The 71515-nt window shown below is 39.1% G+C and overlaps 5 protein-coding genes, 1 long non-coding RNA gene and 1 pseudogene across 8 annotated transcripts; 5 read left to right on the forward strand and 2 right to left on the reverse strand.

Moving 5' to 3' along the window:
• Positions 1 to 16643: 16643 nt before the first annotated feature.
• LOC131218596 (caffeic acid 3-O-methyltransferase-like) lies at positions 16644 to 17898 on the reverse strand. Its single transcript, XM_058213231.1, has one exon. It carries the CDS (start codon positions 17798 to 17800, stop codon positions 16712 to 16714), a length of 1089 nt encoding a protein of 362 aa, XP_058069214.1. The 5' UTR covers positions 17801 to 17898; the 3' UTR covers positions 16644 to 16711.
• A 2319-nt stretch (positions 17899 to 20217) lies between these two features.
• On the forward strand, positions 20218 to 22309 carry LOC131219091 (uncharacterized). The gene is made up of 3 exons (XM_058214092.1): positions 20218 to 21567; positions 21660 to 21722; positions 21842 to 22309. Exons 1-3 carry the CDS (start codon positions 20218 to 20220, stop codon positions 22307 to 22309), a joined length of 1881 nt encoding a protein of 626 aa, XP_058070075.1.
• An 8552-nt stretch (positions 22310 to 30861) lies between these two features.
• On the forward strand, positions 30862 to 33075 carry LOC131219094 (serine/threonine-protein kinase Aurora-1-like; annotated as a pseudogene).
• A 2282-nt stretch (positions 33076 to 35357) lies between these two features.
• Positions 35358 to 35990, forward strand: LOC131219096 (uncharacterized). The gene has a single exon (XM_058214097.1). It carries the CDS (start codon positions 35358 to 35360, stop codon positions 35988 to 35990), a length of 633 nt encoding a protein of 210 aa, XP_058070080.1.
• Positions 35991 to 36157: 167 nt separating this feature from the next.
• LOC131218597 (malate dehydrogenase, glyoxysomal-like) lies at positions 36158 to 37368 on the reverse strand. Its single transcript, XM_058213233.1, has one exon. The coding sequence runs from the start codon at positions 37304 to 37306 to the stop codon at positions 36254 to 36256; it is 1053 nt and encodes a 350-aa protein (XP_058069216.1). The 5' UTR covers positions 37307 to 37368; the 3' UTR covers positions 36158 to 36253.
• A 25515-nt stretch (positions 37369 to 62883) lies between these two features.
• LOC131218598 (uncharacterized) lies at positions 62884 to 68574 on the forward strand. 3 transcript variants are annotated; one of them, XR_009157781.1, is made up of 3 exons: positions 62884 to 63219; positions 63826 to 63899; positions 65869 to 67722. It is a non-coding gene; the product is annotated as an uncharacterized LOC131218598 (long non-coding RNA). The 3 variants fall into 3 exon arrangements; XR_009157783.1 differs by lacking the exons at positions 62884 to 63219; positions 63826 to 63899 and adding exons at positions 65323 to 65706; positions 68060 to 68574 and having other exon boundaries at positions 65869 to 67885; XR_009157782.1 differs by lacking the exons at positions 62884 to 63219; positions 63826 to 63899 and adding an exon at positions 65323 to 65706 and having other exon boundaries at positions 65869 to 66582; positions 66969 to 67722.
• Positions 68575 to 70397: 1823 nt separating this feature from the next.
• On the forward strand, positions 70398 to 70867 carry LOC131218242 (small ribosomal subunit protein eS28-like). Its single transcript, XM_058212922.1, has one exon. The coding sequence runs from the start codon at positions 70460 to 70462 to the stop codon at positions 70655 to 70657; it is 198 nt and encodes a 65-aa protein (XP_058068905.1). The 5' UTR covers positions 70398 to 70459; the 3' UTR covers positions 70658 to 70867.
• Positions 70868 to 71515: the final 648 nt, after the last annotated feature.

Raw genomic sequence — 71515 nt, forward strand, 5'->3', positions numbered from 1 at the left:
TAAGAAATAATAAAAAATAAATTTCTATCGTTAATATGTTGTGTGGTCCACTTACAGCTTCGATCTAAATCCTTTTTTGGATCAACCGTTAAAATGAGCCGTTAAAATGAATGGACAGACTGGATAAATAACATACATTACGGTGGGCCCCATGAGTCCTATAAATAAGCAATGAAAGTGTCGTCCGTCAACCCCGATACCCAATCCCCATCTATGCTAATCTCCCGCGCGCACCCTTCTCCCAAAACCAAAACCAAAACCAGAACCCTCTTTCTCTCTCGCGCGCGCGCCCATCTCCCAAAACCAAAACCCTCTCTCTCTTGCACTCAGCCTCTCCCTTTCCCTCTCTCTCTCTCTCTCTCTCTATCTCCCTCACCCTCTCTCTCTCTCTCTCGATCTCTTGCACTCCCTCACCCTCTCTCTCTCTCTCTCTCTCTCTCTCTCTCGCACTCAGCCTCTCCCTTTTCCTCACCCTCTCTCTGTCTCTTGGCCCCATTCCTCTCTCTCTTTCTATCTCTATCTCTCGCTCGCTCGTTAGAGTTTTCAAAACCCCCTTTCGTTGCAAACCTGCAATTGATTTGTAAGCACACCCTGTGCTAGGGTTTTCAAAACCCCTTTCATCCAACCCTCGTCACCGTCTCGGCTCATCCATTAGCAGCAGCCTTCGTCCGATTGCAATTTCTTCTTTGCTTAGGTGCATGATGATAGATATATTTGTTATTTGTTTGAATGTACCTATCTATCTCCCCAGGAGAGGATTTGCATGTACCTATCCATCTCCAACTAAGCCAGCCTCAGCAACAAAACTATGAGACGCCAGCAAGAGCTATGAAGTTGGGGTAACTTTTTCTCCTCATCAGTACTCTTGACAGTTTAGTATGGTAATAAAAAGCTCTTAGATCAAAAAAAGAAGAAGTTTAGTATGGTAATCTCATTGATTGTAATATTATTTGGATTTATTTGTTTTGATCATAGCTGAAAATATAGTATTTTGGGTATTTATCACTGTTTCTATTGCATGCATTTATGCCTATGGGAGTTTTGCACTATCATGAGGGTTGTGTCAAGTTGGTAGGCTGCCTGAAACTTCCAGCACAACTTCTATCAAGCTGAGGATATGGTTCTTAACAGAATAGAATGGTGGAATATGATTCATGTAATAAAGCCCAGTGATGATGGTGCTGGTGGCGGTGGTGAGGCAACTGATCAGGTGGGCCACACATCCACACTGAATGAGTGCATTTGGCCATCCCTTTTTAGCCATCCATTTTTTTTTCCACATACAATGACTGTGTCGTTAGTCCTTTGGGTGGGTTTAAAAAAAAAGGAATGAAAACAAAACCATACTCCCCATTTCAGTATTTATCATTTATCCTTAAGCATCTCTTTTTACCACTTACAGCATCAGCCATTGATTGGTTACTAACCAAGAATTACCTTAATAGGACAATCCCGACCATCTATTAAATATCCTTAAGCATCTCTTTCTACCACTATTGCAGTTGCAGGCTCATTCTCACCAAAAACTCACAAAAAATGCAGACACCCAAATGGGATTTTCCTGAAACCTGTTATAACTGATGAAGATGAAGAGAAAGAAAAAGAATTTTTCTCAAAAATCTTAATAGTTTGCTCCATGTTCTGTTAAGCTCTGTTATTTCATCATTTTGAGGTTTTCTAAGTGGAGTCTCATCTGTCCAGTAATTCCTATTTGGTGTTCTTGACATATCTTTGTTCTGATCGTTCAAACTTCTTCAATAATGAAAAAATTACTATTATATTGGCAAACCAAATTAATTTGTAAATGGAGACTGGATTATTGCCATTTGTTCTTGGAATTCTTTGTCAATGAGCTTTCTCTTAGCATTTTCTTTCTTTTTTTATTCATGTAGGAGATACGCAAAGTTCTATGGCGCTTCCAAAAGATCAGTAGTTGACTTGATATATGATGCTTTTATGAATATGAATCTTTCTAGGTTGTATTTGAACCTTTCTTGTGAATTCTGATCATCCTGGAAATTGTTAGTTGTTACTTTATCAAAAGCAAGCCACCAATTTCTAGTTTATCTCCTAGACGATAAAATTCAATAGCCTTAAGTATTTTTACAACTTGATTTTGAATATTGAGAAAGAATCAAAGATTCCATTAACATTGTTACTCATTAGCTACTTTGTATTATAACAGGATTAATAATGAACACAACTGGATGTTAAACAGGTAATAACAAAAGTTGTGTAGATAGTTTTTATGACATGATTTTACATTGATTTTCTCCCCATATGTTATTATGTCTTGGCTTCAAGTAGGCTTGAGTAGGTGTAGATGTTGTTAGTCCCTGCAGTGACATTTTGGATGCCCATGTTATAGCAATTCAAGTAGTTTTGGATGCAATAGGTTTCCCTGACGTGTCTATCATGTCATGTACTACTAAGTAATGAACTTGTGTTGGATAGTCTCTTTTTTGTTTCTTCTAAAGAAACATTGTGGACATGCCCGCTGATTGGGATATTCTTCCTCCTTGGAAAATCAAAGATGTCAACGCCAAAAAGGTTCGGGCTCAAGATCTTAGCCATGAGGTGTGATTTCCTTAAGTTCAGTGCTTGTTCTACAGTTTTCTTATGATACGTCATCTTTCTGTTTGCAGCCCAAGGACCGGGATGATAGGGAGTATATCGATCACCCTAATAATGTCAAACAAGAGGTGCTCAGATGCACTTTCTATTTATAATATTGATGCATTTTTATTTGTGGGAATCTATTTGGATAGAAGTAATTTTAAGAGATGAACTTTTCTCTATTTCTATCTTACCTTTTCTTTTTATTTATTTATTTATTTTTTGGGTTCTTTCTTTCCTTCCAACAAAATTGTGTAACCATATGTGAGACACATGATGACCCTTGTAAGAGCTAAGACATAATACTCTCTTGTTGTGCCCTTGTAAGGGCTTTGATTCAAGCAATAGCTGGTTATAAGATGGCGACATTGCTATTTAACAAAATGCATATGTGCATCTTTAGGGCTCCAATGTCATTCTTTGATGCATATTGTGCTTTCATGTACATTTTGGTTGTATTTGGATTCTCAATTCAATCAAATTTGTAATAAGTCAATTCAATAAAGTCGAAATCACAGAACGCTAGGCTTTAGTTATAATTGTGAGTTGTCATTCCCATTTGATCATTTCTTTAATATTAGATCATAGACTGTTTAGTAGTAAGGTTACAGTTCTGAATCTACAAATACCAGCAATTTAGGCTGAGTATTATATAATAACCATGTTAACATGCACATTTCTCTAAGTAATTTAATTTAACCATTTCAAGTAACGCACCACTTCCACACACCTGAATTTGGAGGAGTTAATTGGTTTGCTAAACCTTTTCTTTTAAAATGATCTGGAAGGTCCAATTTTGCTCAATGATCTGGAACGTCCGTGGAATCATGAATGAGGGCCCTGCTATCAATGGGCTGTTGATCTGGAGAGGAGAGCAACAAATAGCTGCATTCCCCTGGTGATACTCAAACTGGATGGTCAGAGTTTTCTAACATGATCTCAACCTTTAGCTTGACTCCACCGTATCAACAGTTCCTGTTACTAGTTGGCCGCTTGTACCATGAAAGGTCACCAAATCACTGGTTGGCTGCAAGGCACATGCAAAGGTTACTCCCGAAATTTGATTTTTGCAGTGTGATTACAATTTGTGGTGCATGCTTCTTTAGGATTTGTTGACCCACTTGGCCAATTGAGGATTCCATTATAGCTTTGTGAAGGTTTTATTTTTTGTTGAATGCAACATTCTAGAATTGCTGTTAGATTGCATGAGGATTTGCAGGTAAGAATCATGAACATGGGCTACAGATGGCCCTTTCATGTGGCTATTCTTAAAAATGATCTGGCTGGGGGAAAACCATGAAAACATTTGGCATGCAAGTCTGCAGCCCCATCTGATTAAAAAATAAATAACGATAGGATATGGGGCCATGAAAGAAACTAGAACGCCAACTGCAAAATAGTATGGTCGAGAGTCCCAACGTCACATACAATCCAGGTTGCTGGCATATAGCTCAAAGAGGACTGCTTAAAGTCTAACTTCGTAAACAAAACATGCAAATTATAACCTATGATTTTAGCATTGCAGGTTGCTGGTAATGAGAATGACATCACTGCATTTTAGATGGACATAAAGGTCAAGACAAATCAAATTAACAAAACTCAGTTTCTTCAGGAAATGCTTTGTTTCTTGTGCATTGGAAAGACAGGTTTTTAAATGTTAAGTTTTTTTCATGTTGATTCAAGTTTTTATTTTTATTTTTATTTTGTTGTTGAAGCATGTATGTTTCTGGATCTACTCATCTATTTGTACATTTAGTTTTCCTAACTTGATTCTGAAACAAGATTTCATTACTTCCTTTCTTTTTTTTCTTTCTTTCTTTCTTTGTTTTCTTACATAATCCTTTCATGATGGAAGTTGAAGTCTGCTAAGGAGTGTACAACAACTTACTACCTACTTTCCTAACAATTGACCCCTAATCACCTACTTTTCTTTCTTGTGCATTTGGCCATGCATGTAATAGTTGGGCTAGGAGGAAATAGTAGGTCCTGCAGGAACGAGGGAAGAGCACATCCCGCCATGGGTGTGCAACATTTTCTGCTTTACTTTTTCAGGTCTCTCATGTTGGGATGAATCTTAGCCTTATAGTTTTGTTAGTAGTGATGTTATCATGAAAAGAAAGCTGCAATCAAGTTAATAAGGGTACATATTGTGTCAACATTAGAACATTAAACAAAATGAAGAGAATGAAACTAATCAAGATAATGAATAGAGGATGGATAGATGAAGATTTTGTAAATTCATTCCTTTCAGAATTTTTGATGAAAAATTTACAAGTTTGAGTGAGAATTTGAGAGTTTGCTGCTCCTATTACTTGTTTACTTGTTGCAAATGTCTTTTATTGATAGCAGATCTTGACTAGCTTTTTTGTGAACATAATCCTAGGTGTGTGGATCCACTCAATATAATTGCAATGGCATGTCCCGCACTACCGTTATGCCCTCTGGCAATAGCAGAAGCTAAGCGTGGAATTCCTAACAACTAGTTGTACATCCAACCATTTGGTCTGCCGGCCCACTGCGGTGTTTGTGTAACAGCCAAACCATCTAGTGAGGTCATCCCACCATGAAAAAGATGCCCGAAAAATCAGGTCAATCAAACTATCAGGTGGACCTCACCATAGAAAACAATGACAACCACTGAAAAGCCTCCACATTCACAGGGGGCCCATCTAATGTTTTCATCTACCCGATTTTTGAGGTGTCTTATTTTTATTGTGGAGGCACCTTGCTGTATGGGTGAGGTCAGGTGTCCTACAAACATGACAGTGGGCCCTACACACCAACCAGTTGTGTCAACCAATGCTCAGAGTCTCTCAGCTAGCACCTAGGTGGATCATGCACGTTTGTGAATCTACAAGAAACATCAATACTCTCCCTCAAGTGATAGCACCTTGATTAGTTTTACTTCTGCTTTCCTAGCGACCTGATTTTCTTGAAGAACTTCCATTCTCCTCTATTTTTTTGGCTTCAGCTGGTATCAGAGTCTTGTTTTACCATTTGAGTCTCTTGCTCATCCATAAGCTCCATGTGGAGAGCAATCAATGGTGTAGTTCATCCACAAGCTCCATGTGGAGAGCAATCAATGGTGCAGTTCATCCATAAGCTCCATGTGGAGAGCACCTCCTTCATTGTAATTTTCTGTTGTTTTTTATTTTTTTGAAGTTAATGAATTGTTTTTTTATCCACATGAGTGATCTCTGTGTTCCAATCCATACACTTGAGGAAAATTGTGGAGCCTTACTAAGTCCCAGCAGAATAGATTCTCTGGAGTTTCAACATGAGGTCATGGGTTCGAGCATACCTTGTGGTGTGAGTGCACGAGAGTGTGGGGTGTGGTGTGTGAGTCATGGTCTATGCCTCTTGTATGCATGCATGGTGGTGGGCCCTACATGCCATTAAAGCCAATACTCTACCAGCATCACTCATATTTTCTAGTTCACAAAACCAAGCTGCCAGTTTCAACATGCATTCTTCTAAAGATCATCTGCATTTCTATTCTATTACATGAATATAGAGTTGATGTTCTGTTATGGTTTTGACATCTGTAGGTTATGGAGTATTCCTCCCTCCATCATTGTGACAAATCAGAATGCAGGTTTTTCTTTGTTTTGCTGTCTTGATGAACATAACTGAGTAGCCTTCATTTGGGATTTTTCCCCTTTTCATTTTCTGCGTTACAGAAACATTCATCAATTATGGAGTGAGTATCCAACATAAGATCACATCATTCATTTCTAATGTTGGATTACAGGTAACGTAACGATGGTTTCTCTCTTATTCATCTGATTTCAACAACATTGTTGCATTTGAACCCAATGCAGGAATAGGTGGTAACTACCTTATATAGTCAGTGTTATTTATGGTCTACCATACACAACACCTTTTTTTTTTTTGAAGAACAACCCTCTCTTTCTTCTTACAGTGAAGATCTGTGTCATCATTAATGTAGCTGCATTTGATTACTCTTTTGATGAATTTGATATTAACGTACATGCCTTGTTTTGTTAAAACAACCAGCTATATGCTCGTAGGCACTTTTTGTTTCCTCTTTGAGTATTGAGAAATATACAATGAACACGTGATGGCAATGGTGAGTTGTTCCAGACTATGGTTTTAAGATTCATCTGAACTAGGTGTGACTTGGACGAGGCAACTCGTATTGGGTGGGACCCAATCCAGTTCAACACCCCACGACTCAACCCTCTAGGTGAACCCTGACCTGGGCAAGTTGAGCAATTCAACCCCAACTAGGGTGAGTCATGACTCGACTCAGGGCGAACGAGTTGATCCCAGCTGGATCTTCTAACCATGTTCCGGGCATTCCCCATCAGAGCTTTTCTAAGCTGACATGCATGCGCAAGTCAGCTAATGCATGCACCTCCATATATGCCAGCTTGGCACACAGGTAAAATATCCAAGCCCCACTCATCATGTGGATGCATAGATGCTATTGGTGAAAGATAAAGGTGGTTTGCTCAGTAGTTATGCCATGATATTAGAAATAAGTGGATGTGTTAAAAAACTTCAGACAAGTCTTTCATAGCTATAGATTCGTTCAGTTGATTGTGGCCTGACTAGAGGAGTGACCTGATTCTTGGGATACGGAATCTACAGTTTACTCTTCTGATGGATGGCTTGGATATTACACCTGTCTGCCATGCCGACATGTGGTGGTGTGTGCATTAGCTCACTTATACGTGCAGGTGAGCTTAGCAAACCTCTTTCCCTTCCTCAAGTGGGCTCTACCAAGAAAGTGCACATTTCTAATAGGCGATGAACCTGCTTTTAAACATCATTAGATTATTTTCTGATGGTGATCTTTTCTCTATACAACGTGATGCACTGTATACCTTATAAACTATCTAAAACTCGAGGGATTACCACAAATCACTAGCATGTCCTACTTGTAATTGACAAGCAAATGGAGATTTTCTTTTCATGATGGTCAGCTCTGCTTACACATTTTTTAGGTCATAAATAATCATGGTCAGTATCTGTTCCACTTGGGAAGTAGGTACTTATGGCTACCAATGGTCCTCCTGTAAGAAATCATCCAGACATTTATTTTGGCCCTATAAACCATATGGTGAGACCATTCCTTTTTTGTCAATTTCATTCTTCTTTGAGTTTTTATTAATTCATTAAAAAAAATGGTTATACATGATGCACTTCTTTCACTTTATCTTTCTTTCCCACAATGGTCATTCCGATTTATGAATGCCATGACTATTTGTAGGATGATGGAATATATGAAGCTGTTGCAGGAAGTGACTTTGTTATTACTAGAGTTGCATTTTGAGAAAACTCTTTAAGGTACTACATAAATGACCGTGGAAGTAATTTTATAGAGGTCACTAAGAAATTGAAAGGAAAAGGAGTGGACTTGGACAACAATTGATTTTTGATTCTTCAAGTGGGTGATGGGCTGATGGCTGAAAAAGGCCTATTTACTTGTGAAAAAATATCATACCGTCAAAATATATCTTCTCTTCAATTCTTTATCATTGAAATTTCAAGGTGAAGTCCAACAAATTTCTCTAATGAAGCCAAAGATTTGTATTTTCAGCATTATTGTAATTGTAATTGTAATTGTAATTGATTGAATGAAGGATTGTAATTGATTGTAATTGAATGAATGAATGATTGTAATTGAATAAATGAATGATTGTAATTGAATGAATGAATGATTATTCAGGTGCTAATTAAGTGAACAAATGATTATATATATTTTTTTAATTTACGAAATAGCTACGGATATTGACCGTTGCCGGTAATCTATAGCTATAGCCATTATTAAATTTGGCATATTGCTACAGACTTTTAGCTACAAATAATATCCGTTGTTGTTTATGCTTTTCGCTAGAAATATAATTGCTACAGATTATATCTGTAGCTATTGTAAACTATGGCTACGGATTCAATCCGTAGCCATAGGTTTAAGACCTATTGTTACGGCACCTACAACTACGGTCGTGCTATGGTCTATGGCTATGTTCACTCCCTAAGTATAGGGTTGTGATGTAGTAATAAACTCGGTAAGACCGAGGTGGAATCCACAGGGACTGATACCTGTACGTTATCTGAAACCAAGTAGAACTAGAACTAGACTAAGATATGATCTAACCAAATAGAATTTTAAGGAATAATTGTGGAATAATTATTTAAAACTTTAAGAAGTTCAGAGGAAGGAAACTAGGGATTCAGAGGATCCACTTGTAGAGATCAGGGAGATCTTATGCCTGCGTCAAGGATTATAGAATTAAGTTGAACTTACTTGATCTGGTTTTCAAGAGATGAAAGGTATATGAATTAGAATGGATTCCATCATCTAACCATGCCCAGGCGACAAAGCAAACAACCGGATTAAACTAATTACCAACCAATCAACAGTGCATGAAAGTTAGGAAGGGTACTATCATCCAACCATGCCCAGGAGACGATGGTGAACAACAGGGCCTCCTGACGTCATAAACATCAAAAGAGAAAAAGAAATATTCAAAGCCATTGCAAACCCATTGTAATTTCAGTCACAACAGACCATTAAAGACTGAGAAAATATTCCTTTAATAATTAAACCACAATCAAGTTTAATTCACAATTAAATAATTAAATCAACAAATAAAGTCTCCCATCTCAATACAAGCTTCACCTCTTAGCCCTAGCTAGGAGGATTAGCCCGTCATGATGTGGCTACAAAAATAAAGAGAAAAGAACCTTTTCCTTTCTATCTCTTTCCCTGCTCTACGTCCAGCCCAAAGCCTTTCTGCTCCCTATCTTCTCTGTTTCTCTTTCTCTCTCCCTGACGTCCAGCCAAAAGCCCCCCTCCTTCCTTCAATCGTACCCAAGCCAAAAAGAACTCCTCCCCTCCTTTTTTTTTCCCCTCACGTTCCACCTCTTTCTTTTATAAAGGCAGTCCCCTCGGTCAGATGGTTGCTGGCTGGCGTGAAGTCAGCAGCCGCGGAGAGAAGTCGGTGGGAAGTTTCGCACCACCCCAGCGGAAACGCATAATCTTCTTGCGTTTGGATCAGATTTTAGCACCACAAAGATCCGGCAGCATGATCCATTCCATTCATTAAATTCCTCTTAAAATCCTGAGCCTAGAAAGTGTGGTATGGATCGTCCCTGTGATGGCCCGCAGGATCTTCACTGTTACCATTTATCTTATGCTCGAGAAAAAAGAAACATGTAGAAACAATTCTTGGCCCTTCTTTGCAGGATTTTCATCTACATAACCCTCAGCCAGACCGTTAGAACCTTCTGGACGGTCCGGATCAAGCATATGGGTCAAGACAGAGGCCCACAAGGTTTCGTTCACAAGCCAGATCGCGGAACAGAGCTTGCGCACGTTCCTGCGTATTGCTGCTTGCAGAAACTTCTGTGAGGCCCACCTCCTTCGATGTTTTAAGAAATCTACGCCATCCATAATATTCTTCACGAAATTTCGGTTGGGAAGGGACGGTTTTGGATCAGATTCGGCATGACCCACGGAAGAAATCAGCTGCAATAGTTGTAGGGCAGTCCATTTGTGACCATTAAAACCAACACGTGTGCGTGCATGAGTGCATAAAGTCAACATGGGTTTGGCTAAATCGAGCCCCTCTGCATGATGGACGGCTCGGATTGAGCATGTGGACCATGATGATGGCCCACTGAGATCATCCGCAGTCTCTGTTTCATGACAGAAACAGAGTTCTGTTTTTTAAGAGAGACGTCCCTGTGTTGCCATGCACTCTTAGTGCAAAAAGTGTACTATGTACACTGTATAATGATTATGAGAAATCCACACCATCCATCTTGTTCCCCATTTCATTTGAGCCGTGGGGGCCGAAGTTAAAGCTTATCTGGACAGCGGGTGGGCCCCAAATCAGGATTTTATGGACTGATCTGTTAGTTCAGCCACTTTCACGAGGATCCAATGGCTGAAATTTGACGTGTACGGTTAGTTTTTGGTCCTCGAGCCATGTATAAAGTTTCGAGCCAAACAGATGATGGAAACCCACTGATCTTGCATTCTGGCTGACTTTCAGGCCGCTTGAGCTTCAGTTTCTCAATTTTCGCGGATCCCTGGCGTGTAATTCCGTCGATCTTTGTCCCTTGGAGTCCGTCCCTTGCCTTGGTGCATTCTGAACGTTAAATCCGTGCTTTTAGCATTCTTTTTCAGTCCATGCTCGTAAATACACCTTGCATCACAAACACGATTAAACTGGTGCATTAAATAGTATCATGTCCATAAATTCAGGTAATAATTGGGTCTGATATGCAATATTTGACCCTCAATAGGCTACAGCTTTTATCTATAGCCTTTGCCTAGTTTTCTGGTAGTGATTCCTTCAATCTTATCAAGCGGAATCAGACCAAAAGGCAAATCTTAACAAAAGTTGCTTCCTATGTTCAATTAAACTTTTGATTTCCAGAATCAGGACCATTGAGAATTTCTTGGGAATTTCAAAATCCAGTTGCTGCCCTATATACTTGGGGGTGTCACTGTTCACGGGAAGGGTTAAGAGATCGCTATTTCAATCATTGTTGGACAAGGTGGAAGCCCGCCTATCCGGGTGGAAGGTGAGATGTCTCTCCCAATAGGGTCATGCCATCCTAGTGTAGCACGTGCTTGGAAGCATGCCGATTCACGCTATGGATGCTATTTAGATTCCTTCTTCAGCTATTGGTGGTTTAGAAAAGCTTTTCGCCAACTTTTTCTGGGGTTGGGTAGACAACAAGCGTAAACTTCATTGGTCGATTTGGAAAGATATTGTTGTTCTTAAAAGCAAAGGTGGGATGGGTTTCAGAAGGCTAAAAGATGTGATGAAAGCCCTTCGTTTCAAATTGGCATGGGCGGTTAAATATGGAAAAAGTGGTAGCCTGTGGAGTTCTTTATTTAGAGCCAAGTATATCTAAGACATTGATTCAGTTGCGACAGATTTTTTAGCCCCTTGTCCATCACCTTTATGGAAAAGCATCAGGGCCTTGCTATCTACATTGGACGCTATCACCCAATGCTGCGTGGGTCAGGGTCTCGATAGCTTGTGGTCTTCCAATTTGTCTGGGCTTGGTCGTCTGGACAACCTGGTAGAGTCTCCTCTCCCTCCAACCATGAGGTCCATGAAAATTAGAGATTTCATAGGTATAGACAGGCCTCTTCCCCCTTCTTTTGTCTACTCTTTCCTATCTCAGGAAGTCCTCGACTACCTGTTTCAAGGCAGTTTTTGTCTCTCGGAGGAAGCTGAAAATTGCTTCTGGCCTCTTGAGCCTTCCGGGACCTTCTCAGTCAAGTCAACTTGGGAACTTAGTAGAGAGACCAAGCAAAGAAAGGCCTGGGCGAAATGGGTTTGGCATGTCAAGATGCCCCTGAAAATCTCCATGTCTGTTTGGCATCTGCTGAAGAAAGCCATTCCGGTGGAAGTATTTGTCCAATCTAAAGGTGTTCATCTCGCATCTATATGTGTTTGTTGTGTGGGCATCCTATCCGCGGGCCTGAGTGTGAGAACCTCGACCATATGTTCCTTCATGGGGCTCTTCGGCTGAAGTTTGGACCCACTTTAGCGCCATCTTCAACCTCTCCCCCTTGTCACAACACTCAGTAGAAAGCAATTGATGCATTGGTGGTCTTCCCCTACTCAGCAGGGGCGTATTTCCTAGATGGAGGGGCTGACGCCTAGCTGTATTCTCTGGGAGATCTGGAAATCAAGGAACGCTACCAAGTTTGATGGAAAATCTCTCCTTGCGTCGACTGTTATCGCCTGAGTGAAATGGTGGTTATCCTTGCTTCATAACATGCTCTCCAATTCTTCATGGCAACCTAAAGTAAATCAGAACCTCTTTGGGGACTTGGGCATTGAATGGCACAAACAGGTTAGGAAAGAAGTGGCGTTGGTGAAGTGGAAAAGATCTCAAATGGGCTAGGTCAAACTGAACGTTGATGGTTCAGCTAGGGGGAACCTAGGCCCCTCTGGTGGTGGGGGTATTTGTAGAGGAGATCGCGGTAAACTTCTCTTCACATTCTCAAGGGGGTACGGGGTAGGGTCTAACTCCAAAGAGCTACGTGTGGTGTATGATGGCTTAGCTATTGCCATCAGCTGGGGCTCCCAAAGGTTGTCGTCAAATCAGATTCGAAAATAGCAGTGTCTCTATTAATCGAAGAATCTCATTTGAGTTGGCAATGGAAATACTAGATGTAGAGGATAGATAGGATTGGGAAAAACGTATGTGTGAACTATCTTCATGTGCCGAGGGAAGGTAATCGCATAGTGGATGGGATGGCCCACATGGGATTGGAGCTCCAATCTACCTTTTTCTCTAGTGATACCACTGATCTTCCCTTTGAGGTTAGGGGTCTTTTGTTCCTCAACAGTTTTGGGTTGGGCGCTCTTAGGCATATCCTTTCGAGCAGTCCCATGGGGCGAGATGGGGGTTATACTTGTACTGAGTTTACGATAGGCATAGCCAGGTTGTTTTCTCCCTGCCTAGCCTGAATGGTGGGTGTGTTGTACAGATCCTTTTGATTATTAACCCCAAAAAGAAGAAGAAGAAGAAGAAGAAGAAGAAGAAGAAGAAGAAGAAGAAAAAAAGAAGAAGAAGAAGAAGCAGGATTTCATGTTCGTGGCAAGCGGAGAATCCAAATTCTTTACTTTATACTGCCTCATATCAGCTTAGGTTGTGGACTGACGTTTTGTATTTGGGCGTTCCATGTTCAGCTGGTCTGCCACAGGCGGGTTTGTTGTTACCTGGATATATAACAGAAGCGGATTGCGTACGGAGTAACTCAGTACCCTTAGTGTACTGAGTAAACTCTGTGGGGTCCACTATTATTTATTCATTTTATCCACTCTGTTAATCCAATTAAAAGATAATTTTAGGGCTTGAGCCCAAATAGGAAGCATATCCAAAACTTAAGTGGATCACACCACAGGAAGCAGTGTCATTGACCCTCTAACATTGAAAAATTCTTGGAGGCTACGAAAGTTTTAGATCAAGCTGATGGTTGTGGTTTCTCTTCATCCATGTCTTTGTGATCCTATGAACAGGTTGGATGACAAATAAACATTACTTTGGGCCCTAGGAAGGTTTTAACGGTAGAAATCATTATTCTACACTGTTTCCTGTGGCATGGTCCACTTGAGCCTTGGATTTACTTCAATTTCGGGATCAACCCTTAACATTAGCAGGAAAAATGGATGAACGGTGTGGATAAACCACCTACATTCATAGTGGGCGCAATTGAGTTTACTCAGTACGATAAAAGCATACTGAGTAACTCAGTACGCAATCCGATTTCATATATAACACCTTTTTTTTTTTTTTAAAGTAGGAGATTTCATTGATTAGCAAGATTTACAGATATTTCGGGTGAGTCCCTACAAAAAGACAAGGGACAACACCTATCGTGTACCACAGAAGAGAACGGAAAAGCCCAAAAATAGCCACAGGGGACACTGCACAAGAACAAAAACAAGAAAACCCGCAACACCGAGGCAGAGGAAGGCAATCGGTCAGGGGGATCTAACTGCACCCAGGTCAACATTGTCCAGAACCAGCTCCCCTCTCACACACCTTGGGAGGGAGGAACGACATCTAAACATTTTATCAAGGCACCCATCACTAGCCAGCCTAGCAAGGGCATCTGCCACGGCGTTCCCTTCGCAGAAGACATGGGAGAAAGAAAGATTGAGGCTCATTTTTTTAAACCGAATTTCACCAATAGTATACCAAAGATTCTAAGGAAAGGAAGATGAAAGATCCTCTGCTGCGTCCACAATAAGCTTGGAATCCGACTCCACCACAATCTTGGTCAGGCCCAAATCGGAGCAAAGGTTCAATCCATCAAGCATGGCTTGAGCTTCAACTATCGAGTTGGAAGCATGGCCATAGTATTTATGAAACGCAAAAATGAGATTACTAGAGTGATCCCTACAAACTCCTCCTCCTCCTCCTCCTCTACTCTTACGTGGATTACCTCTTGAAGATCCGTCAATGTTAAGCTTCAGCCAGCCCCTTGGCGGTTTGGACCACCGAACTATAATTGGAGAAGGTGCATGAGCAGAATTAGGATTGGAAATGTGAAGAGAGCTGAGAAGAGCGGATTCAAATCTCAGGTAGACCATGTCATTAGAAATAGTGGCGAATAACCATTAAAACCTTTTCTAAGCTATAAAAGTTTTGGATCAAGCTGAGATATATTTTCCCTTTATCCTAGTCGTCTGGTTGACCTCATCAATGAGTTGGATCGAAGAAAAAATTACGGTGGGCATTACTGTAGCCCTAGGAAGCTTTTAAATGTGGGCTTTCAATCACCCCTGTTTACTATGGTGTGGTCCACCTGAGATCTGGATATACTTAATTTTTTGAGACCAGGTCTTAAAATGGGTTGGAAAACCGATGGACAGCGTGGATATACAAAACGTATTAAGGTGGGCCCGACGGCAAGGGTAACATCCACCAAGGTGTTACCCGGGTACTAACACCCAATCCGCGCCAGCTGCAGGGTGCTTCGTTTGCCGCTGTAGGCTGTTGACGCAGAGGCCACGGCCTTTCTATTCGTGTTGATGCTGCTGGTCGGAATAGAAAGGCCTGAATTCTGGTTGTGGTCAGAAAGTAAAACTCCTTTTACATCTAACAAAATTACAGTTAGTGTACTTCGACCTTTTTTAGAAAAAAAAATAAAATAATAACCTTATAGTGTAAAACATAAAATAAAATAAATAAAAATGACAAATTAAAGCGCTATCATTACAACCACGTCCGCTCAAACTAACTAAAAAATTATGTGAAGTAAGCAAGTTTAGATGAAGACATTCTGTAAGCAAATAACATAAAGATAAGGTGTCGTGTCCAATTGGTTGGACCACAGGTTATGGGTGGCACCCAGCAAATAACTTCAAACCTTTTAAGCGCATGGGACATCCAACCTGTTGAATAGATTTACCCAAACATGAATAACACTTTACACAAAAATATTTCTATATAGTCATCAAGTGGACCACACTTGTATTTTGCTATTTATCGATGACTATATACTGTTCTCTATGGTTTGGTTCATTTAATGAGTAGAGGGTAAATTTTTGCATTAGGCAATCCTCATGGTGAGGCACATGTATAGAAGGATTAGATGTCACAAGCACTTAATAGGTTGGAAGTTATCCACTGGATGAATCGTAAAGTGTGGTCCTAGCTAGTTAGACTTGAGACCATAGGAGGCCCGATAGGAGGCGGAAATGAATTGGATCATATAAGGCCTGATCGGAGGTAGAAATAATCCGGATCATAGAATGCCCAATTGGAGGCGAAAATGATCAGGATCATAAAAGGCCCGTTTGAAGGTGAAAATGATCTGGACCGTCAGAACCTTAAATCAACCGTATCTCACTCACAAATGAGATGAGTTTTTCGACATGTTATATATGATTTAGGGTTATGAGAACCTACTTAAGCCTACGCTAGGTTGAGCATACTAGATTCCCGATTAAAAGTCCGGTTTAATTTCATTTTTACTATAAATAGTAATTTTTAGTCTGAGTATAACTCTTGATCCTTTGAGATGTAAAAGTTGTGCCCAACATGAAAAGTATTTAGAAAAGTTAGGAGAATAATGTGGTTGGGCTAAATTAGATACTCCACAAAGTCCAATAGAAATAGAGGTCATCTATAAATAGTAAGTTTACTCATTTATATTAAGTTCCGTTTTTAGGGTGTTTGAGTTGGAGTCTAAGTCTACAACTCCGTCTTAGGTTTAAGCTCATTATTTTAAGAGTTAGTAATCTCTCTTCTTTTTTTTAATCATCAATCAAATTATTTAAAATTTATTAGGAATTATTCTTGCTTTCATCCCTCCTAGATTCGAGGAAGCTCTTAATGAGTGAGATAGCTCCGTGGATTTGGAGTAATTATCCCTTGAGGAAGACGGTGGTTGGCCTTATCACGTCCCTCCATGTGCCAAATTATTATCAATTATTTTACAAATAATACACACAAACAAACAAATAAAGGCCAAACGATGAGTTTTATTAACTAGAATAAGCAAAAAACACACATACAAACTGAATGATACACATGCACCTTTTATTTTATTTTATTTTTAATTTTGGTTGCAAGCTCAACATCACATCTTTTTGTAACATTCCATGGCCCAATTGTCATATGCAATACATACAACTCTAAAACCGGCAAACCCAGCCCCTCTGGCAAATGCCTCAAACTCTTTCACTGTCTTCTTCCTACCTGCACTGAAGGCAGAAATAACCATATCAGCCTGGAAGATTCCTTGAGCAACTACATTTGTCTCAGTGACATCTGGTAGAACCGGTTCCACGATGATCACCTTTCCAGATTCGGGCAGCACTTTGTAGCAATTCTTTAGAATATCCAAGCACCGCTCGTCCTCCCAATCCGTGAGTATGCCCTGCACTAAAATGGCATCTGCACTTGGAATACTAACAAACATATCTCCCCCAACATGCTCCACACCTGGATAATCAGGTGCATCAGCAACGACATGGGGCAAGTCGAAATTGATACCCTTAATATGAGGGTATTTGGAGATAATCATGCTAAGCGAAGCGCCTGTCCCGCCTCCGACAGTGACGACCCGCTCGAATCGTTCAAAGCCCTTGTACATGTCTAGCATCTTCTTCATGATAATGGTGGAGTGGTCCGACATTGCTTTATTAAAGAGATTGCGGAGCCTGAGATCGACGGAGGTGTACTCGTATGCACTCATCTCATGTGCCTTATCGAACAGTTGACCCCCTTCAAAAATTGCATCTTTCAAGTGGTGCAAACTTTCCATAACGACCTTATCATGGCTCAAGAGCAGCAAGGGTGCAATAGATACACCGTCTTGATTCCTAACAAGGAATCTGCACACAGGCGCCAGGCCATAGACCCTCTCTATGCGGCCGTCGCCGCATGGGCTAACAGTGCAAGTGAGAACGGAGTGGGTAGCGAGGAGGCGCATGATACGATCTAGCAAGGCGGGGGCATCTGGGTTGTGTGTGGAAAGGTGAGAGGCGACCTCAGAAGCTGACAGGTAGGCCCCTGGCCCACATCTGGCCATGATTTCAAGCACCTCGAGTTCGATGGCTGCTTTCAAAACCATGGGGAAGACAGATGCAGTGGCAAGTTGCATGGCAAACATGCACTCTTCGTCATGTTCGATGGACGTGTTTGGATGGTTGATGATCAAATCCATATTTGATTGGTTTGTTACTTGAGGTGAGGAGAAGAGGAACTCGTTAGTTCTGCACGAAGAAAATCAGGAATTCGTTTGCTTGGGATGAAGTTTGCACGGGAATACAAGATTTATATATTGTAAGGCCGCCCCATCAACCATCCACGTGTAAAGAGGACTTTTCTTGTTCCTAGGGTCGAGAAAAGTTCCTGCGCAAGGTTCATGGGAGGGGCCCACTGCGATGTTTGTGAGAAATTAAACCCGTACACCGTTTTTCGACCTCATTTTAAGACGTGCTACGAAAAATAAAGAAGATCCAAAAACTCAAGTGGGCCATAGGTGATGAAACAGTGGGAAAGAAATGTCTACCGTTGAAACCTTTCTAGGCTCCACCTTGCTGTTTATATGCCATCTAAACCGTTTATAAGATTATTTTTAGACTGTTAAAAAAATTTTATGGGCATATAAATATTTCAACGGTGGTCACTAAATATCCACTGTTTCCTCTTTTGTGGCGCATTGAGTTTTTGATCCTCCTCACTTTTGATTCGCGTCATAAAATGGGCTTAAAAAACGGATAGAGGGGTTGGATTTCTCAGGAACATCTAAGAGAACCCCACACGGAATCCTCGCACAGGAACTTCCTCCGAAAGGGTTTCGCAGGAAAGCCGCGTCCGGTGGGGAAGGTAGGCGGGCAGGGAGGACGTGATGACTTCGGTACTATAAATAGTAAAATATCATAACTACTACTTGTCCTTAGGGTTTCCGGCCAAAAATAGTAACGGTTGGTCTTTGCCGAAAGTCATATGGACGCGGTTTGCGTCCTACCCCTGCCTGGATGGATCTGTGGGGCCCACAGTGATGCAAGTGTTTTATCCACGCCGTTTATTATTTTTTTAAGATTATTTTAAGGTATGATCGAAGCAGGTCCACAGCTCCGTGGACCAGCCCAAAGCTGCGGTGATAATGACAGCCACCGTTGAAACCTTTCTAAGGGCCACTGTGATGGTGTTTTTTTTAATTTTTTTTTATTTTTTATTTTTTATTTAATGATCCAAATTATTAATAAAGTCATGTAGATGTGGATGAAGTGAAAAAACAAATATTATCTTGATCCGAAACTTCTCTAGTTCCCAAGAAGTTTTTAATGGTGGAAGTTCAATACCCACCTTGTGGTCCACTTAATCACTGGACCTGCCTTTTATTTGGTTCATACCTTAAAATAATCTTAGAAAAATGATGAACGGCATGGATAAAACACTTACATCACAGTGGGCCCCACAGAGCCCTGCCCGGATGGATTACTGTCCGGGCGGGGTAGGACGCAATCCGCGTCCAAATCATATATAATACCTCAAAAAACTCATTCTGATTTGTAAGATGCGACTGTTTTATTGTTCTTACGGTTTCCCGATCACTTCAGCCCTTTAACTGGGCCTTTTCTGGTCCATCTTGGCCATTAAAATGTCTGCGACGCGCTCTACATCAATCAGCCATCAGTACAGTGAGATTAACCGTTTGGATCAATCCAACGTGGGGCCGTTGATGCGTCCATTCATATCAGTGCACTCGGTTAATAAAGAGAAGTATTGGAACGGTACTCTCTCATGGAGAGAAACGTAGGCCGCGGACCGTGAACATCGTTGCTGGATTAAAATATAACTGGTGCCAGCTGCCGTTTCCGCTTTATCGATGGACTAAGGTGTTGGGGTCCCTCATGAGGAGGTGGGACTCTGATGTGCGGGTTTAAGCAATCTTTTGAGACCACATGTGTGGGTATTTTGATCTTTTGACGTATCTCTCTTACTAAAAAAAAATAGAAAATAAAATATAATTATAACCATATACATTAAATGCTTTCTTTCCCGAATAAAGAGGAAAAGAAGAAGGGTTGATAGGGGAAGAGGAGTAAGGTGACTATTTTCCAGAAGCTTCTGGTTGATTAAAAGATGAGTTTTTATCTTGGAGTTTGTGAGGTTTCATTCACATTGCCAATTTTGTCTATCGTCTTCTCAAAGGGGTTGTTTTGAGATTTTGTACAATCCCAAGTTAGTAAGGAAATTTCTTTCTTTTATTATTGCTCAAGATTCACATTTGGATGATGCATTCGGGTGTGTCCAAGAAAGGTTGTTCTCTTAATAATTCTTTCATTATCTTTAATAAATGGACTTGTGATGGAGGAAGCGTCGGAGGGGCGAATCTGGATCTTAGCTAAACAAGGTATCCAAATCCAAACTATCTCAGTGTCCCAGTAGTGTGTTACATGTATGTTCTCTGACGGTACATCCCTTTCTATATTGATAACTGTGGTGTACGCAAGCTGCAACAAGGACCGCCGAAGGGAGCTTTGGGACGAAATAAGGATGATCTCGGCTCTTCCTCAAGGGCCTTGGTTGGTGTGTGGGGATTTTAACTCCATAATGAGCATCGATGAAAGGATGGGGGGAGCTCCTTCCTTCTCATCATCCATGGCTGAATTCATCGACACCATCCATGACGCTTGCTTCATTGATGCAGGATATTCTGGTTCCATCTTCACTTGGTGTAACAACAGGTCGGGGAGGGGGCGACAATGGGCCAGGCTTGACAGAATGCTTGTTAATGCAAGCTGGCTGAGATTGTTTCCTAAGTTCGGAGTGGATCACATAACAAGGGCCTACTCGGATCACTCCCCAATCACCATGACCTTCAATGATGAATTAGCCAATTTTCCTCGGCCTTTCCAATTTCAAAGAATGTTGACCACCCATCAAGTCTTCATAAGGGTTGTTAGAGAAGCCTGGGAAATAGAGATGGTAGCTGCCCCAATGTTCAAAGTCTTCATTAAGATGAAGCTTCTAAAGAGGAAACTAAAAGACTGGAATAGAGCTATTTTTGGAGATGTGCACAGTAATGTTCAGAAGGCAGAGGACGAGCTAGCTAGAGCTGAAAACTCCCTCCTCTCCTCCAACTCAGAAACTGATTTAGTGCGCCTGAAATCAGCCCAGGAGAGTCTCAAGCTAGCACAACTTCAGGAAGAATTATTTTGGAAGCAGAAGTCAAGGATAAGTTGGCTTCATGAAGGTGATAGGAATACCAAGTTTTTCTATGATTCAGTGAGGGTCAAATGCAGAAAGCTGGTGATTGATAGGATCAAAACCCCCTCGGGAGAGATCTTAGATAATCGAGTCAACATTGGAAGGGAGGCAGAGGCCTATTTCAAGGATCTGTTTTCAGCTCAAAGCAGGACGGATAATGAGGCCCTGTTATCATCCATCCCAGCTATAGTCACTGAGCACATGAATACGGACCTAATGACACCTTTAATAATTGACGAAGTGAAAGCCGCGGCATTATCCATTCCGATTGATAGCGCTCCAGGACCCGACGATTTTGGAGGAACTTTTTTCTCATCCTGTTGGGATATCATTGGTAGTGTTATCTATGAGGCAGCGAAGGATTTCTTCTCAGGTGTACCCTTGCCCAGAGCCTTTCAATGCACCCACATTTGCTTAATTCCTAAGAAGCCTAATTCAGAAACTATTGCTGACTTCCGTCCCATTAGTCTAAGCAATGGCATTATGAAGAACTTTTCAAAGATTACTGCTACTAGATTGGCTTCCATCCTGTCGTCAATCATATCTGAAGAACAGGGGGCATTTGTGAAGGGGAGATACATTGCGAAGAAGATCTCGATTGTGAGGGAAGTGGCCAACGATTTGGACCGCAAAGTATTTGGAGGGAACATGATCCTCAAGCTAGACATGGAGAATGCTTATGATCGGGTTGATTGGGAGTTCCTCGCCCAGGTGCTTAGCAGATTCGGATTTGATTACCGTTGGATTCTTCAAGTTTAGCAGTGTTGGATGGGTAACTGGTTCTCGATTCTTATTAATGGCAGGCACTTTGGTTTCTTCCCTTCATCCAGAGGTTTAAGACAAGGGGACCCACTCTCCCCCTCCTTGTTTATTCTGACAGCGGAAGTGCTTAGTCGGGGAATTCGCAACCTATTCCTATCTGGAGCTTGCCAGCCGTTCAAACTTCATCAACAAAGCCCTATGCTAACGCATTTATTTTTTGCAGATGACGATTCTCTTCTTGAATGCCAGGTTGACAACAGTGTGCTCCATGCTTAAATTCATAGGCGAATATGAAGATCTGTCCAACCAAAAGGTGAATGCTTCCAAATCTGCATTCATCCTTTCCAGGAAGGCTTTGCCACCCAAAGCCCATCGAATTGTGCGTATGACAGGGTACATGCAAGCCTACCTCCCTTGCACTTACCTGGGTATTCCTCTAACCAAAGGGAAAATCCAGGCGCCTCTCATGATGCCGCTTATCCACAAAATTCTAAGCAAGATGGAAGGGTGGAAAGTTAAAATCCTCAACCCAGCTGACAGACTGACTCTCATCAAACATGTTCTATCAAGCATCCCAATCCATGTCCTGTCGACAGTTAATATTCCCAAAGCAACATGCAGGATGCTTGAATCTGGCCTGGTTAATTTTTTCCGGGGACTACGGAGGGAAAAAAGAAGAAGCACTGGCTGAAGTGGTTGAATATCTATTTCCCTATGTCGAAGGGTGGTCTTGGTATCAGAAGATTGACAGATATGATGACAGCCTGCAGGATTAAAATGGGAAGAAACCTCCATGAAGGCAAATCCCTATAGGCGAGATTTATGTACACCAAGTACATTAACAAATACATTCACTCCAGGGGCTCCAACTCAGCTGTAAACTCCACTATCTGGAGGGACATATCCAAAGCCCTCCCGTTTGCTACTCCTCATTCCAAATGGCTTCTAGGTGAAGGAAAAGTCAATTTCTAGACTTAAAACTGGTCAGGGGAAGGTTTTCTTGCTTCGCTTGTGTCAGGACCCATTCCGACTCATCTAAGGGATGCAACTGTCAGAGATTTTTTTGGTGCTCCAGGTACATTCCCTTGGCAAGATTTACAAGACGTTCTCCCATTGTCCATTGTCCAACAATTGAAGGACTGCTCGGTCCCGTTTTCTAGCAGGGGGGACACGTTGGCATGGGATCTGACATCATCTGGGATTTTCTCGCAAAAGCCGGCTTGGAATGGTATCCGGAATCATCGGCCAAAGGTGAACTGGGCGCGGTGGGCCTGGAATGACGCTCTCCCGCCAAAAATTGGTATATTCCTCTAGAAAATAATGCACAACGCCGTTCCAATGGATGCTGCTGTCATAAAATCTGGCGTGTCTATGGCGTCTCGGTGTGAATGCTGTGGTGGGGAGGATGGCCCTGTTCCAGATCTCTACCCTCCTCGTGGCACTGATCAGGGCCATCTCCGTCAGCCCACCCACGACTCTGTGCAACAGCGATCAGCCCCATCCAGCCCTTCGGAAGAGGAACACTCAGACAGATCGACACGGGCCCAAAATCTCCAGTCCCGATCTACCCATGACCACTCTCAGGTCAAGGGCCCTGTTGTGGACTCCAATGACTCTCTTCTTCACGGACCGCTCTCTCTTCCCATTGCTAATGATTCTCATCCTCCCCACCATGGTCAGAGAGAGGCTTTCTCCAATCGTAATCCACCTAGGAATAATAACAGTATCTCCATCCCCCGGGCTCACGGTGTGGAGAACTTAAACCAACTCCTCTGTTTTCGGTCAGTAGCAAGAACAGTTTGGATGCATTTCCATAGAATATTTGATGTTCCTCACATTCCTAATCAGTCCATTCAGCAGAAAATTGAATTATGGTCCTCAAAAGCATCACATTCCTCTCGCATCAAGCGATTGCTTAGCATGGCTCCTGCGTTAATCTCTTGGGAATTATGGCTGAGCCGCAACGAATCGCGCTTTGAAGGGGTAAAGATGTCGGCCCTCAAGGTAATTGCTCGGGTCTCTCAATGGATGCAGGATATTGGTAACCCCTTGCCTCACAATGATCATCAATCTCTTAGGGAGTCGGCAACCATTCATGCTCTCCATCTGGACAGTGGCAGAGTGACACCCGCTCTTTTCCCTACGATTGTTAAATGGTCAAGACCTCCCCTTGGCTAGGTAAAGCTGAACGTTGATGGTTCTTCCCGCAGGAACCCAGGTGAGAGTGGCGGAGGAGGTGTTACCAGGGACTCCCACGGTTGGGTAATTTTTGCCTTTCACAGGAATTATGGCCTTGCTTCCAATACGATCACTGAGGCCCAGGCTTTGTTGGATGGAATTACTCTTTGTAGCAAATTGGGGCTCTCTAATATTGTCGTTGAATCCGACTCCAATCTGGTGGTGGAGGTCGCTACGGACCCTTCAGCCCACTGCCCTTGGAACATCTGGTATAGGTTGGGAGCCATTCATTACTTCAGCCCCAAGCTCAACCTTTGTTTTAGGCATATCTACCGAGAGGGTAATTCAGTGGCAGACGCACGTGCCAGGATGGCTAGTGATGGATGTGCCAATTCTTTCTTTCGGTCCCGCTCGGACCTACCTAGGACCATTAGAGGTCTCTTGGTTCTCGATAAAGCAGGGCTGGGCTATTTGAGAGCCTGATTTTGGTGCTGGCTCTCTTCCTTTCTGATTGGCTGGTGGGGTCGATCTTCCTTTTGCTGCCTGGCCCTCCGTGTGTTGGCCATAGTTCGTTGTCTATAATCATGTAGGTGTGCCCATATATGATAGGTGGGGCTCCTTATCTTTTTGTGGGACCGTACCCGAAGAGCTGTTCTATCTATATCTTGCTTCTTTTAATAAAATTAGGTGGCGAGCTTCCACTTTTTTTTTTTTTTTTTAAAAGGCCCTGTTTATTAAATCTGAAGTCTAAAGACCAAATCTGAAATTTGAATCTCAAATCTAAAGTCAAAAAACTTGTTTGATAATTACGGCTGACGTCTGAAAATTAAGTACTGAATTTGAAACAACTTATTTGTTAACAAACATCTTAAATGTCTAAAATATGTTAATTTGACACATTTGTCCCTATCTCCTGTTTGGAAATATTTTACATTATAAAGAAATTATTTTTTATTAAATGAAAATAAAATCATTATATTTAATTCAAATAAACTAAAATACTTAATAGAAAACTAAAATACCATTATTCATATATATAATGCCCTCAATTCCTCTTAGTAGGAAGATTGTCCCCTGCAGACACCCCCGCCACCACTCTCGCCTGGATTCTCTTCTTTTGACACCCTTCACCTAGGCCCTGGTTCAGCCATGTCTAATGCCCGGCCTCAGCTAGTAATTTGGAAAAGACCTCTCCCGAGGTGGGTTAAATTGAATGTTAACGGCTCATCTCGAGGAAATCCGAGGCGGGGGGTGGGGGGTTTGCAGGGACTCTTAGGGCTGGTTCATTTTTACGTTTCATCGGTATTATGGTAATGCCACGAACACGATTGCGGAGGCTCAAGCAACACTTGATGGCATCATCCTTTGTAGTAAATTGGGCTTCTCCAACATTGAAGTTGAATCCAATTCGCAGACCGTAGTGGACGCCACTGTCGTCCCTTCTAGGCATTACCCTTGGAATATCTAGTATAAGATGGAGGCTATCCACCAGTTCAGTCGTGCACTTAACATCACCTTTAACCACATATTTCGCGCGGGTAACGCTGTCACAAATGCGCTAGCGAGAGCGGCTAGTGAAGGCTGCTCTAACTCATTTTTTCTTTTTTCGTCGGACCTACCTAGGCGCATCAGAGGCTCTCTAGTCCTTGACAAGGCAGGTTTGGGGAATCTCAGAGTTTGAGGTTGTCCTTTTTTTTGTGGTCCTTGGCGGTTGCTTGCCCCTTAGGCGCGTCTTGTCTCTGTTAGTTGTTTGTCCAGTGTGTAGTCTGGTATATGATAGATGGGCTCCATGGCTTTTTATTGGAGCCTGCCCGATCGCCTATAAAGCTCCTTTTCTTGAATTTCGATAAATGCAGTTCTTGCTTAAAAAAGAAAAAAGAAAAAAAAAAAGGGTTGAGTACTAGTAGCCACAAAACCTTCAAATAAGGCTCACCTTGATGTTTATATGTTATTTAAACCGTTTATAACGTCATTCCCAATTGGATGAAGTGAAAACACCTAAAATATAGCTTGATACAACACTTTTATGGCTATAAAAATGCTTCAACGGTGCTCACTGAATGCCCACTGTTCCCTCTTATATGGCACACTTGAGTATTTTATAAACTTCAATTTTAGTCACATGTCCTTAAATGACCTCGCAAAATGGATGGACGGGGTGGATTTCTCAAAAACATCGTGGTGGACCACACCCAACATCATCGTGCAGGAAGTTCCTGTGAAAGGCTTTTGCAGAAAATCAAAGTTACACAGGCCCCACAGTGATGTATTTATTATATCTACACATTCATCTATTTTTAGAGATCATTTTAGAGCATTATCCAAAAAATGAATCATATCTAAAGATTAGATGGACCACACCACAAATAGCGGAAGAGATAATGATCTTCACCGTTAAAAAATTCTTAGGGCCCACCATAACGTTTATTTTCCATCCAAGATGCTCATAAGGTAACAAATACTTCTATGAAGAGGAAAAAAAAGATTCATATTGATCCAAAACTTCTATGACCCCAAAATGGGTTTCGATGGTAGACGTTCAATCCCTCGCTGCTTTTTGCAGTGTGGTCCACTTGATAGTTTGATATGTCTTATTTTTCGTCTCAAGCCTTACTACGAGCTCGCCAAATGGATGGATGGTTTGGATATAACACATGCCTCATGATGGGACCCAAAGAACTTGCTGATGTCAATACAGCACCTATATAGATGGTGTGAGGTACATCAGCCAATCTGAATCCTACTTGGATGCGGATTAGCTACTGACAGGTTGAATAGTGAGTTTTGCTACCAAAGTGACGTCACCAAGTTCTATGGGCCCACTATGATGTATGTGGGCCCCACTATGATGATGTATGTGCTTTATCTACACTGTCCATCTATTTGGAGATTTAATTTTAGAGCATGAGTTAAAGACCGAGGCAGATTTAAATATGTAGTTGACGCCATCACAAAAAACAGTGGGGAGATTGATGCCTACCGTTGAAACCTTCCTAAGGATCACCGTCATTTTTATTTGAAATCCAACCTGTTCACAAGTTAACATAGACATGAAAAAAGAAAAAAAGAAAAAAAACGAGTATCGACTTGATCAAAAACTTTCATTGCCCATTTAAGTTTTTAATGGTGGGTGTCACTCTCCCCACTGTTTTTTGTGGTGAGGTCCACTTGAGCTTTGGATTTGACTCATTCTTTGGATCTTTACCTAAAATTATATTTCCAAATGGATGGACAACGTGGATACAAAACATACATCATGATGGAGCCCACATAACTTGGTGACATCACTTGAGTCTCGCTACTCAACCTGTTAGTATCCCAGACGCGGATTTCCTGCGAAAGACTTTCATAGGAAGCTCCTGCGCTGGGAACCTAGGTGGGGCCCACTGTGATGTTTGTGAGAAATCCTACCTATCCATCTAATTTTTGAGTTCAATTCAGGACATGAAGCCAAAAACGAACCGTTTCCAGAGCTCAAGTGGGCCGAAAACATGATAATTGAACGTCCACAGTTGAAATATTCATGGGCCACAAAAGTTTTGAATCTTGCTAATATTTGTGATTTCAGTTCATCCCAGTAAGAATGAAGTTATTAACGGTATGGATGGCTTGTAAACATCACTGTCGAACCCAGGTAGATTTTAACGGTAGGAATTTCCCTAACCACATTTTCCTTTAGTATGGCCCACTTGAGCTTTGGATACGGTTCATTTTTTGCATCTTGTTCTGAAATGAACTCAAAAAACGGATGGAAGGGGAGGATTTCTCACAAACATCACATTGGGCCCCACATGGGCTCCTAGCACAGGAACTTCTTACGAAAGCCTTTTGTAGGAAATCCACGTCCTAGTATCCCATCCATGTTCGCTGAAACAGATTGACTACTCCCCTCCCACCAGCCAATGGCTGATGGTCGGTGCTATTGGGCCCCACCATGATGTATGTGTTTCATCTATGCCATCCATCTATGTTTCTAAATCATTTTATGGTATGAGACAAAAAATGAGGTATATCCCAATCTCAAGTGGACCACATTACAGGAAAATAGTGTTGAATGAATGTCAACCATTAAAAACTTTGGGGGCCATAAAAGTTTTTTATCAAGATGATCTTTGTTTTTTTCATTCATCTGGGTTTATATGACCTAATCAACAGATTGGACGTCAAATAAACAGTACATTGGGCCTTAGGAGAATTTTAATGGTGGAAATCCAATCACTTTTGTTTTCCCATGGTGTGGTCCACCTGACATTTATATTCTTCTCATTTTTGGTATCAAGCCCTAAAATGATCTTTAAAAATGGATGAATGGAATGGATGAAACACATACATCATGGTGGGCTCAGAGAAGTGCCCCATGTTAAAAGTTGGGATGTGTACAATCGCAAGGGAGAAAATGTCTCTCGCAAAGGATAATTTTGGATTAAAAAAATAATAATCACAGAGCCCATTCTTCATTCCCCGTTAAGCTAGAGTCCCATCACGGAAAAATTTTAACATAAAGGACTCCCATCACGGGGAAATTTCAACATTAAATCATGGAGTGCTTTCCTTCTCATGAGTTAATTAACAAACACCACTAAACATGGAATATTTTCCAAATTCCATGTTAATTTTAAAAATTCAGCGTTAACAAATAGGCCCTAAGTCATTTGGTTTTTCCTTCATATAAGAGGATTTTCCACGTAAGAAATTTTTGTCTCTTGCACTTTAGATGTTTGATGATTTATTTGCTTGTGTGGGAAGTGATTATCATCCCTATAATAATTTATATTATTAATCTCATGATTGATTTGCACATGGTAGGGAAATGTGTGTGGTTTTCCAACAAGTGATATCAGAGCTTTGGTTGTAATTATTTCGTATGTGAACTAAGAAGGCAAGCACAAGTCGAATGGTTAGTATGAATGAAAACTTTATTATATTACAAGAACTTGTATACACTTGTTGGAGGTGTTAGGATAAAAGTGAAAGATATAACCAATAATGAGTGGGAGAAATTGGACTGGAAAGATATTAGGTTTATTTAACAATGGTTGGATGATAGTGTTTTTCATCATGTGTTTATAGAAATTTCGGCACAATCGTCGTGAAAGAAACTAGAAGGGTAGTATAAAAGAAAAACTGCCAACAACAAGGATTTCTTAATTAGAAAGCTTGTAAATGTAAAGTATAAATAAGGAAGATCAATTGTGGAGCATTTGAATGAAATTCAAAGTATCATGAATTAGCTATCTTTTATAAAGATGATGTTAGATGTTATGATAATCATAAGTGCAGGACTACGAAAATAATAAAAAATTGGTGAGACAGAGGTCGATCCACATGGATTTGGTGAGAACACACTAAGCACTAAACGGGTTGGTCTGGATTTTAATCTAGCGAGAAATAAAGATATTCATAATAAATAAAAGCACTAAGGATTCATGAATTCCTACTTAACAAATTTTGAAATTCAATTCATCTCCTCAAGTTGATAACTCAATTAGAATCGGATTTTAATCCGTTCTAATCAGAAGATAATTTAGTAAAACCAATTAACAACCATCCAACAAGATAAAAATAGAGATAGATTTATCTCTCATGAAGGTTTAAGCAACTAATCATAGGGAATCAAAAGCATTTATTATTCACAGAGTTAACAATATATCAATCAATTTTACATATTAATTCATTCTCCAATGTAGGAATTTAATCAGAAACAATCACAATTCAACTTCAAAATCTAGTAACTGGAAATAAATATTAAAATCTATTAAGACGTTCATCCCTTAGCCTTAGCCTTAGCTAAGAAATTAGCCTAGCATGGCTAATATTTTAAATAAAACAAAAGAGAAAATAAACCAGGAAAGAATGATTAAGAAGGCAGAACACATCGGAAGAGCTTCCCCTTCACTTGGACTCTCCTTTAGACCCTTACTCATGTTTAAAACAACTTAAAAAAGCCTCCTTAAAAAGGAAAATTCTGAACCGCCACAAAGATTTATGCACTTTCGCAAGTTACGTAGGTCATCGATCGATCGATTGAGTGCATCAATCAAGGCTTTCGAAAAATATCCAACAAACTTTTAGAATTCAGACTCTTGTCTAACACGTCCCAAATCCAGTTTTTGACTCCCATTCATCGTAAACCGAATTCAGTGCTAGCAGCCTCCATTGTAACCTAATTTTGGCTAACTTATGCCAAGATTTGAAAGTGAAATCCCACAAGGAGGATTTAGGGGAAACTTATGAATCTAAGTATAATTCAAGGACTCCATGAACAACATACATATTTATTTATCAATAGCTCAAGGTACATTGTTGATATAGAATATCTCAAAACATAAATAATAAGCGTGCTCCAACATTGCCAATAACTACCTATTATAGTAACATGCATGTTAAACCACGTGTTAAGTTTTTTATGAAGCTTAGTAGAGTGCGTGTCTATGTGTGTAATGTGTGTGACAGATATATTGCATCAATATATCAATATCAGAGTAAGCAGAAATGATGGATGTAAATCATACAACTAGCCCTACCAAGTCTATACAATATATGCTATAAAATAATGTGAGTGAGGCATATTATCATAATAGCCATGATACAAGATACAAGAGTGCATACTGAATGATCAAGACATGGTATGTTCATGCACCGGTAGGGATTTCATACCTAGGGTTATAACACATGTTAGTCCCATACCTAACATGTGAAGTAATTCCAAGATGATAAAATCCTGATCCCAAATAGTCTCATACCTATTAGGGATTATGGTCCATGTTATATGTCACTTAGATTGTATTTACACGTCCACAATCTCGAGTACATGAATGTCAAATATGATGCAATGCCTAAATGCCGTATGCGATGCATTGTGTCAATCCTAATGTATACTCCATATCTCAATACAATTCTCATTTGGATATCACCATGGTCTCGTAAACATCTGACACCGGCTGCCGCCCAATCGTGTGTATAACCAAGTGAGTAGAGGAGACCTCACTAACTGACTCATTAGTGGTATGCCAAAACCCACTTGGCCCATCAATTGTAAACCCATTTAAGAGCAGGTTAGACTCAACCTAACATAGTTTTGAGTGTTTCTTTTTACCTGATTTGGGTTTTTTCCCCTCCTACAGTCGTCGTCCAAGGTTTCAACAGTGGAGAAGAGGAGGTGGACTCTCAATGATTTTGACATTGGAAAGCCTCTTGGAAGAGGTAAGTTTGGTCATGTTTACCTGGTAAGAGAGGAGAAGGTTTGATGTTCACCATTGGTTTCTTGCTGTTTCCGAGGGATTTTTTCTTTGAAATTCTTCTTTCTCATTGTATTTTCTCTTTAGATCTGATGATTCATTGAGGAATGACACCTATATGTTGTAAATTTCGAGTTAAGTCGGTTTCTAATGACCTGATGATATGGTTTTGCTTATATGTCATTACCTGCTATTTTAGAATCTTTTTAGATCGTTTTCAAAAGGGGTTCTCATGGTTTTTATTTATTTATTTATTTATTTATTATTATTTTTTTTTTTAAGGCATTACAAGATAGTGAAATTAATAACTGAGTTTGAAATCATAGCCATGAATAAATGATACAGGGTTTATGCCATAACGAAAGGTCATTGCCATGTATAAAATTAGATTCAGAATCTAAACCTGTGAAGTTCTCATACCCCATTGGATTATGAAACATACAATCATATAAATGTTCTTTTTTTTATTCTTTTTCTTGTGAGTGTTATCACATCCTGCAAACAAGATTTGGATACAGGGTTTACTTTATCAATGTTAGTTTGTTTGTATTATTGATGTTTTGTTATACCTATTGAAGAAAGTGAGATTATTTTCCTACAAAATTTCGGGTAGACTAAGTACGAGTTTTTTTCCCCCTGAAACAGAGCAATCATATTGTGGCACTCAAGGTTCTCTTTAAGAGCCAGCTGAAGCAGTCTCAGGTCGAGCATCAGCTACGCAGGGAAGTCGAAATACAGAGTCACCTTCGCCATCCAAACATATTACGTCTTTATGGGTACTTCTACGATCAGGTGGAGATATTTCTTCCATCACCTCTTCATATATATATTTCCAGCAGTCGAGTCACAGCGCTAGGAGAAAATTGTAGTTTATTGATACAAATGTCCTTTTGTTTGTCTTTATTGCAGACTCAAGTTTATTTGATATTAGAATAAACGGCGAATGGTGAACTATACAAGGAACTGTAGAAATGCAAATATTTCAGTGAAAAACGTGTTGCTACTGTGAGTATTCTTCTCTTTATGAGTTAAACGGGCGTTGATATTCTCTCTTTTCTCGCCTTCATATTTTATGAAGGGAACTAATCAGTTGTCTATATGTACGGTATTCCTGCAATACTACAGACTTACACTGGTCTGCATCTGGGTTTTTTTTGTTTTTAATCAAAACTATTTGAGCACTAATCACCTAATACCACAAAAAATATCTTGAGCAGTTTGATAAAAATGTTTGAGCATTATTATGCCTTCCGAACATTTGATTCCACGTTTTCCCTTGAAATTGTTGATATAATCAAGGGGGAAATGCTGATATGACATTTCCTGGTTTTCCCCATTTGTACCCAAATACCAAATAATATAGGTTTATGTTATATGCAACAGTACATTGATTCGTTGGCACGGGCATTAATATATTGCCATGGGAAACATGTCGTCCATAGAGACATCAAACCAGAGAATCTTCTAATCGGAGTACAGGTAACTTACTTAGGCTGTTGCATCCTCTCTTTCATTAATTAAATGAAATTCAAGTTATAATTTAGTTGCATTTTCTCGATAGGGTGAACTGAAAATTGCAGATTTTGGGTGGTCTGTGCACACATTCAACCGCAGGCGGACGATGTGTGGTACTCTAGATTATCTTCCACTCGAGATGGGTAAATTCAAAGCCGTCCCTGTCTGTAGGTCCTTAAAATTGAATATAATTCCGATGGATTGATTATCCATTTAGACCTGAACTCTGTTATATGTGGCCTTTGTTACAGTGGAAAGTGTAGAGCATGACTCTGGAGTAGACATTTGGAGCTTGGGAGTCTTGTGCTATGAATTTCTGTATGGGGTGCCACCATTCGAAGCAAAGGAACACTCAGATGCATATAGGTGCTTTTTGGATTTCTGTTTTTTCCTTAGTTTGGTTGGATTCTTTGAATTAAATGAAATGGATCCGGAGAAAAAAATTGTGAAAAGTAATGATGCGTGGTTTTCAGTAAATGAACCGGATTGCTTTAAGCTGTTGCATTTGGATGCGTTACTGTACTGAATAGTGATAACCAGTTAAAAATAAAGTGGACAGACTAAACTGTAAATATTTTAGAAATATATGAAAAATATATTCCTAGAAAATACATGAAAATTGTGTGGATTGATGAAAAAACTCCGGTTAATAAGTTTTCCTTTCTTTCCTCCTTTGCCATTTATTTATTTTTGGTAAACTCTGATAAAAAAAAAAATTTGGAATACGAATCGCTAACATTTACATATCCAGTTTTTCATTGTTTCTCAATGATTGTCAGAAGATTGATAATCTGACATGCTCCCTTATAAACTACCAGGGTCATAAAGGTCGATCTGTAGTTTCACCCAAAACCAGTTGTTTCTTCCTCCGCGAAGGACCTCATTAGTCAGGTGAGTATTCACATCTATATTTTTCTGGCATACACTATTGAGTGAATACTGTAAGATGAGAGACTAATTTTTCTTTTGAGCAGATGTTGGTCAAAGATTCCTCTGTCTTTTATCTTCATTAATACATCTTCCATATTCTGCATGCAACATCAATCCAGTATGTGAATCTCAGGTTTTGTTTCGCATGCATTGACAAGTAGGCCACCATAACAAACCTCTGCACACTTTACAAGTGAAAATTTCAATTGATCACATGCATTCTGGTAAGTGTTATATTTGTCCTTAAGGACTCTATTTCCATGTAAATTTCACAGGTGGGGGCCACCATGTAGCTTCCCTTGCACAAATTCAGGCCATCTGCTCATCAAATGTTCCATACATATATGTTTAACGCTAACTGTCCATTTTGTTCATGTATGATTGACTAACCTGATTTTCATCCAACTTGTTTCTTAGATAATTTATATGCCTTAACATGCATGATGCATGCATGCATGCCAATTAGCTTGGCCTAGTCAAATTTTGTCTCCCGGTCCACTGGGACTGTTCGAACTTCAAATACCCTAAAAGGATGTATATTTAATACTCAATTCTACAGTTAATCCAATAGCTACACTGTCAATCCACTATTGACACAACATGGAGCACACGATTGAACCCGGAATTGAGAAGAATGGAATAGGAATAGGAACACGCATGTTAGATCTGTGATTCAGTCTCTATTGGAAACTCCAATGTAATTGCAAAAAAGAATGATGAAAAAGCAGATTAAGTCATTAGTAATTTGTTTCAGATTCCTAATTTGTGGTGGGTAACATTGTCTGATGTCTATAGTTTCCTTTGATTAAAGATCATCCATGAGTTTGCTTTCACCTCTTTTTTTATATTGGGTTTTCTGTAGAATCATCACCTGCAGCTGTGCAGCATTAATTTCTGTTTGGTCTATTTCAAAATGTTGTTACGTATCATTCATGTAGCTGACCTTCTTCTTCTTCTTCTTCTTCTTCTTTCTGTAGACATGTCACCTCCATAGTTACAAGATGGTGGACAGAAGTTCCATGAAGCTTTTCAACTGGGTGGACAGAAGTTCCATGAAGCTTTTCAACTGAAGCAAGGGTGTTATTCATATATTCCCGCAGATAAGATTTAAGAAATGATGAAGTTGAATAGTTTAGATGTAAACTCTTCAATTCACTTATAGTGGTTGGGCCTAAGTGTGTCTATGTTGCTATCTTCTTTTTCTGATTTTTTATCATGCTCTTCTAAGTAAGCCTGGCACAATCTTCTCTTATTGCTTCCTTTCTCCTATTACTTCAGTTTTGATGTATGGGTCTCTTTTGCATGGAAGCAGTTTGTATTTAAATCTATATGCTACTATTAGATTTTGTAAGATGGTGAAAATGCCCCACACTCCCATGTTGCAATTTTGTAGGGTCTATATGCAGTTACTAAAACCAGAAGTTTGCTGCATTGTCTCGATGTAGTGTATGGAATTATCAAATCCTGCAGGAACAAGTGCAAATTTGGGACGTGTCATCTTTCCATCTGGTTAGAAGCAAAGTTAGATTTTTTTGCCTAAAAAATTAGGCCATTTCACTCCTTGGTGATAAAGGACAATTAACCATGAGGGCTGGTTCTGATCGTTTATCAAGAGTGGGTCTTTCGTGCATCTGCTTCTTCGTAGTCATGGGTGAGAGTTTTTTTTTTTTCAACCAGTTCCTTCTTCAATATTCTCTAGTAGTATATATATATATATATATATATATATATATATATATATATATATATATATGAAAGAAGCACTAGAAAATGTGAGAACGGTTTCGATTTAGATATGGAGAAAAGAAGATTTTGTAAGATTAAGGCGAGGAAGGAGAATCGCCCCATGTCTGCTAACCACTCCATTGCGAGGATAAAATGGTGGGCTATACGTATTTTCGAGAATCATCAGGCTGCCTCCAGCATCTGGGAGTGGCTGGTTTCAGTAACCGGTCCCACCCCAAGCAGTTTTCTCCCATGCAGACGGTTTACTGGGCTAAGCCGCCTACTGGTTGGGTGAAAGTAAATGTGGATGGATCAGCGTGCGGGAATCTAAGCTTTTCTGGAGGTGGCAGAATCTGCAGAAGGGATGATGGCAGCTTTGTTTTTGCTTTCTCGTCTGCCTATGGGGTTGGTTCGAACAACCAAGCGGAGCTTCGGGCCATCTATGATGGTATTGTCCTCTGTCTGGATAGAGGATTTTCAAAAATTATAGTTGAAACCGATTCCATGGTTGCAGCGGTGCTACTATCAGGGACTTCAGCCACCCGTTGGAAATGGAAGCCCTGGGTCGCTAGGATCAAGAGTTTCGAACAGACAGCTGAATTTGTCTTCTCGGCAATTCCCAGGGAAGGAAATGGCCCAGTTGACGGTATGGCTAGGGAGGCTAGCGGGATTCAGGCGTCTCTTGTGACTTCTCATTATCAGGACCTCCCTCCCCACATTCGTGGCCTTTTGTTCTTAGATAAGGTCGGGTTAGGTGCTGTTAGAGATACCAACATGAAGATGTAAAGATGTAAAGTTTCGTTTTTCTGTGTTTTTTCTTTTTTGGTGGTCGTCGGAGACGGCCCTTATGATAGGTGGCCCTGCTTTTTGCCCCTGGGCCGCCCGAAGCCTCTTCACTGTAAAGCCCTATTTTGCTGATGGAATACATGGCTATTAAAAAAAAAAAAAAGAAGAAGATTAAGCATAGATGTCTACAAAGCAAAGTATACAAAAGGGCCATATCAGAGGAGGTGAGATTACCTACTCATATCAACTAATATATTGATTGATCACTTCCTGATAAAAGAGATCCCCTTCTGGATGCTTCCCGCTTGCTCTTTCTTCGCCTTCTCCAAGCCCGACCTTTCAAACTCATTCAGTGGCCCTAGAGGGAAGATTTCCTCTGCTCCAGTACGGCCTAGTTGTACTTTCGACGCAAAAAAAGGAAGTTCCGTCACCTGAGAAGCCACGAAGGCATCACCTCGTAAGCCCCTCAAGCATGCATCTGCGAATTTAGCAGCAGCATATGCCATTGACAGTGTTGCAGAGCCCGTCCCAGCTTTTACCTCAACAACTTCAGTTCGCCCATTCTGGATGCGATCCGTCAAGTGAGTAATTTCTTGAGCACTGAAAGAGCACGGTGGCATAACCTGTGATAGAAGGGGTAAGATTGCAACTCCTGCATGACCACCGACAACTGGAACGTCAACTTCCCTAGGATCAATTCCCAAGACCTCCGCCACGAAAGTAATGGCTCTCACAACATCCAACATTGTCACTCCCAAAAGACGCTTTGGATCATAGGTGCCAGCTTTCTTGAGAACCTCGGCGGCAATTGGAATAGTGGAATTCACTGGATTGCTGATCAAGTTCACAATTGCGTTAGGGCAGCACTTAGCAATCCCTTCACAAAGGGTCCGGACAATCCCAGCATTGATGTTGAACAAGTCGTCCCTTGTCATTCCCGGCTTTCTTGGAACACCGGCTGGAATTATAACAAGATCCATCCCGGTAAGTGCACTCTCCAATTGCGGTTGTCCCAAAAACCCACGTACCACAGCACCAGTGTCCATGTGACTGACGTCTGCCGTGACTCCAGGAGCATTGACAACATCATAGAGATGCAGAACCGAAACCAGTGGATTCATCTTCATCAGCAACGCTAGAGGCTGCCCTATGCCTCCAGCAGCGCCCAAGATCACGACTTTGAATCCGGGTGCCCCACCTTTCGCCCGACAAGCTGTGCGCCTCAAGATGGAACTTTCCTCCGTCTGGAGATTTGACGGGTGGAGATGAGCTGAAATTCTTGCAATTCGCTGGTTAATTTCTGCACTGGGCTGCATTTCTTTTCTTTTCTTTTCTTTTCTTTTCTTTTGTTTGGGCTGTAGATGAGCTGAAGGATATTGGCTCATCAGCAATGCCAGTGAAAAAAAAAGAAAGAGAAATCATGATATTGAAGCAAGATATTCAAACAATAAGTGCTACCAAATGAGAAATTGCAAAATCTATTACCAATCAGAAGGCAATAAACGAATCTGCAATTTTGCAGTTTTGCAAGGGGCACCACAACTATTAAATACAATTACCATTGCATTTAATCAATATAAATGAATTGCTTATTTACAATTTAAATGCATTCCAGCAAGGTGAACACCCATGGACTTGATTTAAGAATAGAACAACAAAAAGAAAAGATGCAAGAAGTTTAGCATCCTAAACCAAATGAAACAAACAAAAGCACTGCTGAGAACCAACCCTATAGCACAATGGAAATTGTATGATCTATTTATAGAAGAATGGAAGAAATCATTTCAGATATTGTCCATGTGCATGGAACTACAAAACAGAATACTCCATGTGGGAGAAATCTAACATGGAGCAGCATCCTCTCAGAGGAGGGAGAAATCTTGCCTGGAGGGGAGAATACTCCAGGTCAGGGGATCAAAGGTGTCCACAGGATGAAAGGGAAGAGAAGAAACGCATCAAGCAAGAAAGTGGCTAGGCTGATTGAGGAAGGAGAATGGTTTTGCAGGCTTCGTCATTTGAAGAGAAGGGCCGTAAATTCAAGGTGCATTATGGATGGATAACACCCTTATTTGGAATGCTCGTGGAGTAGGTAATAGGCCTACAATTAGGACCTTGAAGAAACTTATCAGGAAATCCAATCCGCTGCTCATTGCGATCCTAGAGCCGATGGCCAGAGAGGAAAGGAGGATAACCATTGGGCTGAAGCTAGGTTTTCATTCCTCTTGCTCCAACGGCGATGTGGAGGGGTAAATTTTGGGTTTTCTATCATAACAATATTCATGAGTTCGTGGCTTTTAGCTCAAGCCAATTGCTTTCCTTAAACATCTCGTTGCGGAATTGCAGGGTCCCAGTATTGCTCTCCATTGTCTATGCTAGGTGCTCATACATTCTTCGTAGACAGTTGTGAATGGAGCTAAAGAATAGCAGCAGAGGCATGTCTATTCCGTGGGTTGTGGGAGGTGATTTCAATGCAGTCACTGACTCCAGTGAAAGGAGAGGGGCTAGCACGACAGGTAGAGTTAGTATGAATGAATTTGCTGCTGCTGTCCAAAATGTAGGCCTACTGGATGCGGGATTCGAGGGTAATAAATTTACATAGAGCAATAATCTGATTGGGAATGACTGTATATGGGCCAGATTGGACAAAGTCCTCATCAATGAAAGGTGGGTGGCCTCCTTCCCGACCTTCCGCGTCAAGCATTTGGCCCGCGTGAATTCCGATCACGCGCCCCTTTTCCTGTCCGTCCCCGAGCAGAATTAGCCGGCCATCAGGCCCTTCTGTTTTTTGTGCATGTGGATGGTCCATGACTCATTTCAAATGCTGATCAAGAAAGCATAGGAAGGAACATGCTCTCACCTGCCCATGATTAATGTTCAACTTAAATTGAAGAAGGCCAAACAACTTTTAAAAGTCTGAAACAAAGAGGTGTTTGATAATATTTTCCTACAGGTTCAGGAAGCTGAGGAAGAGCTAGTCTAGGTGGAAAAAAGGATGCAAAATACTTGGTTAGAAGAGATTTACCAAGAGAGTTTGACAACCAGGAGAAAGTTGGCCCAGTTAGAACTCATGGAAGAGGTCTTTTGGTAGCAAAAGGCCTGAAATTCTTGGCTGAATGAAGGAGATAGAAACACTAAGCATTTTCGTGCGTCAGCCAGTGAGAGAGCAAGGTGGTCCACGATCACATCAATCAAGGACGAAAGCGAGAACACGATCTCTAACAGGGATCAAATCAAAGTAGCTGCGGTCCACTTCTTTGAACAACTTTTTCAGGCGGACGCTACCTAGCCGCATAGTGATTTCTTGTAAGCTATTCCTAGCATCCTTATGGCCTAAGACAATGAAGATCTCTTACTACAAGAAAGAGGGTTTTTAGCGACGAAACACTTTTTCGTCGCTAAAAGTCACTTTTAGCGATGAAATAAATTTTCGTCGCAAAAAGCTTACTTTTAGCGACGAAATTATAAATTCATAGCTAAAAGTCACCTTTACCAATGAAAGTTTTCATCGTTAAATGTTCTTTTCAGAAAAGTTACTTTTAGCTATGAAAATTTTTGTAGCTAAAAACATGGGTGAGACTTTTAGCGATGAAAATTTTCATCGCTAAAGGCTGCAAACAATTCTTTAGAATAATTCGAAAGGATTACTTTTAGCTACGAAAATTTTCGTAGCTAAACATTGTGGCTGAGACTTTTAGCAACGAAAAGATTCGTCGCTAAAGGCTACAAATAAATTTTCAAAAATTGGAAAGTATTACTTTTAGCTATGAAATTTTTCGTAGCTAAAAAACGTGGATGAGACTTTTAGCAACGAAAATCTTCATCGCTAAAGGCCGCTAGCTATGAAAACTTTCGAAGGATTACTTTTAGCTACGACAATTTTCGTAGCTAAAAACGTGTATGAGACTTTTAGCAACGAATATTTTCGTCGCTAAAGGTTGTTAACAATTTTCAAAAATTGTACTTTTAACTACGAAAATGTTCGTAGCTAAAAAAACGTGGATGAGACTTTTAGCGACAAAAATTTACCTACGAAATATTTCGTAGGTAAAAGTCTCTTTTAAAACAAAAAAATATATTCCATCTTAAATTTCCTGATATACACCTATTAGAATATAATTCATCATATTCTTTATGATATACACCTGTTATATAATATATTTCATCATATTCACATTCACATCCATTTAAACCCAAAATACGTAAATTCATCCAGACATAAATAACATTCATCCAAACATAAACTGCATCCATCCAAACACAAACAATCTTATGAAAAAAAAATAAATGAAAAGAGAGAGAACATATGAGAGGTGATCCAGACAAATGAAAAAAAAAATGACTTTAACCTAAACCTAAACTTATAACCTACACTTATAGGTTTAGGTTATAAGTTTAGGTTTATATTTAGGTTTATGTTTATGTTTAGGTTATAGGTTATAGGTTATAGCTTTAGAGAATTGAGAATAGGTTAAGGTTAAGGTTTAGGTTTAAGAAATCAGGTTTTGTTTCAGATTCGGTATCGGGTTTAGGTTTCGGTTTTCAAGTTTAGGTTTAGGTTTAGGTTATAAGTGTAGGTTATAGTTTTAGGTTTAAGTTAGGTTATAGGTTAAGGTTTAGGGAATTGAGAATAGGTTAAGGTTTAGGTTTAGGAAATCGGGTTCGGGTTCAGGTTTAGGTTTGGGGTTTCAAGTTTAGGTTTAGGTTGAGGAGTTGAGATTAAGATTAAGTGTAGGTGTAGGTTTAAGGATTTGAGAAAACATTTAGGTTTTAGGTTTAGGTTATATGTTTAAGTTTAGGTTATAAGTGTCGGGTATAGGTTTAGGTTCAAGTTAGGTTATAAGTTATAGCTTTAGGGAATTGAGAATAGTTTAAGGTCTAGGTATAGGAAATCAGGTTCGAGTTTAGGTTTGGGTTTTCAAGTTTAGGTTTAGGTTTAGGTTAGGTAGTTGAGATTAGGATTAGGTGTAGGTTTAGGTTTGGGGATTTGAGAATACATTTAGGTTTTAGGTTTAGGTTTAGGTTTAGGAAATTGGGTTCAGGTTCGAGATCGGGTTTAGGTTTGGGTTTTCAAGTTTAGGTTTAGGTTTAGGTTAGGGAGTTGAGATTAAGATTAGGTGTAAGTTTAGGTTTAGGGATTTGAGAATACATTTAGGTTTTAGGTTTAGGTTTTAGTTTATAGGTTTAGGTTATAGGTTTAGGTTTTGGTTTTAGGTTTAAGTTAACTTTATAAGTTTAGGTTATTGGGTTATAGGTTATAGGTTAAGGTTTAGGTTATAGGTTTTGGTTTACGTTAAGGTTATAGGTTTTGGTTTAGGTTTAAGTTTAGGTTAAGGTTATAGGTTTAAGTTAGGTTTACGTTTAGTTTATAGGTTATAGGTTTGGGGAATTGAGAATAGGTTAAGGTTTAGGTTTAGGAAATTGAGTTTGGGTTTGGGTTTAGGTTTGGGTTTTGAAGTTTATGTTTAGGCTAAGGAGTTGAGATTAGGATTAGGTGTAGGTTTAGATTTAGGGATTTGAGAATACATTTAAGTTTTAGGTTTAAGTTTAGGTTTTAGGTTTAGGTTATGGTTAAGGTTAGGTTATAGGTTATAAGTTATAGGTTTAGGTTTAGGTTATATGTTTTCGTTAAGGTTTAGGTTTAGGTTATAGTTTATAGGTTATAGGTTTAGGGATTTGAGAATAGGTTAAGGTTTAGGTTTAAGAAATCGGGTTCGGGTTTAGGTTTGGGTTTTAAAGTTTATGTTTAGGCTAAAGAGTTGAGATTAGGATTATGTGTAGGTTTAGGTTTAAGGATTTGAGAATACATTTAGGTTTTAGGTTTAGGTTTAGGTTAAGGTTAGGTTATAAGTTTAAGTTATATGTTATAGGTTATAGGTTATAGGTTTAGGTTTAGGTTAAGGTTATAGGTTATAGGTTTAGGGAATTGAGAATAGGTTATGGTTTAGGTTTAGGAAATCGGGTTCGGGTTCGGGTTTAGGTTTGGGTTTTGAAGTTTATGTTTAGGCTAAGGACTTGAGATTAGGATTAGGTGTAAGTGATTTGAGAATACATTTAGGTTTTATGTTTAAGTTTAGGTTTTAGTTTATATGTTATAAGTGTCGGTTATAGGTTTAGGTTTAAGTTAGGTTATAGGTTAAGGTTTAGGGAATTGAGAATAAGTTAAGGTTTAGGTTTAGGAAATCGACTTCTAGTCGGGACTGGGTTTAGGTTTTGTAAGTGCTATAGTTGATATCCCTGTCTGTTGTAAAATTTGTGGTGCCAAAATCACTGTTATATATAACTTGCATAAGTGAAGCTCTCTCAAGGATCAACATTCATAAACAAGCTAAGCTCACAACAAGCAAAGCTCACAAGTACAAGGATCAATCTTGAATGTAAGAACTGCTCACAAGACAAGACTCAAGCTGTAAGACTTCAAGAAGAGTACAAGGTAGTTTGTAAAGAACTCAAGACACTTTCAAGATTGAGCTACATCATGATTTCAAGATTGAACTACATCAAGACTTCAAGGCTCATACTTCAAGGTCACTAGTTCCTAATGTTTCAATGTCCTTACTTCATGGTTGAGGTTTAACTGACCTTAGGTTGACCTTAGAAGTAGGTCACTTTGGATACATAAATCGAATGTTTATTTTACATAAGTTTGGTCTGTTCTTTGACTAGTCGTAGGCCTTCTTCGACTAGTCCTAGAGTTGCTTCGACCAGTGTAAGAAATTCCTCGATCAGTCGTGAGTTTGTTACAAATTTCGAATAAAATCTGTTAGGCTTCTAGTCCAGGAATCTGTTCGACCAGTCGAAGGAACAGTGTCGACTGCATCTTCGACTAGTCGAAAATCTTCGACTCAAAATCCAGCGATGTTTTTCAGATTCTTCGACCAGTTGAAGGAGACCTTCGACCATTCGTAGAACGGTCAAAGCTTATCGCGCCTGATTTTTCAAATATCTGTTATTGCTTCGACTAGTCAAAGAGCTCTCTAGACTAGTCAAAGACGCGATCTGCTCACCTATAAATAGTGCACGAATCTCAGAAGAAATGATCGAATTAATTAATCCATTCAAGCCAATCTTCGTCGAACTTCTGAGAGATAATTCTGTGCTCCATCTAAGCTAAGTGTGCTTATTTAATATTCTCTTTCCTTAGCTTTATTTAATTGATTTTGTTTCTGCTATTCCAATCTAATTTGATAAGAGGAATTGGTATTCCCTTTCTTTAGAATCAAAATCAATTAAGGCAAGCCCTATTTGGTTTAATTTAAAATCTATTAGAATTAGAACCATTGTAATTGAGTACTGGACATTGAACTTGGACATTCAATCATCTACTCGACTTAGTTTACCGGGCCGCTACAACGAAGGAGATAATCAAGTATTTTACATTTAATTGTAAATTCCTTTCTGCTTTAGTTTCTTTCAAGATTTGCAGAAAAATCTTGTTGTATTGGTTATCCGAGGAGAGCCAGAAAACTCGAAGTGGAGTTTTTAATTGTGTAAGCCCACGACAAAGACACAATTGTAAAGGTTTTGGGTGAACCTCGGGAAAACCTATTTTGTTAGTGAACGCTAATATCCCTCGTGTGAGGATATTAGGAGTGGAGTAGCATTCTGTGTGGCTGTTGTGAAACAGTTGGTGAACACACAGGCGAACCACTATAATCCCTTGTGTTGTGGTTGAATGATTTATACTTCTGATCTTTAATTATTCTTTTGTGGGATGTATGTATGGTGGTGAATGTTGTAATCATTTAATTCAAGCATTGTGAGAATTTTGTAATAGTTTAAAATTTATTTTCTACTATTCCTTTGTCAGCTTGATATTCAATTTCCTTTAAAAGTTGTTCCAGCAAGGTTGCCCTGCCATTTTTATGGTGTATGGCTGTCCCTAGAACAATACATTTGTGATTACAATTTATTTCAATTCAGTTTGTATTTATTTCTGTATTCCTCTTTGGTTTGAGATTTGATACAGAGATCTTTCTAAAAATAAGGTTATCCTTGGTTTTTGGTGTAAGGTTGTCCTTAGAACAACATTTGTATCAACCTCTCAAGATCTGAATTTTGAGGTTATTTTACTTTCTTGCATTGTGATTTATTTTGGCTATCATATTCTTTTTAATTTCGCTGTTATAAGTTTTATTTGGCATTATCCTATTCACCCCCCCTCTAGGACATATAGCTAGGCCTTTTCAGGTTTGGGGTTTCAAGTCTAAGTTTAAGTTAAGGAGTTGAGATTAGGATAAGGTGTAGGTTTAGGTTTAGGGATTTGAGAATACATTTTGGTTTTAGGTTAAAAGTGTAAGTTATAAGTTTATGTTTAGGAAATCGGGTTCGAGTTCGGGTTTAGGTTTGGGTTTTAAAGTTTATGGTTAAACTAAGGAGTTGAGATTAGGAAAAGATGTAGGTTTAGGTTTTGGGATTTGAGAATACATTTAGGTTTTAGGTTTAGGTTTAGGTTTAGGGGATTGAGAATAGGTTTAGGTTTAGGTTTAGGAAATTGGGTTTGAGACCGGGTTTAGGTTTGGGGTTTTAAGTCTAGGTTTAGGTTAAGGAGTTGAGATTAGGAATAGGTGTAGGTTTAGGTTTAGGGATTTGAGAATACATTTAGATTTTATGTTATACGTGTCGGTTATAGATTTAAGTTTAAGTTAGGTTATAAGTTAATATTTAGGGAATTGAGAATCGGTTAAGGTTTAGGTTTAGGGATTTGAGAATACATTTAGGTTTTAGGTTATAGGTTTAGGTTTATGTTATAGGTTATAGCTTTAGGGAATTGAGAATAGGTTAAGGTTTAGGTTTAGGAAATCGAGTTCGGGTTAGGGTTTAGGTTTGGGTTTTGAAGTTTATGTTTAGGATAAGGAGTTGAAATTAGATTAAGTGTAGGTTTAGGTTTAAGGATTTGAGAATACATTTAAGTTTCAAGCTTAGGTTTACGTTTTAGGTTTTAGGTTAAGGTTTTAGGTTTACGTTTACGTTTTAGGTTTAGGTTAAGGTTAAGGTTAGGTTATAGGTTATAAGTTTAGGTTATAGGTTATAGGTTATAGGTTTAGATTTAGGTTACAGGTTTTGGTTAAGGTTTAGGATATGATTATAGGTTATAGGTTATCAGTTATAGGTTTAGGGAATTGAGAATAGGTTAAGGTTTAGGTTTAGGAAATCGGGTTCGGGTTTGGGTTTAGGTTTGGGTTTTGAAGTTTATGTTTAGGCTAAGGAGTTGAGATTAGGATTAGGTATAGGTTTAAGTTTAGGGATTTGAGAATACATTTAAGTTTTAGGTTTAAGTTTAGGTTTAGGTTTTATTTTATAGGTTATAAGTGTCAGTTATAGGTTTAGGTTTAAGTTAAGTTATAGGTTAAGGTTTAGGGAATTGAGAATAGGCTAAGGTTTAAGTTTAGGAAATCGGGTTCGAACCGGGTTTAGGTTTGGCGTTTCAAGTCTAGGTTTAGTTTAAGGAGTTGAAATTAGGATTAGGTGTAGGTTTAGGTTTAGGGATTTGAGAATACATTTTGATTTTAGGTTATAAGTGTAAGTTATAGGTTTAGGTTTAGGTTTGGATTTTGAAGTTTATGTTTAGGCTAAGGAGTTGAGATTAGGATTAGGTGTAGGTTTAGGTTTAGGGATTTGAGAATACATTTTGGTTTTAGGTTATAAGTATAGGTTATAGGTTTAGGTTTAAGTTAGGTTATAGCTTAAGGTTTAGGGAATTGAGAATAAGTTAAGGTTCAGGTTTAGAAAATCGGGTTCGGGTCGGGATTGGGTTTAGGTTTGGGGTTTTAAGTCTAAGTTTAAGCTAAGAAGTTGAAATTAGGATTAGGTGTAGGTTTAGTTTTAGGGATTTGAGAATACATTTAGGTTTTAGGTTATAGGTAATAGGTTTATGTTTAGGAAATCGAGTTTGGGTTTGGGTTTAGGTTTGGGTTTTGAAGTTTAAGTTTAGGTTAAGGAGTTGAGTTAGGATTAGGTGTAGGTTTAGGTTTAGGGATTTGAGAATACATTTAGGTTTAGGTTTTAGTTTATAGGTTATAAGTGTCGGTTATAGGTTTAGGTTTAAGTTAGGTTATAGGTTAAAGTTTAGGGAATTGAGAATAGGATAAGGTTTAGGTTTAGGAAATCGGGTTCGGGACCAGGTACAAGTTTGGGGTTTCAAGTCTATGCTTAGGTTAAGGAGTTGAGATTAGGATTAAGTGTAGGTTTAGGTTTAGGGATTTGAGAATACATTTAGATTTTAGGTTTAGGTTTAGGTTTTCGTATATAGGTTATAAGTGTCGGTTATAGGTTTAGGTTTATGTTAGGTTATAGGTTAAGGTTTAGGGAATTGAGAATAGGTTTAGGTTTAGGTTTAGGAAATCAGGTTCGGGACCGGGTTTCGGTTTGGGGTTTCAAGTCTAGGTTTAGGTTAAGGAGTTGAGATTAGGATTAGGTGTAGGTTTAGGTTTAGGGATTTGAGAATACATTTAGGTTTTAGGCTATAAGTGTAGGTTATAAGTTTAGGTTTAGGAAATCGGGTTCGGGTTTGGGTTTAGGTTTGGGTTTTGAAGCTTATGTTTATGTTAAAGAGTTGAGATTAGGATTAGGTATAGGTTTAGGTTTAGGAATTTGAGAATACATTTAGGTTTTAGGTTTAAATTTAGGTTTTAGTTTATAGGTTATAAGTGTTGGTTATAGGTTTAGGTTTAAGTTAGGTTATAGGTTAAGGTTTAGGGAATTGAGAATAGGTTAAGGTTTAGGTTTAGGAAATCGGGTTCGGGACCGAGTTTAGGTTTGGGGTTTCAAGTCTATGTTTAGGTTAAGGAGTTGAGATTAGGATTAAGTGTAGGTTTAGGTTCAGAGATTTGAGAATACATTTTGATTTTAGGTTATAAGTGTAGGTTATAGGTTTAGGTTTAAGTTAGGGTATAGGTTAAGGTTTAGGGAATTGAGAATAGGTTAATGTTTAAGTTTAGGGATTTGAGAATACATTTAGGTTTTAGTTTTAGGTTTAGGTTAAGGTTATAGGTTTAGGGTATAAGTTTAGGTTTAGGTTATAGGTTATAGCTTTAGGGAATTGAGAATAGGTTAAGGTTTAGGTTTAGGAAATCGAGTTCGGGTTCGGGTTTAGGTTTGGGTTTTGAAGTTTATGTTTAGGCTAAGGAATTAGATTAGGATTAGGTGTAGGTTTAGGTTTAGGGATTTCAGAATACATTTAGGTTTTAGGTTATAAGTGTAGGTTATAAGTTTAGGTTTAGGAAATCGGGTTCAAGTTCGGGTTTAGGTTTGGGTTTTGAAGTTTATGTTTAGGCTAAGGAGTTGAGATTAGGATTAGGTGTAGGTTTAGGTTTAGGGATTTGAGAATACATTTAGGTTTTAGGTTGAGGTTTTGGTTTTAGTTTACATGTTATAAGTGTCGATTATAGGTTTAGGTTTAAGCTAGGTTATCGGTTAAGGTTTAGGGAATTGAAAATAGGTTAAGTTTTAGGTTTAGGAAATCGTGTTCGGGACCGGGTTTAGGTTTTGGGTTTCAAGTCTAGGTTTAGGTTAAGGAGTTGAGATTAGGATTAGGTGTAGGTTTAGGTTTAGGGATTTGAGAATACATTTAGGTTTTAGGTTATAAGTGTAGGTTATAGGTTTAGGTTTAAGTTAGGTTATAGGATAAGGTTAAGGGAATTAAGAATAGGTTAAGGTTTTTATTTAGGGATTTGAGAATACATTTAGGTTTTAGGTTTAGGTTTTATGTTTAGGTTTAGGTTTTAGGTTTAGGTTATAGGTTTAGGTTTAGGTTATAGGTTTAGGTTATAGGTTTAGGTTTAGGTTATTGGTTATAGCTTTAGGTAATTGAGAATAGGTTAATGTTTAGGGTTATGAAATCAGGTTCGGGACCAGGTTTAGGTTTGGTGTTTCAAGTCTAAGTTTATTTTGAAGAGTTGAGATTAGGATTAGATGTAGGTTTAGATTTAGGGATTTGAGTATACATTTAGGTTTTAGGTTATAAGTGTAGGTTATAGGTTTAGGTTTAAGAAATCGGGTTCGGGTTCGGGTTTAGTTTGGGTTTTGAAGTTTATGTTTAGGCTAAGGATTTGAGATTAGGATTAGGTGTTGGTTTAGGTTTAGAGATTTGAGAATATATTTAGGTTTTAGGTTTAGGTTTAGGTTTTAGTTTATAGGCTATAAGTGTCGGTTATAGGTTTAGGTTTAAGTTAGGTTATTGGTTAAGGTTTAGGGAATTGAGAATAGGTTAAGGTTTAGGTTTAGGAAATCGGGTTTGGGACCAGGTTTAGGTTTGGGGTTTTAAGTCTAGGTTTAGGTTAATGAGTTGAGATTAGGATTAGGTGTTGGCTTCGGTTTAGGAATTTGAGAATACATTTAGGTTTTAAGTTATAAGTGTAGGTTATAGGTTTAGATTTAAGTTTAGTTATTGGTTAAGGTTTAGGGAATTGAGAATAGGTTAAGGTTTAGGTTTAAGGATTTGAGAATACATTTAGGTTTTAGGTTTAGGTTTAGGTTTTAGGTTTAGGTTAAGGTTATAGGTTTAGGTTTAGGTTATAGGTTATAGCTTTAGGTAATTGAGAATAGGTTAAGCTTTCGATTTAGAAAATTGGGTTCGGGTTTGGGTTCGGGTTTAGGTTCGGGATAGTGTTTAGGTTTGTGTTTTCAAGTTTAGGTTTAGGTTTAGGTTAGGGAGTTGAGATTAGAATTAGGTGTAGGTTTAGGTTTAGGGATTTGAGAATACATTTAGGTTTTAGGTTTAGTTATAGGTTTTAGGTTACGGGTTTCGATTTAGGTTATAAGGTATATCTTTAAGGAATTGAGAATAGGTTAAGGTTTAGGTTTTGGAAATTGGGTTTGGGTTTGAGATCGGGTTTAGGTTTGGGTTTTCAAGTTTAGGTTTAGGTTAAGGAGTTGATATTAGGATTAGGTGTAGGTTTAGGTTTAGGTTATAGGTTATAGCTTTAGTTAATTGAGAATAGGTTTAAGTTATCAGTTTAAGGTGTGGTTTAGGTTAAGGGTGTAGTCCCTGCAAATACAGATATAAACACGGCCTGTCTAAATGGCCAGCCCCTCCAATGCTGACCATAGGAAATGGACAACTTCATCATAGTCATAATAGCGGTTCCCACCTTCCAGGGACCCCCGCTCATCCAGATAGGTTGGACGCACATCCGGGTCTGCGCCATTAATTTCAAACAAATACATAAACACGGCCTATCCAAATGGTCATGCCCCTCCAATGTTGTTCATAGAAAATGGATAGCTTCATCATAGTCATAACAGCGATTCTCACCTTCTAGGGACCCCCACTCATCCGGATAGATCCGACGCACATCCGAGTTTGCTCCATTAATTTCGAACAAATACATAAACATGGCCTGTCTAAATGGCCGAGCCACTCCAATGCTATCCATAGGAAATAGACAGCTTTATCATGGTCATAACAGTAGTTCCCACCTTCCAGGGACCCCACTCAACATCCGGATAGCTCCGACACACATCCGGGTCTGCTCCATCAATTTCAAGCAAATACATAAATACGGCTTGTCCAAATGGCCAAGCCACTCCAATGTTGTTTATAGGAAGGACAAGCTCTTTATACCAGATGACCTACAACTAATGAAAATTTCCAAGTAAATTGTATGAGGTTTACAGTAATCTTAGAGTGCAGAAAATTTCCAAGTATGTGCATTTCAGTTCGAGTTATTTATATAATCACAATAGCCTTGAGAGGGTTGATACGAGGGATGGGTTGATTGCAAAAGGGCTTATTAAAACTATATTGGGTTATCTTGCCGGACATAATGATTTCAGGACCAGTAAGATAACCCAATATAGTTTTAATCAGCCCTTTCGCAGTGAACCCATCCCTCGTATCAACCCTCCCAAGGCTATCGTGATTAGGAAGGAACTCGGACTAAAATGCATAGACTTGAAAATTTTCTACACTCCAAGATTACTTTAACCCTCGTACAATGTATATTCAACGATGTATATAATACAATGTATATAACATGAAATGGTACATGAGTGAGATAAGATAACGTAACCTTTTATATAAAAGCAAGAAATTAATAGGTTAAGATTGTCCTATCGAGGAGATTATTAGGCATAGTCCATCTGCTGTTGGGACAAACAGGCATGGGTTTGGATTATTGAACCATCGGCCCCACCTATCATTGACAACCAAGGATTAAAATCAGTGTATTAGGTATCATATCATTCATAACCAATAAGGCGACCATTTTTGTTGGTGTTTGGTTTGCAGCCATTTTTGGAGTGGTGGAAAATAAATTCTTTTACATTATAACACAAATAGTGGGGTACAATGTAATTCGAGTCACAATATACTAAACTGGACATGTGGAGAGAGAGAGAGAGAGAGATATTATTTATAAGTCTCTTTTCTCATATGTGAGGGGAAATGACAAAAAATAAGGTTTTTTTTTTAATTTTTTCTTTCGGTGTAGACAGAAAATAAGTTTTTTTCTTTTCATAAGCATCCTCTTTAAAGGTCAACGATTATCAATGTGGTTCCAGAACCAGTGTACCTAGATTCAAAGGCGGAGGTCCGTGCCTTTATCCATGTGGTTCCAAAACCAGTGTACTTTGATGTTCCAATTTCCCATAAAATCTGCATAACACTCTTTGAAGCTTCAGAATATGCATAAATGAAATGCGTATGGTGATTCTATCATCAAAATAAATGTCGACATCTGATAGCCAAGTGAACAAGAGTGCAAGTCTAACAAAAGCACTGACAGATGAAATTTAACAAATTACACATGAAGAAGAAGAAAAGCATCATAAAAAAGATATATGAGAAGAAACCTAAACCTTAACCTAAACTCAAATCCCTAAACCTTAACCTATAACTTAACCTAAACCTATACTTATAACCTAAACCTATTCTCAAATCCTAAAACTTATAACCTAGACCTAACCTTTCCCTAAACCTATAACCTACACTTATAACCTAAACCTATACCTATAACCTAAACCTAAACCTTAATCTTAACCTATAACCTATACTTACAACTTTAACCTAAACTTATAACCTTAACTTAAACTTATAACATAAACCTTAACCTATAAACTAAACTTATAACCTAAACCTAAACCTATTCTCAAATCCTAAACATATAACCTATAACATATAACCTAAACCTATAACCTAGCCTAATCTTAAAGCTATTTTCGTAAACTGACTTTATTCTTTTCATTGTAGACATGGATAAGAGTTGGATGTGAGCTAAGAATAAGTTTGGCCCAGAGTATAAACAAGGGGTTCAAGAGTTCATGGAATTTGCGTGAAATCAAGTAGATTCATGGAATAGGATTAGGTGTCCATGTCAAAAATGCAAGAACATGATATATAAGACTTTAGATAAAGTAGAGGATGATTTTTTCATAGTTGGGATTGACTAGGGTTACACTTGGTGGATCTATCATGGTGAAGATATGACCTATATAGTTGAGCATACTGAAGTCCTTGCTGACCCAATTGTGCCGAATGACGAGGATGAAGATGTTGACGAAATGCAAGATATCATAGGGGATGTGTTTAGGGAATAGCTACGGATACTGATTTTGCAGCGATAAGTAGTAGCCAAGATATTCCTCTAATGGGTGATGTCGAATAAAAAAAGTTTAATAGGATGTTGAGGGATACGCAAATCTACTTTATCCGGGGTGTGAGAACTTCTCCAAGTTGAATTTTCTTACAAAGTTACTTTATTTGAAGACAATAAATCATTGGAGTAATAAATCGTTCGACATGTTGCTTGAGTTGTTAAAAGAAGCATTACCGAACGGTGAGACATTGCCTAAGTCTCATTACGAGGCAAAATCCTTGATGCGAGACTTGGGTTGTGGTTATGAACTCATATATGCATGTATAAATGATTGTTTATTATATCGGAATAAGCATGATAATGCTGAAGACTGTCAAGAATGTGGAGAGTTTAGGTGGAAGCATGACAAAGCTAGGGGTAAGAAAATTCCGCGAAAGGTGTTAAGGTACTTTCCATTGAAACTCAGATTGCAAAGATTTTTTATGTCTCGTAAGATGACTAAAGATATGAGGTGGCATAAGGAGAAACGCGTTCATGATGATAGTACACTGAGGCATCCTGCGGACTCTGAAGCCTAGCAAAATTTTAACAAGCAACATACTTAGTTTGCAGAGGATTCTCACAATGTTCGACTAAGTCTTCCAAGTAATGGTTTTAATCTATTTGGTAATATGAGTAGCTCGTACAGTATGTGGCCAGTGGTACTTATACCCTACAATTTACCTCCTTAGTTGTGTATGAAGGAGTTCTTTTTCATGATGTCATTGCTTATTCCTAGACCCAAGTCACCTGGGAATGACATTGATGTATATTTGTGACCGTTAGTAGATGAGTTAAATGAGTTGTAGAGTCAAGGTGTACAAACGTATGACACATTTGCAGGACAGACATTTCGATTGCATGCAGCAGTCTTGTGGATAATAAATGACTTTCCCGTGTATAGAAATTTGTCCAGGTGGAGCACGAAGGGCAAGTTGGCTTGTCCTACATGTGGTATTGAGACTTATTAATTTTCATTGATGCATGGTAGAAAAACGTATTATATGGGCCATCGTCGTTTCCTTCCGAGCGATCATAGTTGGCGTAGGAAGACGATGATCTTTGATAGCAAACAAGATCATAGGCCACCCCCGAAAGAGCTATCTGGACAAGATGTGATGCAACAACTGAGTAACATTAGAGAAGTTAAATTTGGTAAGGCAGTGCACTTGAAGAAGAGGAAATGCACGGTATTGGACTATAACTGGAGGAAGAAGAGCATCTTTTCTGAGCTGCCCTATTGGAGTGATCTGAAATTGTGACACAACTTGGATATCATGCATATTGAGAAAAATATATGTGACAATATCTTCGGAACATTGATGAACATAGAGAAGAAAATAAAAGATAGTTTCAAGGCTCGATTGGATCTACAAGAAATGGGTTTAAGGAAAGAGTTGCACTTACAACTACATGAAAATTTGTATACTATACCAGCAGCCTGCTACACGTTGGCAAAACTAGAGAAAGCATTTATGTGAATGGTTGAGATCAGTGAAGTTTCCTTATAGGTATGCGTCAAACATATCTCGGCACGTAAACATTACGGACTGTAAGGTAACAGGAATGAAAAGTCATGATTGTCACGTCCTTCTACAACCCCTACTACTAGTTGCGATTCATGGATTCCTAAGCAAGGATATCAGTGCGGCGTTGATTGAGCTGGGGATATTCTTTAAGGATTTGTGTTCAAAATCGTTGAATGTAAATGTTATTAAATGACTGGAGAGGGACATTGCCATAATCCTTTGTAAACTTGAAAGAATATTTTCACCTGCATTTTTTGATGTCATGATACACTTAGCGATTCACTTATCACACGAGGCGAAGCTTGCAGGCCCAGTACAATATCGTTGGATGTATCCGATCAAAAGGTGGTAGAACCTATTAAAATTTTTATTCATTCCATAAGCTACATATATGCATATTTTCATATATATAATATAGTGATTTTGTGTACAGATACCTTCACACACTCAAACGATTTGTGAGGAATAAGGCACGACCGAAAGGGTCGATGGCTGAAGCGTACATTGATAATGAGTGCCTAACATTTTGCTCAATGTATCTTCGTGACATACAGACTAGATTCAACTGAGAAGATCGGAATGCCGATGAAGGGCAGGAGTATGCACAAAGAATCATATTTGTATTTACACATAACGTTCGTCCTTTAGGATCCCCGACGTTTTAGGATATGGACCATGGAAATCTAGCAAAGGCGCGGTGGTATGTGTTGCATAATTGTGAAGAAATAGAGTCGTACTTGGAGTAAGTCTTTCATCGATTATTATTTTCTCTACATACAATGATCTTAATGTTTCTTACTAACGACATGTCATTTATGTGTAGCGAACACATAGACAAGATGAAGTCCAAATTCTCCACAAATTATGATTGAATGCATCAGGATTAGTTTTCAGAATGGTTCACCAAACATGTAAGATTTCACATTGTATCTTACCACACTTAGAATTTTCGTTGTATTGCACATTATTTCAACCTAAGAAAATCCCTAAACAATTATATTCTGTACATGATAATAGATAAAGGCGTTGCGCACGAGCAACTCTGCGGATGCATCTGATGCACTATACTCATTGGCGTGTGGCCCTGATAGACGTGTATCTATATATATAGGTTGTATTGTAAACGAGATTCGGTTCTACACCGAAGAACGTGAGAAGTACAGGACAACACAAAATAGTGGGGTGGTTGTAAAGGAAACAAATGAAGAGGATAAAATTGACTTTTATGACATTTTGATAGATATTATTGAGCTGAGTTATTGTATGAGAAAGTGGGTGTACTTATTTAAATGTGATTGGTGGGACATTGGAAATAAGAAATTGAGAATACAAACTGACAACTACTTTACGAGCATAAATTTATCTCAGAAGTGGTTTAAGGACGACCCATTTGTCCTCGCCAGCTAAGTTGAACAAGTATTTTACCTCGCTGACACTAAGTTAGGCGGCTCTTGGCACGTGGTACAAAAAATAAAGCCTAAGAATGTATTTGACGTTTCTGTACAAGAAGTTGAAGATAACGAGGACGGGGAAAATGACATGTCTAGGGTTGAACAAGCATATCAAGAAGACATGCCATATAGGGATATAAAGACTGATTCAAGTGTTGATATTGATATTGTACAATTAGACAGATATGATGTGCCACCTGATCATGTTAATGCCTCAATAATACGTTATATTGTTAGAGATGATAGCGGATTCATTGATGACGACGTTGCAGACAATGAGGAGGAAATACTGATCAGCGATAGTGATGGTGAAGAAGAAATAACCCTAAGCGATAGTGATACAGATGACGATTATTAAATGTACACATGATTTACATGTTATTTTTCAATTCGTAAATATGTGTATTTAATATAGAATGACAATATGTAATAAAATTTTCAATAGTTATAGATTAAAGTTTACAGTTTTATTATATTCTGCTTGCATTATAGTGTAATGGTCTAATCATATTTTAATCATCTCTCTAAACATAAGCACAAATGTATTGTACCATCAATACTACTTGTATAATGTTTTAGTATATTCCACTTGTATTGACATTGTTTAAATTTATAAGTTTATAGCTCATACATATACAGTGATGGTACCAGGTGGGAGAGTACGTCGTTCGTGCACTGGATCTACCCCTTCGACCCATGATGCGACGGAGCCAGCATCGTCGTCACATGTTGCATCGCAGGCGTCTGATCCCTCAGTCGTGCATACATCGGGCACTGCATGTAAGTCTAGACATATATTTCTTTTAATGATTTTTGCTTATATTTAGACTTACATATTTCTTTTGCAACGGCGTCGTCGACCAACCGACGAGGATATGGACTAATGTGTGGGTTGCTTTTAGAGAGACTTAAATGTGAGGGCAGGGTGACAGTAGAATTTCCACAGGACTACATTAGACCTGTTGGGAACAATGTCATATTGTTTACGTCGGAGGTCGGTGTCTTATGCCGATCTTTGATCCCCCCCACCCCCCATTAGGGAGACGTGACAGATGATGTGCAGCAGCTCATCTGTCAGCTCCTTCAAGTAAATTTTAGTAAATTAAAATTTATTTTATAAAAGTGCATCTACAGTTAAGTTATTTTCTTATTAAGTTTATTGCCTTAATCTATTATTTACGAAACTGCAGAATAAATTTGACTTAGATTTGAGTGTTCCGCACATCTCCCATGCCGTCGACAACATGATGAAGAAGCGGTTCAAGGATTACCGCGGTAAGTTACACTGGCAGTACAAGCGATGTGTGAGCCATGAGGAGGCCGTACAGTCCGCACCGCTGCACGTGATCGATGAGGACTGGCGGATACTTTGGGATAGGTTTTCGTCTGATTATTTTCAAGTAATATTTACATATTTATGATATCTTAACGTAATAATTAAATTCACAATTAATAACGATATATTATGAATAATGTGTTCAAAAGATGAGCAAAATAAATTCTGATAACAGGGGAAAGTTAGCAGTGAACCACGTAGCTGGTTCAAAGTCATTTGTACGACTTCGTCATGACATGGTAAGAAAGTATTGGTAATTATTATGTTTATATATTCTTTCTATGCATTTATATTAACTCTATTGTCCTTTCGATCACGTAGCGTGATTCCGTCACTGGCCAGGAGCCTAGACCAGTAGACTTCTACAGAGGGGCTCACTGTTGGCAGGCGATGGGATCTTGGGTATATCCTAGAGCCAGCGAGATTTGGATAAAAATCCTTACATTGTAAAATTTAATTATATTAAATTATAATAATATCATTTATTATGAAAATTCATATGTTTTCATTACAGGAGGAGATAAATACCTTACGCAGTCAGCCCATTCCTGATGGTACTCTGCGAAGTGAGCCAGAGATCTTGAGTCAGGTGCTTGGCACCCATTCTGGATATGTACGTGGGCTTGGCCATGGTGTCAAGCTCATGACACCCGTTAGTACTGCCTCCAGCTGATCCATCATCGTTGGCAACAGCGTCGTACGCAGAACTGATACCGTAGAGAGAGAGGTTCAACAGCTACGGGTCATCGTTGATGACATTAGAGATTAGCTGGACAGGCAAAGGGAAGAGCAGGCGAGGCAGAGGGAGGAGCAGGAGAGGAGGATGGAGGAGGAGCTGGCGAGGCAGAAGGAGTAGGACAGGAGGATGGAGGATCAGCTGGCGAGGTAGGGGGAGGAGAAGGAGAAGAGGATGGAGGAGATGCGGGTGGAGCATGAGCGACGGATGACGGAGATGTTTTAGGCTCTCGTTGCACGCTTACCCACGGATGCCTCACAATCTCCGCCTTCATCTTTGTGATTTTTTGTATATTTTTTTATGATGTTAAGTTTATATGTATTTATGCGTGAATGAATGTGATGTAGATAAGATTTTTGTGTTTGGATGAATGTAGTTTATGTTTGGATGGATGTGAATGTGAATATGATGAAATATATTATATAACAGGTGTATATCAGGATGAATATGATGAAATATATTGTTAACAGGTGTATATCAGGTATTTTGTGTTGGAATATTTTTTTTAAAAAAAAGAGACTTTTACCTACAAAAATTTTCATAGGTAAAGGTTTTTATGTATTTTTTAGCGACGAAAATTATTGTCGCTAAAAGTTTTAAAATTATTTTTAGCAACGAAAATTATCGATGCTAAAAGTTGAATAGAAGTTTTGTAAGTTTTTTAGCGATGAATATTTTCGTCGCTAAAAGTGGAACAAATATTTTCAGCAGCGAAAATTTTCGCTGTTAAAAGTCTTGTGAAGTTTTTTTAGCGACAAATATTTTCGTCGCTAAAAGTTGAACGAATATTTTTAGCAGCGAATATTTTCGCTGTTAAAAGTCTTGTAAAGTTTTTTTTAGCGACGTATATTTTCGTAGCTAAAAGTTGAACGAATATTTTTAGCAACGAAAATTTTCTCTGCTAAAAGTCTTGTGAAGTTTTTTTTAGCGACGAATATTTTCGTCGCTAAAAGTGGAACAAATATTTTTAGCTGTGAAAATTTTCGCTACTAAAAGTCTTGTGAAGTTTTTTTAGCGACGAATATTTTCGTCGCTAAAAGTTGAACGAATATTTTTAGCAACGAATATTTTCACTGCTAAAAGTCTTGTGAAGTTTTTTTAGCAACGAATATTTTCGTCGCTAAAAGTGGAACGAATATTTTTAACAGCAAATAGTTTCGCTGCTAAAAGGCTTGTAAAGTTTTTCCAGTGACGAAAATTTTCATCGCTAAAAAGCTTGCCTTTGGCGATGATTCATATTTTTTGGCCGATAAAACCCTTCTGCTTCGGTCTTTTAGCGACAAAAATTTTCGTCGCTAAAACTATTTAGCTACGAAAATTTGGATTTTAGCGACGAAAATTTTTGTCACTAAAAGTGGGATTTCTTGTAGTGCAAACTCTGAAATTCGTGCTCTATTTATAAGTGAAGAAATCACACTCTCGACTGGTCCTGAGGTCTCTATAACTAGTCATAGGACCAATAGATTTTTGAAATTTGGGCGCGATAAGATAAAGCCGTTCCACGACTGGTCGTAGGACCAATAGATTTTTGAAATTTAGGCACGATAAGATAAAGCCGTTCCACGACTGGTCGTAGGACCTGCATGACCGGTCGAGTAGCCTCCACGACTGGTCATGACCTGTCCACGACTGGTCGTGTGAAACCTGATTTAGTTAATAGACTTTGAGTCGAGGCTGCAGGACTGGTCAAGCATGAGTCAAGCACTGTTCATACGACCAGTCAAGTAGTCTCTAGGACTAGTCGAGGATTAACAAAAAATTCTAAAAATATGTAACAAACTTATGACTGGTCGAGGAATTTCTTGGACTGGTCGAGCCAGTGCTAGGACTAGTCGAGAAACAATCTATCCACTTATAAAATGATCTAATTGAATTATGTATTCAAAATGACCTACCCTATAGTCAATCTAGGGTCATTCATACCTTAAACATGATATATGAACATTGAAACTTCTTTTCCTTCGGATGATAGCTGTTCTTTGAAGTTCACAAAGCTTGAGATTATTACACATGATGAAGCTTGAACTTGAAACCTTTTGAAGTATATTCAAACTTGAATTTGTAACCTTAAGAAGCTTGAACTTGAAATATCTTGAATCTTGAGCTAGAGGTTCAAAGTAAAGAACTTTATCTTGACTTGGAGCTTAAATTATGAATCTTAAACATTGAACACTCACTTGATGCTGTACTCGAACATGACTATGTAATCTTGCATTTCTTAAAGTAAAGACCTTTATTCTTGAGTGATGCACGGTCTTCATTATATAGATGCGCTATACAAGACACAAATTCCAAGATGTTTTGGCACTACAAAATTTGACAATTATAGGAGCTAGAAACTATAACACTTACAGCCCCCCTGTTCCCGCGGGCGACATCTTAGATGTCATTCCTCCATTAGTTTCTGAGGAGGATAACTTGTCCCTTCTTTGTGTTCCATCCATGGATGATGAGGTGCAGGCGGCTGCCAAAGCCATTCCAACCAATGATGCCCCCGGCCTGGATGGTTTTTCGGGGGCATTCTTCCATAGTTGCTGGGATATTATGGGTCACGACATCCTCAACGCCATTCAATCCTTCTTCTAGGGCAGTCCTCTTCCCAGGGCCTTCATGTCAACCCTCATTTGCCTAATTCCTAAATCCCCTGCTCCACTCAAATTTTCTGATTTCCATCCTATAAGCCTTTGTAATTGCGTTTATAAAATTTTTACCAAAGTTATTGCTAACAGGCTGGGTAGTATCCTCCTAAAAATCATTTCTGCTGAACAGGGAGCTTTTGTAAAGGGGAGATCCATAGTGGAGAATTGTGCTCTCACGCAAGAGATTTTCGGAGTTATCGATAGGAAGGTTAGAGGCGGGAACATCCTCATTAAACTTGACATGAAAAAAACCTTACGACAAGCTAGAATGGAACTTTCTCAAGGCGGTCCTCTCTAGATTCACTTTCTGTAGGTCCTTGATCGAGTTGGTTGAAAAATGCTGGAACAACTCGTGGTTCTTGGTCCTCCTCAATAGTGATCCTTTTGGTTTTTTTAAATCTTTGTGCAAGCTCTGTCAAGGCGATCCTATTTCCCTGGCCCTCTTCATCATCGTGGCTGAGACCTTAGTGGCTATAGACGTTTGATTGATGCGGGTACCTGTCGTCCCTTCCAATCTCACAGGAACTGCCCCATTGTTTCCCACCTATTGTTCGCTAACGACATGGTCCTCCTGGCCAATGGGGCTTGTCACTCCATTAGGCGGATCTCAACCTTCCTAGATCTCCACCAGCGGTAAGATCAACGCTCATAAGAGCGTATTCTTTATGTCTTCCAGTAGCACGACGGCCCGTATTAGGACTGTTCAGCGTATCCTGGGCTTCAACTTGGGGCCCACACCCTTCACTTACCTGGGAGTCCCTATCTTCAAGGGTAGAGCATGCAAAGCCTACTTCCACCAATCCTAGAGAAGATATCCAACAAAATTTCGGGGTGGAAAAGCCGCATTCTTTCCCAAGCAGGAAGACTCACATTAATCAACCATGTTCTGACTAGCATTCCGGTCCATACCATGGCGGCAGTTGATATCCCTTTGGCGGTTCTTGCTGATCTTGATAGAGCTCTTGCCAACTTCTTTTAGGGCTGGGAGGGGTCTCGTAACCGCTGTCACTAGGTTAATTGGAGATCAATTACTGCCCCAAAATCTAATGGTGGCTGGGGGTGAATAGTTTGAATGGCGTCATGAAGGCCTTCAGATCCAAGATGGCATGGACAATCCTATGCAAAAGAACGAGTAGTGGCTGGGCTAAATTTATGTGCAAGAAATACCAGGCAGACATGGCTGATGTAGGTGATGCGAGTAGATCATCGTTTGCTTCCCTTCTTTGGAAGAAAATTTACAAACTTTTCCCCTTTATTTCAGCCCACTCACGTTGGTTAATTGGTAGAGGTGAGTGTCATGTTTTGAATGTAGATTGATCGGGACTAAGCCCCCTCAAGGATTGGATTTTACGTCCCCCTCCCCTACATCATCTCCAGGTACGGGACTGGCTGGGGCCATGTGGGTGGCTGGACCATTCATATGCCTGGTCCTTTCTCCCTCAAGTAGTGCTAGACCACATCACAGAGGAGGGCATTTGCATGTCCTCCACAGCTGATAGGAAGATCTGGGTCACTTCCAACAATTGTGAATTCAGCATTAGATCATCTTGGAATTCCTCCCGTCCGGTCGCGTCGAGTATTGCCTGGTACAAATGGATTTGGCATCCTCATCTTCCTCCCAAAATCTCATTGTTCTCCTTGAAAATCCTCAAGAAGGCGATCCTGGTGGATGCTCGCCTACAAGCTAAAGGTATTTCTATGGTCTCCAAGTGCTCTTGTTGCCCCATTCCCAGTCTTCAAGCTTCAAATCAATCGATCACGTATTTGCCTCGGGTGATCTTGCTACCAAAGCGTGGAATTTTTTTTGCTCGTGCTTTGGCCTCCTCTCTTCCATCCAAGGCTTTGCCGTGGGGAGAGCCACCTCTTGGTGGGCTACGGCATCCGGATCTAACCAGTTCCTCTCCATTAGGGGAATGGCCCCATCCCTCATTTTCTAGGAAATGTGGCTGGCCAGGAATGCTACCAATTTGGATGGGACTGAGGTCTCCCCACAACGCATTATCTACAGTGTCCTCAGATGGTTCCAGAGGCTTGCGCCACTCCTCCCCCTTTCGCCTACACTTTGTCACTCTTCATCACTGGCCTTGGAGAGCTTGAGCCTCGGTGGGAGGCCTGCAATCCCAAAGCAGGTCCGCTTGGTCAAATGGACCCGTCCTCCCTCTGGGTGGATCAAAGTCAATGTGGACAGCTCTACCTTGTGCAACCCAAGTAGCTCGAGTGGGGGCAGGGTAGGTAGAGATTAAGAAGGGTCCTTCCTTTTTGCCTTCTCCTCGAGCTATGGTTTTGGCTCCAACGGTAGGGTGGAAGCAAAGGCCATTTGGGAAGGACTTTCTTGTTGTAAGAATTTGGGTTTCAGTAAGGTGGAGATAGTCAGTGACTCCAGAGTGATGGTAGAGGCCATGAACGAGTAGATTGCCCCCTCTTGGGCCTTCTGGTACTGGTTGGTGAGAATTAAAGAGCTCTCATCCAATATGGAGGTTTCCATCTCTTACTCCCTTAGAGAGGCCAACGTGGTTGCGAATGGGCTCACTCGAAGGGGTAGCACCAATTAGACCAACCACTCTTATCGATCCATGTTGGAGCTTCCCTCCCTCATCAGAGGCCTTCTATTCCTAGATAGAGTAGGTCTAGGCTATTACGTGAGTTATAAAGGGCATTTTTCGCCTCTTCTTCTTTTTTGGGCCTGTCTCTCCTTTTCTGCCAGCAGGCCCACCCATATGGTGCAGAGCCCCAATTTTACAGATATATATATATATATATATATATATATATATATATATATATATATATATATATATATATATATATATATATGATGGTTCTCTCTCTCTCTCTCTCTCTCTCTCTCTCTCTCTCTCTCTCTCTCTCTAGATTCCCCACCCCACTGGATTTGGGTTTGGGCCTATTATAAACATTTCCGGCAAGGCTTGGGCTGGACTGTTTTGGCCCTTCATAGGCCTAAATCAGGCTTGGACAAAGCCTTAGGCTGGACTATTTTGGCCCTTCACAGGCCTAAATTAGGCTTGGACAAAGCCTTGGGCTGGACTGTTTTGGCCTGTCATGGGCTTAAATCAGGTTTGGACAAAACCCTTTTTTAAAATTCAAATTTCATGAAGGAGAAGCTAACACTTTACAGCATGACACTTCAGGTAGGCCCAATGACAAAATGGAGTGGACCCACCTATCCTAAGACAGAAAGAAGACAAACCTTGCCACGGCTCTAACATGGTCAGTCGAAACCGCTATTGGATGCCATATAACTACAGGGTAGCCTAGAAAGTTTACGTGGTAGGCATCAAAATCCCCATTTTCCCTCGTGTTATGGCACACATGAATCTTGGATGGGGCTGATTTTTAGGCCCTAGTCATAAGGTGGTGGTGTGGCAACTGACATACAAATTGGATGCATGGAGTAAATGTCACACATTCATCACGTTAGAATTACAGAGCTTTTGTATCCCCTCATGGAATGCAATATTGTAGAGGAATCTGGTCCATTTCTTGAGCATGGTGATTGCCTGCAATCCTAACACTACAAGAAAGAGGGCCTTAGCCGACCGATGGGCCGACCCTTTGCCGGCTGCCAGTTTTAATTGGCTGCTGGCAGGGCCCCTGTGTATAAAAGAAAAAAAAACCTAACCTAACTCTCATTCTCACATGACTCACTCCCTCTCTCTACCACTCGTTCTTCCTCTCCCTCCCTCTCTGTGCTGCTCTCTCTCCCTCTCGCGCGCCCTCCCTCTCTCTGCTTCTCCTTCTTCGTCTCCGGCCCTCTCCGTCCCTCCCTCTCCCTCTCCCTCTCCCTCTCTGCTCGCTCTCCCTCTCACTCTCTTTATCCCTATCTCTCTCTCTCTCAAAACCCTAGTCCTCTCTCTCTCTATCTCCTCGGCCCTTTGCTGCAACATCATGTATCTCTCTCTCCGCTCGATCTACTGCACATCAAGGAGCATTCTACTGTAACATCAGGTCTCTCTCTCTCTCTCTCTCTCTCTCTCTCTCTCTCTCTCTCTCTCTCCCCTTATCTATTCATATCAATTTGGGCATTTTTTAATCCTTCAAGTAACATTATGCAATGATTTGTGTATTAGGAATTTTTGAGTTTCAAATCCCTAATTAGGGATTTGTAGTGTCAATTCCCTAATTGTGGATTGGTATAGAGGTGTTGTCTAAGAGAAGACAGTCATGTATCAGAGGTCCATTTGCATGAAGATGTTGATATCTTAGTCCATGAGCCTGTAGCATACATTTGGTTATGCATTACATAAGATGTTGAAGTTGGTGGGTCATCATTGATCAAATAGACTGCTTTGTTTGGATCGGTGGCCCATGAGATTGGAGGATTATGCATATCCAATGGGCCTGATTGGTAAACATATGGGTGCTTAAAGTAAATAAACCATATTGTTTTCTTGTGTTGTGCTTGATTTGTTAGCTTTTGTGAGAAATGTTACTATTTCTATGCAGGAGATTCTAGCTGTAAAATCTTTTCTTAATTGGAAATGTTACATGGTTTATCAATTCTTCTCTGTTGTATACTGAGTTTTCATTGGTTTCTACTGTGTTTGGTCATAGTTAACGACGAGAGATACAAGTGGAACTGCAGGCATTGGGATTGCATCAATGCCTGGAAATGCAAGCTTGCTTGGGTGAGTTGTTTGTCTTCTCCTGTTGGATTCCTGAGTTCCTTATGGTAATCGTGGTAATTGCCTCTAATATGTTATTATCTTGTTCTTTTCCTTCTTGTTTTTTTAGTACAGTTAGACAAATTTCTCTAGCACTGCTTATCATTTGTTGCTCACCCCTTATGCCTCATGACATGGTGAACCAGAATTCATCAAGTAGTCCTCACCATGGATGAGCCATAGGGAAAAATCCCACTGATCAGTTTGGATTGCCCTACAGCGATGCCAGGCAAGCAACCACGGGAGAGTGACAAGAGCAAGCAATGGTAGTGAGTCTCTACTTGGACTCAGATATTATTGTTTTCTTTCTCCATTCTAGTGCTAGAAGTTTTGAGTGTCAACATATTACACAATGACTAGAATTTCTTTCCACTATTTTATATTCTTAGTCATGTTAAAAATAAAATAGTGTCATCTAAGGATGTATGTAACCTGGGCTATCATCTTACTCCAAATACATTAGGAAGTAGACCTCCTACTATATTTGAAATCGAACCTGACACTCCACAGTGAGTGGCGTATACCCTGTCACTGGGAAATGACATCTTGGAGTTGGGATCAAAGAGGCAAGAAGACCAACCAGGTCATTGTTCATGTATCCTGGATACCGAAGAGTAGTAGTGCTTGTGGACATTACAGTAGAAACCAATGAATTTGTTTATGCAAAGGTAGGATTACTTAGATGAAGGCGTTCCACAACAATCCTGTCTAGTGCAGTGTTGTCAAGAACAACAACACAATCAGCATTTAGAGTAAATCGTTTGAGAGTCAAAAGTGAGTTGTATGGCTGGACCACAACATCACTCGTCTCCATCTGATTGGGAAATACACTATATGTCTGAACAAGCTTTTTTCTATAACGATCATTTAGGGTCTCCAAAAGATATGAACCCATTCCTGCACAAAAGCAATAAATGGGTGTCATGCCCAAAACACACATAGTGTTGGCATTCACCAGCTATTGTTGCTTCTCATCTTAGTCATTCTAAGTGTCCAGTTCCTACATGATGATATATCAACACTGGAACAACTTAGTGAGTTAGTTCAATATTAGATGCATATGAGAGAACTTACTTATCATTAAAAATGCAATTCGAAGGGAAGTTCCTGGCATTAATGCTCCAATTGCAACCAAGCATGGATTTTGAGAATAGGAGAAAAAGATGAAGAGATAATGCAATTGTTACCCAATGGATCCTTACGTTGCCTTGCTTGATACCTTGCATACCTTCTTCCAATATTTTCATTTTTACTTGTATTTTCTTATATTTGTAACTATATATATATATATATATATATATATATATATATATATATATATATATATATATATATATATATATAAAGAAATCTTATATTTGTGGAGCATTAAGAAATCTTGATGAGGTTGAAATGTTGGTACAAGTGCTCCTTCTTTTCAAGGTTGATACAATGCATTAACAATATGTGTTGAGACTTAAAGAGTACATTTGGGTGTTCTGGGTTTGCAAGGCCAAGAGGATGAACTCTGACCGAATTAAAAGCCTAGTTAGCAGAAATCCATGGAAAGAGAGGCCCTCAATGATATAGTTTCTGTTTTCCAGACTGCCCTAAACGCCATGGAAGCTCCACCAACCATGATTTGGTAGTACAACCAAATGCACTAAGAGGGAAGGAGGGAGCTTGAAAGTAAGTGAGATGTGGATGTTGCAGCCTAAGAATATGTGCTGATAGTCTCTCTTGGAACACTTGTCTTCATTTTTCAATGGCTTGTTGCTTCCAAATTTTCCAGGTGGAGCCTTTCAATTAGAAGTTACAAAAGTAATTAATGGCTCATAAGCCCTTGTATTCAAAGTTGAATATATCAATGGTTCCTTTTTTATATTGTTTTTTGTGCTCCACATCTGATCCATTTTGCTACAAGATCTGCTATCTCATTCCCCTACACTTTCAGGTGTAGCTGTACAAAATGGGATTGGGAAGCCTGATGCATACAGTCAAGAAGGTTTGTGATTGTACTATTGAAGACCCATCTTTTAGCGGGCATGCATCTCTCTTTTCTTCCGCATGACTTCATCATACAATGCCGCTCTAGGCTTTCACTTGTTTTGTTTTGTATGTTCATGACTCGGAATAGTATTGTAGACCATTTGGACTACTTTGATGTTCAGCTCTTATGTGGAGATGTGGGGCTCATGCTGGGTTGTAATGGAAGAAGTACAGTAATGGATTGCACAGATCTCAACAACAGCTTTGTCTTATTAACGGATCCTTCTCTTACGTCCTAAACTACATACACAAACTAAAAGCAGTCACATCTCTGTTAAGATTTATTTAGGGGTCAACAGCGATATTGTCTGATAGTTGGTATTTCAAGCATATCTAGTTCTTCATTTAAATGCATGTAGAAATGAACCTATTGAAAATTCCTTGAATGGGTTTTAGGAAGAAATCTTAGTCAAAGTCACGCATTATCACCCTTCATGTGAATATGAATCCAGATTAGGATGGACACTGTTAATTTCACCTGAAATTTCAAGTTTGCTTTTCTCATGTCATTGATTAAACTATTCTAACTGTATGTACAGGTCTTGGAAATTCATATTCTATGTATCCATCAAATAGGAGTGAAACAGAATCAGCATTCTCTCATATTCGGCATCGTCAAGTAATTTCAGTTCCTCTTGTTTTTCAACATGCTTCATGTGCACCAAGAATGCAAAATGCTAATTCAACTGAGTTAACTCAGAGGTACAATGAATCCATGGTATGTTCTATTTGAATAACATGCATGGGTCTCACATGCCTAGATATATTGATGAGAAATTGTAGTCGGATATTCCAATTTCTGAAAGTGGGGTCCATGACCGGTTTTCCATTTGATGACCCGATGGGTTCGATGTCCATAGTTTTATGTAGTTTAATTCATTACTAACTCTCCATTATCTCCTCTTTTTGATCTTCACAGATCTTGTGTTCTATTGTTTTCGATACTATGATTAATATGGTGGGTTGTTTTCAAAGTCTATACTTACACCTTACTTTTGTGTTCAGGGTTTTTTGAAATATCTACTGATTTATCGGAGGCAGCAATAGCTCACTGCCAATTAATCGTCATTTACAAGTAAGTTGCCCACATCCATATTGTCACACATTCCTTCTCTTCATACATGGTGCTGGAGGACTACACTATTGTGGTAGTCACCTTCTTTTATTTAACTTCTCAGCCACTTGCTTTTTCATGTGGCAAACCTGTTATCAGGTATGCTATTACTTTTTTTTCAAAAATTTTGGGTGTTCTCTGCCATAGTGCAGGTGGTGGGATGTGCTCTCTGCATTTTGGTGACATCCAAATAGTGATATATATATATTTTTTTTTTGAAAGATGGGAAACAAATTTCATAGTACCGGTTTTGACATCTTGGTAAATTCCAATCAGTTTAAGGATCCCAAATAAACTAAGATTCTAAAGTAGCTTAGCAGTTTACCCATCACAAATCGAAAACATTGGTTTTATGGAATTAACACTATTATATATGAAAAGGAATTGTTTAATTTCTATTAAAATTAAGGAAGAATGAATAACAATATTCAAATTTCTCTTCCTTTTCATGTTGTGGATTGTTTTGTTTTTGTTATTTTCGATGAATCGAAGGAGATTTGCTTTGCGTTTGTGTTTGATGTCGAGATTTTGGTAATTCTTTCGCTTCAAATCCTTAGATCTGAGAAGATTATTCAATTTATGTTAAAATTCATGAGGAAAATGAAAACTGATGTTGAAGTATATGTTTGGTTCCTTTTTTTTGGATAGATTTTTTTTAATATATATATATATATAGTTCATGAGAAAAGTTTTTATTGAATTTGTTGTGGTTCGTAGATTTTGATGAAATAAGCTCAGTTATGGACTCATATGCATTGAGATCTGTCTCGGATCTGCCTACACCTTTTCGGCTGACTTTCAGTTTCAAGTATTCTCTATGTTTATGTTTGGATACAGTATCGAAATTAACTGCAATTGTTAGATTAGTAAAGTGGAAATAACTAGATTGTGATTTCCTCAGCATTGGTATTGCTTTCTTCAGCATTGGTATTTATTCTTTTTGAACAACTTACTTTGACAACACGATCAACTTTTGCATCAGGAGCATGACAAGCAACGCGCAACCTTTTCTCCATGCTTTGTAAGGTGTTTGAACATCTCAAATCTGCCTCCATAAAAGCATTCCTTTTGTAGTCCTACAGTAGTCATTCCAGATCAGTAGCATATCACAATTCACAGGTGCAACATGCCCAAACAGATCTATGGAAGAATGGCGAGTCCATTTTCCTATTGCTAATAAAAAAAAGTTGGGTATTAATAATGATAGAAGCTGGACTACATTGTCTTATGACATCAAAGAAATGCTTGAAAGAAATCAGAAAAGCATATAATGCAGCTGGCAAATAGACATGGTATGCATTAGACCTTAACTTTCAAGAGTGATAATGTGCAGCTATTAAAAGTGGCCTTGGCTTTAATACTAGCTATTAACATATCATCAAAGCCTCCCGAAGTTTGATTCCAAATGTTTTCTTAAAGTATTTCTTGCAGAGACCAACTATTAACATATCATCTAATCTATCTATTTACAGTTGTTGAATCAGATCAAGTGTTCAAGTGCAGACTTATCTATCTTCTCATATTATTTAACTTGTGCCCCCTTAAAATTTATGTCATTAATCATGCTTGAACTCAGTATTTTTTTCTTAGTGGTCTTTGCATGTTAGTAAACACAACATTGTCTTAATCTTTACCAGTGACATTTAGCAAAGCACTGGTCATAATCTTGTAGCTTGAGGATATTTGTATCTTATTTTGTGGATATTTAATTATTACTGTTTTCACATTCAATTACAATCATTATTGAAATTTCCTCTTTAGAATATCCTATGACATGTCAGTCAAACTTGCTTTCCTTTCTCAAACATTTTCCTTTAAAAGGGCACATGTTTTGTGAGAGGCGTGTCTTGCTACCAAATAATTTGTTTCTTAAAACTTACCAATGTCAAAGTTAACCTTAAAGTGACTCTACTATTATAGCTGTGAACATAATGATTTGAAGGAGAAATGCTATGCATGCTTTCTCACATGAGGTTGACGGTTATGCAAATTATTTTAAACTTTAATTCCTATCTTCTTTAATTTATTATTGCTATTTTTCTTCAAGTTCTTAATCAATTTAGAAAGAAAAAGGTTATCATGAGGATTATGGCTTGCCTGTGCCTCACGCTTTTTTAAACTATAAGCTTCCATAACTCTCTTTTACATGATTCATATACACTCCAAAACATCGTCAAAAAATGGTTTTGTTTGTGTTTGAATTTAGAAATTCGTTGGCTAGAAGTAACTGCTGAACTTGTTTTCATCACTATTGATGTAAATAAATTCAAAGTCCAATACTATATTCTGACAATATTATTCTCATGTTTTATTGTTGTTTTTTTTTTTTTTTTTTTTTGGGGGGGGGGGGGGGGGGTATTTGTTACCTTTCTTTAGGGACTTGCATTACCAGGTGAGATACTATTCCAAGTGTACATTTCATTAAGAAATTATGTAATGTCTTTTGCCTTTTTGAAACCTAGCACATCATAGTTTTGAGTGTATGGTTGTGGGTATAGATGTATAGTGTTTTTTTTTTTTTTTAAATCATTAATCTTTCTAGAATTTCTTCAAAATGCCATGTGCATCTTTCAATCTGAAGAACTTGAATTGATATTGTACTCTATGATCATCCTACTTTTCCTGAAATTATGGAACGTTTGTATTGTATTGATTGCCCTTTTGATTATATTGGTGCAGTCGTCTCTTGCTTTAAACTGGGTTCTTGCATGCTCATAACCTTTCATGGATTTGATACTACTAGTTGTCAGTATAGCAATTCACTCAGTGTTCTTTATTTGGGTGATAGTAGAATTTTTCATGGAGTGGAAGAGATGTTTGGATAATGAAGAAATAAAACATGAAACAGTTAATAGAAAATTTATGGTTCTAAGTGAGGTTGTTGTTCTTTGTAATGTTTTAATCTCTATTTTCTATTTGGGTTTTCTGGTTTTTGAGACATTGCGAGCAGATTCAAGTTTTGTTGAGTTTCATCGAGTTTTCTTTTTTCAAGTTTTATGAGTTTTGACTAGTCAAGTGGACTGAATCTTAAACAAGTTCGACTGAATTGTGACTAAATTGATTTTTCTTTCCTTCCTTTTTTCAAGTCTTGTTTAAATCTAAAATTTTCTTAATGAAATCATGTGGAAGTTTTCAAAATGCTGGAAGTAAGAACATGTGGTTCCATTGTGTTTCATGATAACTAAAAGTCATCTTTCTTTCTTTCTTTCGGATATAAATTCATGTGGAATTATTTTTTTTTACAAATTTGTAATCAACTTTTACCATAAGATTGATATTTGGAGTAGATGTATCTACGAAATAACCTGGAAGAACTCAAAAGCAAAGCAGCAACTTCGCTCGCATTCTTCTCTCCGTCTCTCTAGCGTGCGCAGCTTGCAAAATGGATTCTCAAGTAAAGCTTGCAGTGATGGTGAAGGTGATCGACCGCATAGGTTTAAGAGGACAAGTAACTCAGGTCAGGGTCAAGTTCCTAGATGACCAGAATCGACTCATCATGAGGAATGTGAAGGGTCTTGTCAGGGAAGGCGACATCCTTACCCTGGTCGAGTCTGAAAGGGAAGCAAGGAGGTTGCGCTGAGCAAGGTTTTGTTCCCTGAGGTTTTGTTAGGTTTGTTTTTCGTTCACTTGTTCCATTTGGCTTTCTGAAATGCTTTGAGATGGGTATGTGATAGAGAGAGAGAGAGAGAGAGAGAGAGAGAGAGAGAGAGAGAGTGATAGCTTAGATGGAAAAGCCTAGGATTTGAGATGATATTAGCTAGACGTGTTTGCTACAATGGTTATTTTTACTGCTTGGTTCTTATCTTTAAAATAAAATAAAATAAAACCCTGGAACAGTGGCTAATGGCTAAGATTTGTTTTGTAGGTTAGAACTGACTGGTTAGGCTAAGTGCTTCCCTTGAAGAATCTCCCAAATAACAAGTCCGTTTCCATTCCCTTTCAATAGCTGAGTGCTTCACTCGTATAATCGCCTTTTAGAACCTTGTATTCCATGCATTCTCAATATATTTTTACAACTCAGCTATTGTATCCTGGAAATATTAAATGGTCTTTGTTAATTTCCAAGTCGAAGCAGCAAAAGTTTAACATCGGTTACAACTTTTAACCTTCCATTTTCCTCACTCAAACATTTATTTTTGTTATTATTATTATTATTTTGAAATTTATCTTTGGAAGCCTTGCTGACCACAAATTTCTGGTAGAAGACCAAACTGATTTTGATGGGTTTATGGAAACCTACATTGCTCTGTACCTGCCAGCAAGATTGTTAATACTCTTCACATATCTGCTTATTGATGTCAAGTAGCTCTTTTCTATAGGTAACTTGTCTTAATTCAAGCTATCCAGGTGGTTTGACATCATATATTTGAAATGCTAGGAATTATTAGCAGATTCAAAAGCAGGGAAAAATCCATTTAATGGCTTTACTCCTTCGGTA

The sequence above is a fragment of the Magnolia sinica genome, chromosome 11, assembly GCF_029962835.1.
Source record: "Magnolia sinica isolate HGM2019 chromosome 11, MsV1, whole genome shotgun sequence".
NCBI lineage: Eukaryota > Viridiplantae > Streptophyta > Magnoliopsida > Magnoliales > Magnoliaceae > Magnolia > Magnolia sinica.

Excerpts from the sequence above, each read along its gene's own strand:
- LOC131218596 (XM_058213231.1), bottom strand. The coding sequence starts at position 17,800 with ATGGATTTGATCATCAACCATCCAAACACGTCCATCGAACATGACGAA.
- LOC131219091 (XM_058214092.1), top strand. The coding sequence starts at position 20,218 with ATGGGGGGAGCTCCTTCCTTCTCATCATCCATGGCTGAATTCATCGAC. Across the intron at positions 21,568-21,659 it reads ATTGGGAGTTCCTCGCCCAG|GCACTTTGGTTTCTTCCCTT; the intron begins GTGCTTAGCAGA and ends TATTAATGGCAG. Across the intron at positions 21,723-21,841 it reads GACCCACTCTCCCCCTCCTT|ATGACGATTCTCTTCTTGAA; the intron begins GTTTATTCTGAC and ends TATTTTTTGCAG.
- LOC131219096 (XM_058214097.1), top strand. The coding sequence starts at position 35,358 with ATGGTGGGCTATACGTATTTTCGAGAATCATCAGGCTGCCTCCAGCAT.
- LOC131218597 (XM_058213233.1), bottom strand. The coding sequence starts at position 37,306 with ATGCAGCCCAGTGCAGAAATTAACCAGCGAATTGCAAGAATTTCAGCT.
- LOC131218242 (XM_058212922.1), top strand. The coding sequence starts at position 70,460 with ATGGATTCTCAAGTAAAGCTTGCAGTGATGGTGAAGGTGATCGACCGC.